Source organism: Aotus nancymaae, unplaced genomic scaffold, assembly GCF_030222135.1.
Source record: "Aotus nancymaae isolate 86718 unplaced genomic scaffold, 86718_ANA_hifiasm-v0.15.2.pri h1tg000048l, whole genome shotgun sequence".
Lineage (NCBI taxonomy): Eukaryota > Metazoa > Chordata > Mammalia > Primates > Aotidae > Aotus > Aotus nancymaae.
The window spans coordinates 6,371,935-6,424,422 of NW_026988462.1; the positions used below are offsets into that span (position 1 = coordinate 6,371,935).

The 52,488-nt window shown below is 40.7% G+C and overlaps 1 protein-coding gene across 2 annotated transcripts; it reads left to right on the forward strand.

Annotated features, from left to right (window-relative positions):
• Positions 1-3,485: 3,485 nt before the first annotated feature.
• Positions 3,486-46,616, forward strand: DCT (dopachrome tautomerase). Of its 2 annotated transcripts, XM_064362234.1 has the most exons (8): positions 3,486-4,237; positions 13,897-14,196; positions 16,889-16,989; positions 17,727-17,893; positions 21,274-21,453; positions 23,854-23,989; positions 39,666-39,867; positions 43,795-46,616. In XM_064362234.1, the coding sequence occupies exons 1-8, from the start codon at positions 3,943-3,945 to the stop codon at positions 43,971-43,973; spliced, it is 1,560 nt and encodes a 519-aa protein (XP_064218304.1). In that variant the 5' UTR covers positions 3,486-3,942; the 3' UTR covers positions 43,974-46,616. The 2 variants fall into 2 exon arrangements, with proteins under 2 accessions (XP_064218304.1, XP_064218305.1); XM_064362235.1 differs by lacking the exon at positions 13,897-14,196.
• Positions 46,617-52,488: the final 5,872 nt, after the last annotated feature.

The window sequence follows — 52,488 nt, forward strand, 5'->3', positions numbered from 1 at the left end:
CATAAATTTTAGATCTGGATGAGAAGTTAAAGATCATTTAGCCCAGTACTCTCAAGTGAGAAAACCAAAGCCCATCCAGAATCTAGAATAACTCATTCAAGACCATAGAATCTTGGCATCCTGATTTATAGCGCAGTGCTCTTTTCTCTCACTGGACAACCAGGGGTGAGTGAAATATGAGATCTCTCCTAGGTGTCATGGACATGTTTTTCTCCCCTCATCTTTGTCTCAAGCACCTCATGTGCAAAACTCACTCTTAGCTCATTGTTCTCCCAACTCAATTTAGAGGCAGATAGAAAGTGCTCAATATTTATTGAATGAACTTATAAATGACAGAAGAGAAGCAGCAAGCCTTTAAGGATAAACTCTTCAACTGGAATATCCAGGTGGCCTCTTGACTCACATGCCCCTCCCTCTCTACTGAGGAGTCCGCAGGGCTCTTTCGCTTCTTTTAAGTTGAAGGTGGTTGGATCTTCTCATAGATGTTTCTTCCAAACTGTGCTCCAGTTTCCCAGCATGGCAGCAGCTCCTCTTCTTGCAGGAGATGTGGACACCTGTTTGTGCTCCAGGGCAACATGGCTGGCTATGCCTGGGGGCTGCACTCCCTGCCCGCTGTTAATATTTACATCCAATATAACTCAGTGCCTAGCACAAATAACTGAATAAGTGCTTGCTGGAGGAATAAATGAGTGATAGACAATGACTATTGCTTGGACTATAGGATCCAAGTTAGTTGGGGATGGGAACTTATTCCAAAAATAACTTGCTAATGTCTTCCAAATCAAACCCCCGAATTTGAGGTTTAATATAAATTCTTTTCACATTTTTACAAAAGACACATTCATTTTAGAAAAATTGAAGAACACAAAGATGTACAGAAAAGAAAATGTAAATCTCTCATATCTTATCTTGTCATAAACCAGAAACACACCATTCATGGATTTGTTGGCCACACTTTGAGTAGCACATGCAAAGCAGCTTGGATTTTACTTGAAGTGCACTGGAAAGCACACTTGGAGAGGTGGGAAAGAGGAGACTCAAAGATGACTGGTAGGATTATGGTGATGCTCTCTGCGGAGATGGAGAAGACCAGCGGAGAACATATTTGGGAGGAGAGACCAAAAGTTCTCAACTTGGTTGAGAGATATCTAAGCCTTCAAGTAGAGATGTCCAGTAGGAAGTTAGATACATGAGTCTGGGGCTTTGACAGCTGAGGTCAAAGCCAGGGTCGTATTCTCAGAAAGTCATGATAGCCTGCATTTAAAGCCTCAGGCTAGCTGAGTTATCTAGCAAGTGTGGAAATGAAAGAAAAGAAATTCTAGGACTTAGACCTGGGGCATTCTGACATGGGAATTATTGACTCCTAAGAAATTTTCTCCTAACATTTGTGGAGCCCTGAGGCTTCACCAAAACACAGAACAAAATTCCCAAGTGTCACAATGCTGGCATGGAGTGGCAGTCAATAAATACACATGGAATAAATGAATGAGCTCCAAAAAAAGGGTTCAAAAACCCCTGAGACTGTGATTTTAGAATGCCAAGTTTCTTCCCACCCTTGATGTGTTAGGTTGAGCGGTGACTTCCCCCCAAAGATATGTCCATGTCCCAGGACCTGTGAATGTGACTTTATTCAGAGAAAAGAGTCTTCTTTGCAGATGTAATTGCGTTAGGAATCTTGAGATTATCCTGGATTATCTGAGTAGGCTCTATATCCAGTAAAAGAGACACACGTGGAGGAAAAACACAGACAGATGGGGAGAAGATCACGGGGCCGTGGCAGACGTTGGAACTGCACCTTCAAGTCAAAGATTGCCAGCAGCTGCCAGAAGCTTGAAGAGGCACGGAGGACTCTAGCTTGGAGCCTCCAGGGGGAGTGCAGCTGCCCGGAGGACATACGCCTGTCCTGCCAACACCTTCATTTCAGATTTCTGGCCTCTAGAACTGTGAGAAAACAGATTTCTGTTGTTTTCAGTCATCCAGTTTGTGGTCATTTGTTACAGAAGCTTCAGGAAACGAATACACATAGTATCTTTTAGCGGATGCTGTTGCAATATTTCTTTCTTTTTTTTTTTTTGAGACGGAGTTTCGCTTGTTACTCAGGCTGGAGTGCAATGGCGCAATCTCGGCTCACCACAACCTCTGCCTCCTGGGTTCAGGCAATTCTCCTGCCTCAGCCTCCTGAGTAGCTGGGACTACAGGCACGTGCCACCATGCCCAGCTAATTTTTTGTATTTTTAGTAGAGACGGGGTTTCACCATGTTGACCAGGATGGTCTCGATCTCTTGACCTCATGATCCACCTGCCTCAGCCTCCCAAAGTGCTGGGATTACAGGCTTGAGCCACCGTGCCCGGCCTGTTGCAATATTTCTTTTGGAGCTCTGCTGTTTTCTGATTCAGTGATTCTCAACTCTGGTTGCATATTAGAATTGCCTAGATATTTTCTAAGGAAGGCTGGTGTCTGGAACATCCTCAGAGATTCTGATTCAGGAGGGCTGTGGTACAGGCTGGTATTGGTATAGAGCCAGAATTGTCATTTAATTAGTCGAACAACTTAACATCATGGGGTGGCACAGAGGTACAGGGGTGGGAATACCTGTATAATTGTTTTGACCTTAGGAATTTGTTTTGAAACATAACAGTATGTGTCTTTACATTCAAGTATATTCTTAGAAACTGGCTGAAGCAATTTCACATTCTTGTGGCACTAAGTCCGGCTTCCACCATGAAACAGGTACCAGGACAGAGGACTTATCCACTGTGAAGGAATAAATGGATGCTTTGACACATGGCCACCGTTGCTCACCTTACCACTCCCCAGAAGCACCAGGAGGCATTGCTTGCTAGACTGAAGCTTGATCATGTTTCATTTTAGTCTAATCAAAAGATTCGCTTGCAAGCCTTCATTCCAAATGGTCCCAGTGCCCTCCATACAATCAGATAATGACAATTGTGAGTTTCTAGTGGTGTGCTACTTCACATAATTTAAAAAAATGCTGCATATAAGTGCTGAATAGGAGAAGAGTAAGTTATTATTTAGAGGGAAGAGGATTCCCAATTGTGGAACAAAGTAATTCCTTGTACCCTGGTTCTAAATAAATGTTTCTTTATTTTTGAAGTTGCGTGACCCCCTGTCGCGGTCTTTTTTGCACGCATGTCAGAAAGCAGTCATGAGTGCATTGTAGTTAGCAGTGTGAGCCTGTCTGTAAAGGGTCTTTGACGAAGAGCTCACTGCATCTATTGACTCCCCAGGATGTCTGAAGTCACAAGTTTGGCTGGAGCACATGAGCCCAGATAAAGAAGATGGTTTTGCCCTCCTGAAACAAAGCCAGAAACTTGATCTCCTTTATTGTGCACTTTGGGTCATGTGCTAATGATGAGGGTTTCTCTAATACTAATCCCCCTAATGAAGGCTTCTCCCAGCCCTTACACAAACCCACACGGCCCCGTAGCTTGACAAGCCAGAGAGAATAAAGGCAGCATGGTGTTTGGCTTTTGAACTGAGTTCAAGGCAATTAAAGTCAAGAGCTAAGGAGGGAAGGAGAGGGTTTAGAAATAGCAGCATAATAAGTAGTATGACTGGGTGCTCTGTAAATTAACTCAATTAGACAAAGCCTGATTTAACGGGGGAAGATGGTGAGAAGCCCTACCCTCATTAAATTTGGTTGTTAGAGGCGCTTCTAAGGAAATAAAATCTGTTAGTTGTTTGAATCACATAAAATAGTGTGTGCATGTTCATGTACACATGTGCACACATGTAGCTTCTGTGATTATTGTGGGTTTTTTTTCAGAGGAGAGAAATAGAACACAAAGAAAAAGAAAACATACTGAACAAAAAGACTGAAAGAGTGGAAGATAAGGAGAAAAGTGGGATAGAGACAAGAAAAATAAGAGAGAGAGAGAGAGAGAGAGAGCGAGAGAGAGCGCTCTCCCAATTATAAAGCCATGAGCCCTCTTTGGTGGGGGCTTCTGCTCAGTTGCTTGGGCTTCAAAAACCTGCCAGGAGCTCGGGCTCAATTCCCCCGAGTCTGCATGACAGTGGACAGCCTGGTGAACAAGGAGTGCTGCCCACCCCTGGGTGCAGAGTCGGCCAATGTCTGTGGCTCTCAGCAAGGCCAGGGGCAGTGCACAGAGGTGCGAGCCGACACAAGGCCCTGGAGTGGTCCCTACATCCTACGAAACCGGGATGACCGTGAGCAGTGGCCAAGAAAATTCTTTCACCGGACCTGCAAGTGCACAGGTGAGGCCCATGCGCCAAGCTTGGTGGGGAGGGCCCGAGCTGGGGAAAGAGCTTCTTCTAAGGAAGAGATGAGACTCTTGGCAGAGACTCTTAGATTAGGCTTTGAAAGACAAACCAGTGATGGTTTTGATGGGAAGCATATTCAATAAGGCCGATGTGCTGGTTTATTCTTCACACCCTCTAGCACATCTAGTTATAAAAGCTAAATAAATATGACGTGGGCCAAGCCTGGTTATATGAAAGCATGCCAACATACTATTGGCTTGTTTGTTGGAAAGGGAATTTAAGAGCTTAAACACGTCAGCTTTGAAACTAGGAGCAAGTCCTTTCAAGAGGGATTCGGTGCCCTCTTCTGAAATGGGTTTGCACTTGTTAAAAAGGGGTAGGTGAGGCTTGGTATTTAGAAGACAGGAGTCAAAGGCAGGTGTTCTGGTCTCAGCAGTTCTCATGATTTGAACAGATCTCAAGCAGGGTGCATCTTTCTCGTTAAAGCTTATGACTGGGTTGTAACTTTGCCAAAATTGTTGAGACATGGCAAGAAGGAGCTTTCTCAGGGAGCTAGGGCAGGGAGGGTTGTTCTTAGGTAATGGTGGCTTTTTGTCACTCTTCTCTGGACTTAAACTGGACATCAAACATTTGCTCAGTGTCCTTCTTTTAGATCCTGGTCTCTCTCATTACCTGTTGCTTGGACATCTCTGTGTATTTCTCATTCCTCTGGCTCTTCAGGGCTTTTTCAAATCCTCTGCAATCGTTTCTGCCTCCAGTTTCCAGCAGCCATGCCCTGCAGGGATAAATGTTCAAAGCCTGGCGAGGCCACTGAAATACAAAAAACACAAGTGGCAACCTCAGCAAAGCCCTTGGACACTGGACACTGTTCTAGGCTGGGTGGCTGCAGAAGACTTTTTCCTTTTAAAAATACTTTTTAACTTCTGTTCTTGCAGGATGCTAGAACACAGGAGAATATAGGGCATTGAGCTTCGTAAGGGGTTGAAGAGGTACTACTAAGGGAACATACAAAGGCCTGTGGTGTTGGTGTAGGAATGACATTCGATTTAGTTTTGATTTTAAATTTCAACTTTGTTTTAGGTCCAGGGAGCACATGTGCAGGTTTTTAATATAGGTATGTTGCACAGTGTGGGGGTTTGAGGTATGATTGATCCTGTCATGCAGGTGGTGTGTGTAGCACCCTGTAGGTAGTTTTTCAACCTTGGCGCCCTCCCTCCCTCCCTCCCTCCCCCGCCCTCCCCTGCCCTCCCGTCTCTAGCAGCCCCTAGTGCCTATGCCTGCTGTTGCCGGCTTTATGTCCATGAGTACCCAGACATTAGATTTATTTTTTCATATTGAAAGTTCTGGCTTTAGGCTGGGCACAGTGGCTCTTGCTTGTAATCCCAGCACTTTGAGAGGCAGAGGTGGGTGGATCACCTGAGGTCAGGAGTTTGAGACCAGCCTAGCTAACATGGTAAAACCTCATCTCTACTAAAAATACAAAAATTAGCCGGATTGGTGGCGGGTGCCTGTAATCCCACTACTCTGGAGGCTGAGGCAGGAGAATCTCTTGAACCCAGAAGGCAGAGGTTGCAGTGAGCTGAGATTGCACCACTGCACTCTAGCCTGGGCAACAGAGTGAGATCCATCTCAAAAAAAAAAAAAAGTTCTGGCTCTATAATCATTTTGTAGTAATATTTTAAATTCTGTCATTTAGAAGACTACCTAGGTCCTAATTTTGCCCTGGGTATTAATCATGACAAAAATTTCAATAACATCTTGCATATATATTATGCAGTTTTTCTAAGCTATTTAAGCATTTGCTTCCATAGACTTTGTCTCATAAACTATGATGGTTTTTCAGATGAATGAGGAGCAGGTTGTGGTTTTCAATCACACTAACACAGTAACTTTGTTCAAAACTCCAAAATACTTCCAGAACAATTATTTCTATGTCAATCAATGAAAAAGTGCTGGCCCAGCATGGCGGCTCACACCTGTAATCCCAGCACTTTGGGAGGCCAAGATGGGTGGATCACTGAAGGACAGGAGTTTGAGACCAGCCTGGCTAACATGGTGAAATCCCATCTCTGCTAAAAATACAAAAATTAGCCTGGCATGGTGGTGGGCACTTGTAATCCCAGCTATTGAGGAGGCTAAGACAGCAGAATCACTCAAACCTAGGAGGCAGAGGTTGCAGTGAGCCAAAATTGTGCCATGCACTCCAGCCTGGGCAACAGAGTGAGACTGTGTCTCAAAAAAAAAAAAAAAAAAAAAAAGCATGGTGGTGGACACCTGTAGTCCCAGCTACTCCAGAGGCTAAGGCAGGAGAATCACTTGAACCCAGGAGGCAGAGCTTGCAGTGAGCCAAGATCCCGCCACTGCACTCCAGCCTGGGTGATGAGAGTGAAACCTCATCTCAAAAAAGAAAAAAAAGAAAGTGCCAAAAGTTTTAAAAAGCTGGAAATTTGCATTGGATAGAATCCTGAGGCAGAGGACTTTCGGAAGTCAGACATAACTGTTGACTCCTTTTGTCACCAGCTTTATATTTTTTACCTGGTTAGCAAGTTTTTTTTTTTTGTAGGGATAGAAAGAATAGAGGATGATAGAATAGAAAGGATCATTGCTCTTTCCCTTTGCTGAGGAAATGTTTATAAATGTTGCTCTAGAAGTAACAGGAACTTAGAATTATGGAGACCTACTTTCAAAATGGACAAAAAAGGATCCCCTGCTCTAAAAAGGCATTGGGCCAGACATAGGGCCTGTCCTTTAAGTCCAGGTTGTAAGGAAATCCCATGTCCATAAGCCAGGTCAAAGAAGCAGGGCTTCTTCCAGGGAGATGGTTTTCCTCTCCAGTCATTGTCAAGGCTGGGCATGGTCCTGAGACCCCACCTGCAAGTTGTGGCTCACCTTCCCCCGTGATCTGCTCAGTCCTGATCCATCAGGAACATAATTCTTTCCACATCTACATTTTTTAAAGGTAACTTAAGATTTACTGTATCTATAAATTCAATTTACTAGACTTTTAATGTTTTCCAGTTTTATGGAGGTGTAATTGTTACATAGAACATTGTACACAATTAATGTGCATGATTTGGTGTTTGGACATACACATACAGTTCTGTTACCATCTCCACAATCAAGATAATAAACATATCCATCATCTCCAAAGGTTCCTCGTGGCTCTTGGTTTTTGTTTATTTTTTGTTTTTGTGGTAAGAACAGTTAACATGAGATCTGCCCTCTTAACACGTTTTTAAGTGCTGAATGTTTTATTGTTAACTATAGGCGCTGTTTAGTACAACTGATCTCTGAAACTTGCTCATCTTGTATCATTATAACTTTACAACAACTCCCCACAGCCCCTTCCCCATGCCCTGGTAACCACAATTCTGTTGTGTACTTCTATATGTTCAGCTACTTTAGATATCTCATATAACAAGACTCATGCAGAGTTTGTCCTTCTTAGACTGACTTATTTCACTTAGCACAAATGTCTTCCAGGTCCATCCATGTTGTCGCAAATGGTAGAATTTTTTTTTTCTTTTTAAAGGCTGAATAATATTCCATTGTATTATTATACCAACTTTGGATGGCTCTAATTATGTTGCTAGATGGTCTTTTTCTTTGAATCTCAGGACACGAGACTAAGTCCTTAGGCGACTGAGCTGGGAAATTAATTTGTGTACATCACAATTACCATTCTGTGACATGATTAGCTTTGTCATGATTTGCGGGGCAATCTTTGGAATTTAAACCTGATCCTGAGCCTCCAAAAAAACCTCTACAATAGCCCGATGACTCTTTTGCAAGATTTCCTGGGGCACTCCTGGGGTGATCCAAAATTTCTTAAGGAGGAGATGTAGGTGTAAGTTTCTTGTAACAGACTATGTATGACCCTGAATGTTGTTAATTCTTTGGAAAATAAACACTTCCTAGTTTCCATAATCACGAAGCTGGCAAAGTCATTTCAGCCTAATAAATAGAAACACACACAAAACCTGGGATTTGTTTTTTAAAACCCTAAATTCTATGGTGAAATTCTCTGTAGAGAGCTTCTCTATAGCCTCTATAGGGATAAATTGAAACAAAAAAGCTACTGAGCTTAATTGTCAGGAAGAGCTGAATTTCAGGAGACTTTGAATTTGCTCTTTACCTTATAAGGCTTACCTGCCAGTTGGCTTTACAAGAATATGCCATTTCCAGCTGTGTCTTTTGACTTTTGAAAAATGTATGCACCAAATAGTTTTTGAACAGTTGACGGTGAACTTCTTGTTTGTACAAGTGACTTAAGTGCCTCCATTTTCCAATCTCTGAAATGGGGATAATGATGAAACCACTTGTAAAATCCTTTTGAGTACTGTAGATGAAAGGACCTATGTAAGTATAAAGTATTGTTATTAAAATAATAGAATCTCTGATTAAAAGGAATAGGCTATTTAGAGTTCCTTGTAAATTCACTAATCGGTGGTCTTTAAGCTTATTTGGTCTAATGGCTTTCTGAGGTTGAGCTAATGCAGTTCATGTAGGAATGTGTGGTGTTTAGATGTTCTCACTCTTTTTCCATTTTTATCCTAGTCATTTGTCAGCATAAGACTTTGACTCTTTAAATTTAATTTTTGCTCAAGGACATACTCTATGGTCGATAGATTGATTTTATCTAGGGATCATTTTTTTCCTCTCTCTCCATTTCCCAATAAGATAACACAGTTCTTTCTAAAATGCTCCTCTTATATTTTTTGCATTGGTAGATTAAGAAGAAAAAACTAACTCATATTAAATTGAGGTAAGATGCTACTAGGATATCTAAATTAAAGAAATAAGCATTTTGTGTACTGGGCTTTCATGTTATACTTTTTAGTCATCTTCAGCATTTCAACAAATTCTTTAGGTCAGGTTTGTAAGCTTAGAAATGAAAGGGACCTAACTTCAGAGCTTCGGAATATTTTCTCTGAAACATGTTGGAAAAGGAATTTTTTAACTGAATAAATTTCTGAGTCATAAATAAGCTCCAAACCAGACACAAACTTTCTATTTCCCCTGTCCCATTCTTTTCACAGGTGTTGAAAGCTTTCTTATTAGAACTTATACATTGCTTTTTGGAGGCAACTCTGGTTACATGAAAGTTTCTTGTTCACTATAGTTGTGAAGCATCTCTGATTTTCTGAGTCAGGATTAATCATTTTGTCACTTGTCATCCCATGGAGCTTGGTTTATTCCTCTGTTTTCACTTTTCCCACAGTTTGACTTGTGTTGAAGTGTCATTGTGTACGTGTCCTTCATTTCCACTAGACTAAGGTTTTATGCCTTATTTATACAGGTGCTCCCTGACTTATGATGGGTTTACGTCCCAATAACCCATCATAAGTTGAAAATACCATAAGTCAAAAATGCATTTAATACACCTAACCTATGAAGATCATAGCTTGTATAACCTACCTTAAATGTGTTCAGAACACTAGCATTAGCCTACAGTTGGGAAAAAGCATCTCACACATGGCCTATATTATAATAAGGTGTTGAATATCTCATGTAATTTATTAAATACTGTACTGAAGGTGGAAACCAAAATGGTTACATGGGTATTCAAAGTAGAATTTCTACTGAATGCATATTGATTATGAGCTATCCTAAAGTTGAAAAATTTTAAGTTGAACCATGATAAGTCAGAGGCCATCTGTATTTGTATCCACTAATGTCTTATCCCTTTTATTCAATTATTCATTGATTCTTTCATCACCCACCCACCTACCCAACATTTATTTAGCTCCAATTAGGCCCTTCAGATACAGAGAAGGGGAAAAATACTGATGTGATTCTTAAGGAGTGCACAGTATAGTGATATGTATGACAGATACAAAGACAAGCAATTGCTATACTATTTGATAAGTGGTCTCTAGTAATACTAGTAATAATTACACTTAATATAGAACTCACTATATACTGGATGTGGTTCTAAGTTCTCCACATGAATGTGCTTGTTTTTCATAACATAAAAGCTATGGTGGCATAAAGGAGGATGTGTTGAATTGTTGTGTTTTTATTTTTATTTTTATTTTTTGAGACACAGTCTTGCTCTGTCACCAGGTGCCAGGCTGGAGTGCAGTGGCGCAATCTCGGCTCACTGCAACCTCTGCTTCCTGGGTTCAAGCAATTCTCCTGCCTCAGCCTCCCGAGTAGCTGGGACTACAGGTGTGCACCACCACACCTAGCTAATTTTTGTATTTTAGTAGAGACGGGGTTTCACCATGTTGGTCAGGATGGTCTTGATCTCTTGACCTTGTGATCCGCCTGCTTTGGCCTCCCAGAGTGCTGGGATTACAGGTGTGAGCCACCGCGCCCAGCCGAATTGTTGTATTTTTAAATAGACTTAGTTTCTAGAGCAGTTTTAGGGTCAGCAGTTTTAGGGCAAAAGTGGTCAAAAGTACAGAAATTTAACCCTCCCCTGCCCTCACACACTCACACCTCCCTCACTATCAGGGCACGTTTAGTGTTGGCTACCTTTTACATAGTAGGTATTCAATAAAGTATTTGTCAAAGAAATACAGGAGAGAGACAATTATTTTGTTTCTGCCAACTACAAAGAATCATGGCAAAGAAAATAGAGTAGTCTTCAGATTCATGGCATGAGCTATGAATTACGCAATTTCAACAATCAGACCCCCACATTCAAAAACAAGTGTTATGCCTTTAAATGTAGGAATGTATTAAATTTGTCCTTATAATATTTAGGGGTGTTATTGATTAATATTTTTAAACATTGAGACTTTGTTATTTCAGATCAGTTTTGGGTTCATATCAAAATTGGGAAGAAAGTACGAACAATTTCCATCTCCCCTCTCCCCCACACTCTGCGATCTTCCACTAGCAACATCCGAAACCAGGGTTACAATCAGTGAACCGATTATTATATTATCATCGCCCACATTTCTCAGCATTTTGAAGCAAGGAGTCACTCTTCTACTGTAGAGAGGTGACTAGATGTTTACCTCCGATCGTCTGTCAGTAGCTGGAAATGTAACTGAGTTTTAATCTGGGTTGCTACTCTTCTTGAGACACAGCGGTTTGTTCACTCGGTTCTCAAAAAAATGTTCCATTCCTATAAAAGCTGCCAGAGTAGACGATATGTTTTAATCAAATCTGTTTTTAAAAGTTGCCCCAGGGAAAATAGACTTCAAGGTCCATAAAACTTCAAGCATCTTGCATAGTATCTGATGGGCTAGTAGCCGCTTCATAAATATTTGTTAAATAAATAATTTGTATTTAATCGTTTATCTCTAGGACTCCACATTTATTTTAATGTTTAACTTAAACTATTCAAAAACATGGTTTTTGGTCTTGGGAAGAGTAGAGTTTTTCCCTTTCTCCAATATTTTTACTTATATTCTCATACAGTGCTGAAACAGAAAAATACAGATAATTAATTGAGCTATGTAAAAGCAGGAGGGCTATATGTTACATTATAAAAAACGAAAAACCCAAATAACCAATTACAGTTAAAGAAAATTCTTCCCACTTCCATTTTAAGGAAATTTTCTTTAACCATCAAAAAATCCACTATAGAAAAGGAAGCCTGTGCATTTTCCTTACACAGTGCTGTGTTAATCATTTTGTTTTCATGCTGTTGGAAAATTTTCCCTTCCTTGAGAGATCCGAGTAACCCTCCCTCCACTGTGGTCACAGTACTTTTTACTTACCTCTATTTTGGAACTTGTAGTTCATCAAAATTGTTTATAGAGGCTGCTTTGTCTGCGAATCCACAGAACAGGGAGAGAAAATGTAGGTGGCGTCATCCGCTACGCGCTCGATACTTCTGTTATTCACTCAACACACGCTTGTTTTGAGCAAGGCTCAGCGGAGGCCTAGTTAATGAGTTCAGAGCCTTCCAGCTGCCTGGAGCTGAAACACCTGTAGAGATGTTTACAGTCAGGGTAAATAAATGTGAAGAAAGGGGATGTATGAAGTGGACCTGTGGAATCAAGAATGACCTCAGAGAGGACCAATGTGTTGCTTAAAGGAGAAGCAGGTCACGCAGGCAAAGAGGAATTTAGGGACACAGTGAGGGAAAGTGTTCCAGGAAGAAGGAAGAGCAAGCAAATAGGCCTAGGGCATGAGGTAGAGGAGGAGGAGGCGGAGGAAGAGTAAGTGAGCTGGTCACCCTCTTTAAATGCTTTGCATATTAATCCCTTTAATTTTCTGGGAGATAAGCATTATTATCCCCTTTCGTTTCAACCGCTTGCTCTAATGATATTTCAATTTTACCTTTAACCTAAGGAATGAAGTGTGGGTCATACCCAAAGCAATAAGTTGCCAGGCGAAGAGGGGAAAAGTCTGGGGCAAGCTAAAAGAATTTAAACTTGAGATGCTGATCAGAGAGATGCCCAGAGCTTGATATGGTCAGTCCTGTCCTCCTACCCTGGGCTTTGAGAAAGCAGAGAGCTTTGTGCAGCTGACAGGAAATCCTGCAGTATTTGGTACTTCCTGATACCACGGCTGCTGATTCACCCTTGTGACTTGCCAGCCTCCATTGATTTTGTCTTAATGCTGTCAACTTGGTGAAATAAGTCAACTTTTTAAATGTGAGATTTCATCTCGATTCCTGGAAATCAGCTAATTTATGCGTTTGTTTATTTTATTTTTTTATTTTTTTGAGGCTGAGTCTTGCTCTGTTGCCTAGGCTGGAGTGCAATGGTGTGATCTCGCTGCAACCTCCACCTCCCGGGTTCAAGCCATTCTCCTGCCTCAGCCTCTAGAGTAGCTGGGACTACAGGCATGCACCACCACACCCGGCTCATTTTTGTGTTTTTAGTAGAGATGAGGTTTCACCATGTTGACCAGGCTGGTCTCTAATTCCTGACCTCATGTGATCTGTTCGCCTTTGCCTCCCTAAGTGCTGGGATTACAGACGTGAGCCACCACACCCGGCCATGTATTTATTTTGGTTCCATCTTTAGCTTGCTGTGTTTTTTCTTCCTTCTCTAAATCAATGGACTGTTCTGTGTCAGATCTTTGTACGGGTGTGGAGCAGGCGCAGGAGGAGACACTTCTGTGATCCTGGGAGGAAGGAGTGTGTGCATGAGTCTGCTAGGGCTGCCATAGCAAAGTCCTACAGACTGGGCAGCTTAAACACTGAAATTCACCCTCCCACAATTCTGGAGACTGGATGGCTGAGATCAGGGAGCTGTTTCCTCTGAGGCCTCTCTCCTCGGCCTGCAGATGGCTGTGTTCTCCCAGTGTCTTCATGTGGTCGTCCTTCTAAAACTGTGTCCAAATTTCCTCTTCTTTTGAGGACACCAGTCATACTGGATTAGGGCCTACCCTAATGATCTCATTTACCCTTAATTACCTCTTTAAAGACACTATCTCCAAATATAGTCACATAGGAGATATACTGGGGGTTAGGACTTGGGGGGCGCAGCTTAGCTCATTGCAGCATGCAACACATTTCATGTCCTGTTTCTTTGCTGGGAATGTTTCTAGGAAACTCTCTGGTGCTTAGTCTACTTGAATATAAAAACATTTAAGAGGAGACCATGGGAAGAAAATTGACTTTCTTTGCCGTCACGTAAGCACCTTCATCTTCCCTTCCATTCAAATTTCAGAGTGCAAATTCAGAAATTTCTTCCAAACAACATAAACCCACTTCCTTTCTATCTTTCTGTTTTGTAAACTAGGAAACTTTGCCGGCTATAATTGTGGGGACTGCAAGTTTGGCTGGACCGGCCCCAACTGCGATCAGAAGAAACCAGCAGTGATTCGGCAGGACATCCATTCCCTGACTCCTCAGGAGAGAGAGCAGTTCTTGGGCGCCCTAGATCTCGCAAAGAAGAGCATACACCCCGACTACGTGATCACCACACAGCACTGGCTGGGCCTGCTCGGGCCCAATGGGACCCAGCCGCAGTTTGCCAACTGTAGTGTTTATGATTTTTTCGTGTGGCTCCATTATTATTCTGTTAGAGATACATTATTAGGTGGGTTTTTTCCCTGGCTGAAGGTATTTTATTACAGGTTTGTGATTGGGTTGAGGGTATGGCATTGGGAAGTAATTTCATGCAAGTTAATTAACAAGAGAGCAACCTCAAGGCAGCCTTGGGTTTATGAAGGTCGTAGAATTATCAAATACTGCCTGGAGTTAGAAAGAAGCAGTTTCTTTCTGCACTTTGGCTGCAGACACTTTAAATGTTCACTCCTCTACTGTAGGTTCTTGGTTCAAAGTGTAAACTGTGCTCTATGAAGCTGTTAATCATCAAAGGTGTGAGTCGGTGAGATGAGGCAAATTCCTTTTGATTTTAGAAGAAAATATTTGCAAATCTGGCCTTGGAAGCCCTCTCTGACCTTTTCTCCAAATTAGAGGAATTAACTGAGCATGTGCCAAGGCACATGAAGCTTCTTTGTGTAGAATTAGCGTGCTCATGTTGGAAGTAAGTATCTTGTTAAGCTCACATGGTAGATAAACTTTGGATAGATTTTAGACGGTCTATCACATGATAGACTTTTCAGATCATTTATGGCACTCCTCTATGGCCCGGAACCCCCACATTGTTTGGAGTTGTATTGTCAAGGAAAAGTACAAGCTTAGTCACAGCCATGTAGAGTTTCTGCTGCTTAGCTCTTTGCAACACAGTTGGATGCTTGGGAAAATGGTGACCTGCCCTTCCATGTCTTAAACACTGGGGCCTGGGTAGGACTTGGAATGAGGGGGTTGTCTGTTACAAACTTCATGGATCTGCCAGGCGCAGTGGCTCATGCCTGTAATCCCAGAACTTTAGGAGGCTGAGGCAGGTGGATCACCTGAGGTCAGGAGTTCAAGACCAGCCTGACCAACATGGTGAAACCCCGTCTCTACTAAAAATACAAAAAATTAGCTGGATGTGGTGGTAGGCACCTATAATCCCAGCTACTTGGGAGGCTGAGGCAGGAGAATCGCTTGAACCTGAGAGACAGAGGTTGCAGTGAGCCGAGATCACGCCATTTACTCTAGCCTGGGCAACGAGAGCGAAACTGCATCTCAAAAACAAACAAACAAACAAACAAACAAAAATCATGGATCACGTAGGTTCAGCTTTGTCCTTAGTTATTTTTCAGTCAAAAGAAAGCCATAGACAGCAATGTATTCCAGGAGGGCTTGAATCCATCCTAGATTCTTCTCATAGCAGTCGTTGAATGCCTGGCTGTACGTGCACCTGTCCCCATTTTTGGGGTCCCTCACTGAGATCAGGATGAATGAAGACATCAAGCTCACTTTGAAGAGCGAGATTCTGATTTGGACGCACTCGTCCTTGTGCTCATCAGTGTTCCCCTTCACTTGATGCCCTCTCGTTGTCGGGTTCTGAGAACTTGAAACCTTGCTCTGGATTAAACGTGAAAAAGGGCTGTGTCTAACATCAGCGACAGCAGTTCTTTTCTCAGTGTGAGGCTTTTAAAACTTGCCTTCAGGTAAGCATCTGTCTTTATCGATAGATGAGGAGGCTCTTTTGGCTATAAACCTTTATAGTTTTCCTGTCATCACTCTGAGGAATTTTTGCTTTATGAGAGGGTAGTCTCTCAAGAGGAAAAGAAAATGATAGTTTCTGGTCATAGCTAGGAATTGAATTTATATTCATGTCTGTTCAGCTCTCTGAAGTTATTGTAGGTATTTTGAACAAGACCTAAAGTTAGCTAAAGTTTCTACATAACCATCAAAGCTGTTATGAAAAAGGGAAGAAGGATGGACCAGGCAGCAAGGAGGTCATTAAATCATCCAGAGCTTTTCACTGAAATTGGCAGTTCCAGTGGCCAGCCTACATGGCTTGAATGCATTTTTCTCTCTTCTAGTCTCAGCGACAATGCTTGTCAACTGGTCGTTATAACAGACTGATGGGTGAGGCAAACTACATAAAAGTTCTTTTTGGTTACAAAAATACTGCATTAGGACTAAGTGCAGTTGAAGTTATAACATTATTAACTAATCCCTCTCTTTCAAATTTATACATTTGTGAAGCATAGGTTAGCAAATGCCTTTTAAAAATACATTTCATTTAGGTCTTAATAATCTTTTTTTATTTTTTATTTATTTTTAAAAAAATTTATTTATTTTACTTTAGGTGCGTACTGTATCTGGCATTTCTCCCCATGTTATCCCTCCCCACCCCCCCCCACCCCCCGCTGTCTCGACCCATCCCCCCACAACTGCCCCCAGTGTGTGATGCTCCTCTCCCTGAGTCCACGTGTTCTCATTGTTCAACACCCACCTATGAGTGAGAACATACGGTGTTTGGCTTTCTGTTCTTGTGTCAGTTTGCTGAGAATGATGGTTTCCAGATTCATCCAAGTCCCTACAAAGGACACGAACTTTTGGATAGTCTATTTCACCTGAATGGATTGTTGCTTACAATTAAATATGTATCAGGGGCTCCCAACTCTGAAAGTCATCTGAATTCCCCGGATCTCTGCTAGAAATCAACCTTTTGAGAAATAAAGGACGGTTTATCCTAAAAGTACTATTACTTCTGAAATTCCTTTGTCATTCATGTCATTACTGTTGCTTTTAGAGAGATAAATAACAACAAACTTTTTTTCCTACTATTATAAAACATCATGGACTCTATAGATACAGCCCAGGTAAGGTTTAACATTTTAAAAATTCTATTCTGTCATCTCTAATATGTTTCCCAATTGTTTCAGGACCAGGACGCCCCTACAAGGCCATAGATTTCTCACATCAAGGACCTGCTTTTGTTACCTGGCACCGGTACCATTTGTTGTTCCTGGAAAGAGATCTCCAGGTAGGTCAAAACTATGCATTTAGTACTTTTAATTTTTTTTAATTTATTGTATATATTTAAGGCATACAATATGAATTTTGATATACTTATCTTGACATGCATACAAGATAAGTAAAGTGATTACTGCACTAAAGCAAGTTAACATACCCAGCATCACACAGAGATATCTTTTTGTGTGTGTGTGATAAGAGTACCTAAAGTCTCCTCTCTTGGAAAATTACCAATATATAATACAACCTTAACTATAGTGTCAGACCTCTAGACTTATTTATCCTACATAACTGCAACTTTGCACCTTTCAGCCTATATCTTCCCATTTCTCCCAGCCCTTTGTAACTACTATGTAACTGTCTTTCTATGTATTCATTGTTTCTTTTTATTTTTTCTTCTTTTCTTTAGATTCAACAAATAAGTGAGATCATGCAGTGCTCTTTCTGTGTCTGCCTTATTTCACATGGTATAATATCTTCTAGATTCACCCATGTTGTTACAAATGGCATGATCTCCTTTTTAAAGGCTGAATAATATTCCATTGTATACAGTATAGATATATATGTGTGTGTGTGTAGATATTTTATACACATGCTGATTTATGTCACAATTTCTTCATTTATCCATCTGGTACTCCTAATCTTGGTAGACATTTGGTTGAGACACATATCAGTCTTTGCCTTGTATACATTCTTGTTGTATCTGATGGCATGGATTAAATGACTAGGACTGCCCTTTGCTTTTAGCGACTCATTGGCAATGAGTCTTTTGCTTTGCCCTACTGGAACTTTGCCACTGGGAGGAACGAGTGTGATGTGTGTACAGACCAGCTGTTTGGGGCAGCAAGACCAGATGATCCGACTCTGATTAGTCAGAACTCAAGATTCTCCAGCTGGGAAACGGTCTGTGATAGGTAATGGCTCCTGTACCTGCAGTGATGTCCAGAGACAGTCTTTTCTGATGTCTGAGAGGTGAAGTCACTTTATACTTCTGTTTCTTATGCATCTGGAGTTCTATTTACATGTTTCTGGAAACAGTTTTCCTGTGGGAGGTGGGCTTTCAAAAATTCTAAACTCTTTAAAAATATATATATATCAAAATCACATTTGTGAATTGATCATGCTTGGCCATCATTTTGAGATCAGGTTAGTTTTATCAGGTTAGTGCAAATGTAATTGCGGGTTTTGCCATTAAAAGTAATAGCAAAAACTGCAATTACTTTTGCACCAGCCTAATCAAATTAAGAGTAGTTCTTGCATTCAGTCAACATTTTCTAAGCACCAATCATATCCTACATGATGTGGTACTGCTGGGAATACAAAGATGAATGAAATAAAACCTCCCTTTTGAATATTATCTTGTATTAGTTAACAAAGATAGATTTCTTGTAAGTAAATTACGATTAAGTGTGAGAAGTGCTGTAATAGATGTATACACAAAGACAGGAAGAGAGTCCGGGCAAGTCCCCAAGAGGCAGAGATGATGGTTCTGAGAAGGGAAGCGGCACAGACCGTAGTCAGGTGTAGAGGAGGATGAGGGGAGTATGGCAGGGCAGGAGGTGAGTCCTTGGTGGAGGGAACATCATGTGTGAAGCTAGGTAATTCTCTGGAAACAGCCTGATATGGCTGGGCCACAGGATGCTGGTGGGTTGAGGAGGACAGGGGCTTGGGGCCAGCCAGGGAAGGATGGTGTCTCCCATGTTAAGACTACATACACAGGTCAGTGGCCTGGCCTGCAGCCCGCGAAGAGTTCTGTCCTCAAAGACTCCTTGAATTTGTTTCTCTTTCCCGAAACACATTTCAGCAAAAGATTTCCCAAAAGGCTCCTCACCTTCCTTTATTCATTTTTTTCCTCCAAAATCCCCATGTTTTTAACCCCACTGCTCTGCCTTGCCTCCCAGGTCCTTAGAATGCTCCAGGGCACCAGGCTTCACCCGCCACCCTGAGCCTGGGCAGGTGTGCGTTTTGAGGGGCCCATGCCCAGCTAGCAGGAACTTCGTCTTCCACATCCTGTGCATTTCCTGCACGCTCAGAACAGTGCTCTACGAGTAGGGACATCATCAGCGCATTTTCCGTGTCTGAGCTTCATCCCATCAAGCGCCATTTCCCACGGTACCTTGGGATATTAGTGTATGTATGTGAAAAGAGATTTCTGTCATCAAGTAAATTTAGAGAAGACTGAGTTAAATTTTTTAAAAAATTTTTAGAATGTCTTCAAGCCTTCCACAGATAAATGTGTTATTCTTTTTCAAGAGGAGCCTAAACTTACCTGACCCTGGAACTCTTACTTCAAGGAACATTCCTTTGGAATCCGCTTTGGGAAATGCTGCCTGGGAGGCCTTGGAGACCTTTCTTTGCTTAGTGTTTAGGTCCTGGCCTCTTTCATCCCTGTGGATGTGCTGATTCTGTTCTCACGTACTCAGTGCTACCACTAATTCATTAAAACCCTCACAATAGCATCTTTAAATTTTTATCTCTACTGGTGAAATAATGATCTGCATTTTGGGAGACTGAGGTGGGAGGATCACTTGAGGTCAGGACTTCCAGACCAGCCTGGGCAATGTAGTGAAACCCTGTCTCTACATAAAGTTTAAAAAGTTAGCCCAGCTGGGCACGGTGGCTCACACCTGTAATCCCACCACTTTGGGAAGCCGAGGTTAGTGGATCACCTGAGGTTCGAGACCAGCCTGACCAACATGGTGAAACCTTGTCTCTACTAAAAATACAAAAATTAGCTGATCGTGGTGGCATGTGGCTATAGTCCCAACTACTTGGGAGGCTGAGACAGGAGAATTGCTTGAAGCCGGGAGGCGGAGCTTGCAGTGTGCCATTGCACTCCTGCCTGGGCTACAGAGCGAGACTCGGTCTCAAAAAAAAAAAAAATGTTAGCCAGTTGTGGTGATGCCAACCTGTAGTCCCAGCTACTGGGGAGGCTGAGGCAAAAGGATTGCTTAAGCCCAGGAGTTCAAGGCTGCAGTCAACTGTTATTGTGCCACTGCACTCTAGCCTGTAAAACAGAGTAAAACCCTATCTCTAAATAAAAAAAGAAAAAACAAATGAAAAAAAAGAAATACTATTCTGGGCAGGGCACAGTGGCTCATACCTGTAATACTAGTACTTTGGGAGACTGAAGTGGGTGGATTGCTTGAGCTCAGGAGTTCGAGACCAGCCTGAGCAACATGGTGAAATCCCGTCTCTACTAAAATACAAAAAATTAGCCTGGTGTGGTGGCATACACCTGTAGTCAGCTACTCAGGAGGCTGAGACAGGAGAATTGCTAGAACCTGGGAAGGGGAAGCCACAGTGAGCCGAGATCATGTCATTGCACTCCAGCCTGGGTGGCAGAGTGAGAGTCTGTCTCTAAAAACAAAAAGAAATGCTATTCTGATGGTAGAATCCAGGCCACAGCTGGCATGTAGGACATAATGTTTTACGGACATGGGACCTTCTCAGTCCCACGCTGGGCACGTAACTATTGGTACTCTACTACCTTGGAAGATTTTCCAACACAGCGTTTCTCCTAATATCTCCCCTTTGTGTACTTTCATCTACTTTGAATCTGACCTCCCCTGTTTGCCCAAAATGCTTTCGTAACTTTCTATATCACTTCTGTCAAAACTGGCTTAGTTTAGCATGATATGAACCCCTCTATTCTCCCTTCAATTACTCGAGTTTCAAATGCACCCAATAGGAGTCATCTTGTCTTATAAGCCCTCTCACTGTCTTTCCGATAGAATGGTAATGATTATTCATATTTATGCCCATGTCTATATTTTGTGCATCTACATTTTTGAAACTTCTCAACCCATAATGACTTTCAGGCATAGTACTTTTACCACATACTATTAACTCTGGTAAAGTAATTATAATAAAATTTGATCATGATTGTGACCCTGATTGGTTTGCTTGGCCCAAATTTATAATACCATCCGTGAGTTAAGACATATTATTATTATTATTATTATTTTTCTTGGGACAGGGTCTCACTCTGTCACCAAGGCTGGAGTGCAGAGGCGTGATCTCCATTCACTGTAGCCTCTGTGTCCTGGGTTCAAGCAATTCTTCTGCCTCAGCCTCCCAAGTAACCGGGACTACAGGCACCTGCCACCATGCCCAGCTGATTTTTGTATTTTTAGTAGAGATGGGGTTTTGCCATGTTGGCCAAGCTGATCTGATCTCGAACTTCTGGCCTTAAGGGATCCACCTGCCCCGGCCTCCCAAGTGCTGGGATTACAGGTGTGAGCCACCGTGCCCAGCCAAGACATATTATTTTAAATCTTATTACAAATCTTAGCTTGGATGACTACAACCACCGAGTCACCTTGTGCAATGGGACCTATGAAGGTTTGCTGAGAAGAAATCAAATGAGAAGAAAGGGCGAGAAATTGCCAACCTTAAAAGACATACAAGATTGCCTGTCTCTCCAGAAGTTTGACAATCCTCCCTTCTTCCAGAACTCTACCTTCAGCTTCAGGTGGGTGCTCTGAGCTCTGCTGGACCTGCATTTGCAGTACAGGTTTTCATGCCTGTGGTTATAATGAACTGGAAAGAAACCCAGGTTTTGGGGGTTATTTACAAAGCTAAGTGATGGAGAGAGGCTTGATAAGAGAAGTTAGCAAGAAATTGGTGTGAAGAAAGTCTTTACCCATCTACCATGACTAACAATGTGGTTTTAATACCTTCTAACTTAGTTGTTCAAAACCATCTTTTGTATTTCTGTATTTATAGGTCCAGTCTTCAGAACCAGGGTACTTCATTAAATACAGTTTTTTTTTGTTGTTTGTTTGTTTTTTAGACAGAGTCTTGCTCTGTCACCAGGCTGTAGTGCAGTGGTGTGATCTCAGCTCACCGAAACCTCTGCCTCCCTGTTTCAAGTGGTTCTCCTGCCTCAGCCTTCCGAGTGACTGGGACTACAGGCACACACCACCACACCCAGCTAATTTTTATATTTTTAGTAGAGACGAGGTTTCACCATGTTAACAAGGATGGTCTCGATCTCTTGACCTTGTGATCCTCCTGCCTCGGCCTCCCAAAGTGTTGGGATGACAGGCATGAGCCACCGTGCCTGGCCAATACAGTGTTTTTTCAATGCCCATGCTCTTTCTCTTTTATTTCTTATTTTTAAGTATGTCGATATTAGAAATTTATCAGCCGCAGACGTTAATAGTGGGGTCTGAGATCTCAGAAGAGTATTGCTGACTAAATTCAACTCAAATTACAGCACAGCAATGACATTACAATACTTAACATTTAAAGACCGACTATTAATCTTCCACCACAAGTTGGGCATACTGCTCATGCCTGTAATCCTACAGCTTTGGGAGGCCAATGCAGGAAGACTGCTTGAGGCCAGGAGTTGGAGGCTACTGGAAAACACAGCAAGACCCTGTCTCTACAAAAAATAAATATAAAAAAGTAGCCAGGTGCAGTTGTATGTACTGTAGAGATAGGCCTAGAATTTAAGCACATCTGACATTTACTAAAGAAAAACACATATTTCATGCCCTGCTCCCAGAGTTTCTGATTCAGTAGGTGTAGGCTGTGTCTTAACCATTTGCATTTCTAACCAAATCCCAAACAATGCCAGTTATGGTGGTCTGAGCACGGCATTTTGAGAACAACTCCCCTAACTCAAACATATAGGGAATGCAATCTATTTCAACAGCACTTTTGTCATGACAAAAAACTAATGCATGCTCCTTTTCAAAAGAACATCAAATGTTACCCTTTGCACACCGTTAATCCTACTCTGAAGGCTGTGTCCAACCCCAGCAGACTCTGAGCCATGCTACACTTAGCACAACCTCTACATTTGAGTTCAGCCTACCTTGCCCTGGCCCCGTATGAATTGTGTAGTTTATACACAGTTAAAAGAAAGAGAGAATCCAGTTTTGGAGATTATTAATCTATCTGCCACCCTTTTTTTGGACCCATCTTTGTTTAAAATCTTATTTATATGCCGGGTGCAGTGGCTCATGCCTGTAAATCTCAGCACTTTGGGAGGCTGAGGTGGGCGGATCATGAGGTCAAGAGATTGAGACCATCCTGGCCAATATGGTGAAATCCCATCTCTACTTAAAAAATACAAAAATTAGTCGGGTGTGGTGGCACACGCCTGTGGTCCCAGCTACTCGGGAAGCTGAGGCAGAAGAATCGCTTGAATCCAGGAGGCGGAGGTTGCAGTGAGCCGAGATTACGCCACTACACTCCAGCCTGGTGACAGAGCAAGACTCCTCTAAAAAAATAAAATAAAATAAAATCTTATTTATACATATATTTCTCATAATTCTTAAAGTCTTTTTATGGTGGTAGAAAATTTTTTCTTTTTTCTTTTTTTTAGAGGCAGGGTCTCACTGTGTCACCCAGGCTAGAGTGCAGTAGTGCAATCATGACTAACTGTAACCTCAAATTCCTGGGCTCAAGTGATCCTCCTACCTCAGCCTCCTGAGTAGTTGGACCTCCAGTCAAGCTGAAGGTCTATTTGGTTGAGAAATATAAATATCAGATTATATGTTAAATTTAAAAAAGATTATTGATCACAGACTATGTGCTGGGCATGGTACTGAACCCTGGCAATAAATATCTGAAGAAAACACAGAGCCTGCTCTCCAAGGGCATGAGAGACGGGTATGAAGGATGCCATACAGTACACAAAAGAGGTATAATTCAGAAATAGCACTGGTTAAGACTTCTCTCCCCTTACAGAGGATTATCATTAAGAGTTGGGGCTAATTCTTGGTTGATTTGCTATGACAGAGCTTCCCATATCCCTACCCAACCTCAAATTAGAAAACTACCATATAGACTGAAAACAACAAAAAAGAGATCTTTATCAGTCGTTGCCTGTTGTCACTGACACACTTGTTTCTCCCAGGAATGCCTTGGAAGGGTTTGATAAAGCAGATGGGACTCTGGATTCTCAAGTGATGAGCCTTCATAATTTGGTTCATTCCTTCCTGAACGGGACAAACGCTTTGCCACATTCAGCCGCCAATGATCCCATCTTTGTGGTATGTTCAAAGACTCAGAATGCCTGAAAATTTTCTAGATAATATGTCAGATTTATTTTTTTCATACGATTAAGGTTTGGTGGTTTTATTCTCTGTGTGAACAATGTGATGTGTGCAAATGTAAATTGATTTCAATCTATACCCTAGGGATGGTCAGATAGCATTTGAAGGCCCTAATCAGAGCCCATGCTTCAGGGATGGTTCACTTTTGGATGATCTTAGACAAGAGTTTACAATCCACTGGCGAATTCCTATAATAGCCTAATAATAAATGATTTTTCACTGGCTAAATGAGTGTTGTTGAGGTGCATTAGTCCACACAAACCACCTTCAATGTGTTACCCATAGAAAAGAGAGGTTCCCTTATCCAGAAAAGGGGAGGAGAATGGAGAAGGGGTGCTGGACATTTAAACCTCCTATGCCAACTTGAGTGAGCTTTACTTGAGAAAGAAGAAAAGCAGCCTGTGAAATCCCAGAGCTGGCCTAGTGCTATCAACGAGGACTTGATGTCCCCCTGTTGGACATAAACAATCTCACCGAACATCGACAGCAGACAAGGCACTCTGTGACCATGACTGATCAGGACAAAAACAAGGTAACTCCATAACTGTGTCTGAGCACAGACAAATTATGAACATTGTACAAGCCACAGGATGCATGACATCCCCTTTCATGGCCAATATGAGCAAAAAATGACAAATGCCTTTACCAATGGCATTAATACAGAAATTCACATTTGAGGCCATTTAATTTGTTAATCTGAGTCATACCTCTGACATGTAATAATACAGACAGTAAATAGGATTGCTGTTGACTGTGCAGGAGCCTCACAGTTGTTTAAATTTCAGTGTGATGAACGCCTTTGGTATATCAGTCTGATTTCTGTCTCACTTTAAAACAAAAGAAGAAAACTGCCAGGCACAGTGGCTCATGACTGTAATCCCAGCACTCTGGGAGGCTGAGGCGGGAAAATCACTTTCGCCTAGGAGTTCAAGACCAGCCTGGGCAACATCGTGAGACCTTGTCTCTGCCAAAAAAATCTTTAGAAATTAGCTGGGCATGGTAGCATGCACCTGTGGTCCCAGTTACTTGGGAGGCTGTGGTGGGAGGATCACTTGAGCCTGGGAGGTTGAGGCTGCAGTGAGCCATGATTGTGTCACTGCACCCCGGCCTGGTCAACAGGGTGAGCTTGTCTCAAAAACAAAAACAAACTGAACAAAACTTGACAATGGGATTGTAAAATTTACAATTCTGAGCTTTTTTTTTTTTTTGGAGGCAGAGTCTTGCTCTATTGCCCACACTGGAGTACAGTGGTGTGATCTTGGCTCACTGCAACCTCTGCCTCCTGAGTTCAAGTGATTCTTCTGCCTCAGCCTCCCGAGTAGCTGGGACTACAGGTGTGAGCCACTACACCTGGCTAATTTTTATATTTTTAGTAGAGATGGGGCTTCATCATATTGGCCAGGGTGGTCTCAAACTCCTAGCCTCATGATCTACCCACCTCGGCCTCCCAAAGTGCTGGGATTACAGGTGTGAGCCACTGTGCCTGGCCTTTAGTTTTTAAAGTTAGTTCACCCCCTGGTGAACTTTTCTAAGACAAACAAAATGGGGCAGTACGAGTCAAGGCCACACGTTCAGCTACCCTAGTCAGTGCTATCTAGCCTGTGACTTCTAGGAACACAGTATAGTTGAATACATTGGTCTGTTACTCCTTGTAGGGAGAGAATGGAGGACTGTGGAAAGTCTCAGCCAGTGGGTGTCGGAAAAGACAGAAAGGATTTGGGCTTGTACTAGGTGGTTTAGGGAGGACTTTCGGAAGCTTTGCTCTGAATTGGATGTTGTCAGTAAGCAGGATAACTCTCTGATTGGGTATCTTGATAGAGTAATTTGTGTCTCTATATGGGGCAGACTAGACTGAAGTTAATACAATTGGTGTAACAGCAGCAAATGCTCATATTGGCCGGGAAAGGGGATGTCATGCATCTTGTGGCTTGGACAACATTCCTAATTTGTCTGTGCTCACACACAGTTATGGAATTGTCTTGTTTTTGTCCTGATCCGTCATGGTCACAGGGTGGCCTTGTCTGCCATCAATCTTCTGTGAGATTGTTTATGTCCAACAGGGGAACATCAAGTCCTGGTTGGTAGCACCAGGCCAGCTCTTGGATGTGAGGGGCTGCTTTTCTAAGTACAGCTCACTGAAGTTGGTGTAGGAGGTTTAAACACATAAACATTCATGTTTCAGCGGCCGATCCCCAACAATGCTTCTGCTTTACAGATACTTAACTCACCATCATCTATTTTAACCCCGTCTGTCTTCTGAATTGTATGCCTCGAATAGATAGTTTTGGAGCAATTATGAGAAGAAATCTCACCTCTTCTCCTTTTTTATTTTGCCAGTATTTTGAGTTTATATTATTATCCAGTTAGATTGTATGGTATCCAAAGACTCTCTGTTTTTTTCCAGAATTTTCCTCACCTTAATGTTAATCTTAGCAATGGGTCTTAGTCTGCCCATGTTGACATAATGAAAGACCACAGGTTAGATGGCTTAAACAACAGAAATTTATATCCCACAGTTCTAGAGACTGGAAAGTCTAAGACCAAGGTGTCCGCTGAGTTGGTTCCTGGTGAAGACTCTCTTCCTGAGCCTTCTAGCTGCGTCCTCACATAGTGGAGGGAGAGAGAGAGCATAAACTCTCTGGTGCCTCTTTTTATGAGAACACTAATCCAGGGCCCTACTGTTCTGACCTCATTAAACCTTAATTACCTCCTTCTAGGCCCTATCTCCAAATACAGTCACATTGTGGGTTAGGGCTTCAAGATACGGATTTTGGGGGAACACAATTTAGTCCATATATAGCATTTATAATGCATCTTCAAACCACCAGTTTGTAGAAGTTTGTTTGTTGTTCTTTTCTTTTTCTGAGACAGCGTCTCGCTCTGTCGCCCAGGCTGGAATGCAGTAGTGCAATTTTGGCTCAACACAACCTCTGCCTCCTGGGTTCAAGTGATTCTCCTGCCTCAGCCTCCCAAGTAGCTGGGATATCAGGCATGTGACCCTGCGTCTCACTAATTTTTGTATTTTAAGTAGAGACGGGGTTTCACCATGTTGTCCAGGCTGGTCTTGAACTCCTGACCTCAAGTGATCCTCCCGCCTCAGCTTCCCAAAGTGCTGGGATTACAGGCGTGAGCCACTGTGCCCAGCCAGAAGTTTGTTTTTCTGGACTTTTGGGGGGCTTCATGACATAGGAAAAGACTACTGGATTACAAGTCAGTCAGTTTTATCTGGTACAGACCAGGGCAATCTTGGGAATGTAATTGAACCACGTGGAGCTTCTGCTTCCCACTCTGCAAAGTGTGGGTCTCCTGATCTGATCTGGTGGTGATCATAGCTCACTGCAGCCTCATACTTCTGGGTTCAAGTGATTCTCCTGACTCAGCCTCCCAGGTAGCTAGGACTATAACCACATACCACTATACTCAGCTTTTTTTATTTTTATTTTTGTAGAGATGAGGTCTTACTATGTTGCCTAGGCTGGTCTCAGAACTCCTAGCCTCAAGCAATCCTCCCACCTTGGCCTCCCAAAGCACTGGGTGAGCCACCATACCTGGACTATAGTAGGGATATCTCTTCAGTCATATTTCTCTTTCTGCTTTAGGGTGGAAGCTCACAATGTGACTTGATGGATGAGAAATCCCATGACTTAACATGGTTCAGAGAGAGAAGACATTTAATCATCTTTGTCTTCATTGCTTTTAATGTACTTAATGTTAAAATTTTATTTTTCTTTAGTAGTATGTGTCATATACGTACAAATAAACAAAAAGCTACAGCCTTTCTTTAAAGTCACAGAATGAATAATGTTTTGGCACTAGTTCCAGAACTCACAGTTACTTTAGGCTATTTTCAAAGAGTTACATGCTGAAGCCAATTCAGCCTTAAATGATTTTTCACATTTTGAGATCCAGGTTAAAGCATTTCAGTTAACAGAGTTATAGCTTCTGGAATTTCAAATTCATGAGGCAATCCATGCAAATATACTGTACATGACATTTATTAAAATTATTTTTTTGTGAAATCTCTTCAAGCAATAGAGCTACAAAACTGTATGTGATCACAATAATGAGCAAAAGAAGGCAGAACATTAAAGTGCAGGAAAAACTCTGAAGCAATCTCTAGTAATTCCTAAGGTAATTGAAGCAAATGCACACATTTATCATGGAAAATAAGATTAGGCCAGAGAAATGCTAAGTGCTGTCTTCAATATTAAATTTAGATATAATCCAGAAAAGAAAAAAAAGAAAGGAAACCAACAGACTGTAAAGTTATTTAAATGCTAAGAAAGAAACTGTGTTACATAGTGGTAATTTTCTTCCCAGTTCCTAAAGATGCTATTCTTAAGAGTATACTTGGATGTTATCCTTTTTGAAAGTACATTTGGTGAGTTCTAAGTTCCTTCAATTCCCCTGTGGCTGGGGGATCCATAGGTTCCATGATTAATACAAAGCAGCTCATGCCTGTTTTCCACCTTGTACATCGACATTCTAAATGGAATAAAACATAAAATAGTCTTATTACTAATCATTGTATAAAATAGGTTAATTAATTTAGAAATATGCATTGGGAGAAAATGAATTTCTAAAACCACCCGTAGTTGATAGACTACCCTAAGTTAACCCTGTAAGAGCCCTTCTGAGGCTGTTGGGGTTCAGGGGTTCAGGGGAGCCCTCAGCTCCCCTGAGAGGATGTTTCTCCAAGGTTCTTGGTCTCCCACTCTCTCAAGAATGAGAGAGGTGACCACAGCAGGTGTGCTTGTAAAGTAAATACTGGACTCCAAAAGTGTTTGTAGGAAGTGATTTATTTAGGTAGAGAAAGACAAAAAAGGAGAGGACGAAAGAAAACTTTCATGAGAGAGAATGAGTATGTGGAAGGGGATCCAAACATGAAGTCTGAAGGGGTGTGGAAGAAGAGGACTTTTACCCTGGGAGGAACCCCCACCTTCTGTAAGACCCCTGGCCAATGAAAGGAGTTCCTTAGAGCTTCTGCTGGAGTGATTGACTTTTGGTTGCAAAAATTAAAGCAGAGACCATTAAATCTCCCAGATGGAAAGAGGTGGGAGAGGGGCATGGCGCTGGGAAGTTCTTGCCCTTAAAACTACGCCCCTTGTGGACCCAGAAAAAGAACACATTCCCTCAAGTCTACTGTTCCAGGCTGCAACAAAGTTAGTGAAATCAAAAGCTCACAATTACAAGTATAAACAATTCTGAGTGAGAGTGAGTTTAGTTGAAATTAAAAAAAAGGACAGGTGTATTAGTCTGTTTTCATGCTACTAGTAAGGACATACCCAAGGCTGAGTAATTTGCAAATAAAAAGAGGTTTAATGAACTCACAGTTCCACGTGGCTGGGGAGGCCTCATGATCATGGTGGAAGGTGAAAGGTGCATCTTACATGGTGGCAGACAAGAAAGAACTTGTGCAGGAAAACTTCCATTTATAAACTCTTCAGATCTCATGAGACTGATTCACTATCATGAGAACAGCACAGAAAAGACCCACCCCCATGATTCAGTTACCTCTCACCAAGTCCCTCCCACACCATGTGGGATTGTGGGAGCTAAAATTCAAGATGAGATTTGAGTGGGACACAGCCAAACCATATCAATAGGGCATTGCTTTTTTCTTCCCAAAAGTGAAGCATTTAAAGATAGATCCATTTTGCTTTTCTTTGAATATGAAAAATCATAATTAGACTAAGATTTTTAAAAATTAAAATAACATTGGTTTGTGTGAAATTTTTATTTTTGGTGGTTTTATGATTTTTAGGTCATTTGTAATTACAGAAATATTGGTGAAAAAAGTTTTTAAATGCCTGTAATTCCATCTCAATTTTTCTTTTTGTTTCCTTTCATATTCTTGCATGTTTTATACAGTTGCAATTATAGTTGTCCCTCAATATCTTGAGGGCATTAGTTCTAGGACCCCTCCATGGGTACCAAAATCTGTGGCTACTCAAGTGCCTTATATAAAATTTGCATATGAGGTATGAACATCCTTTTGTATATTCTAAATCATGTCTAGATTACTTAAAATTGGATACAGAAGGCCATCTGTATAGGGCACCTATTACATATAATATTTCATTATCACTTAATTTATTTAAGTTTTAGGTTGTTGCATAGTTTTCTAATTTTTTTATCTTAAAATCTTAGTGCATATAAAAGTTTCAAAATGCAAAATGTGTAAAATGAGGTCCATATTATTACTACCATCTTCCAGCAACAATAAACATTTTTTTCAAATTTTCCAGATATATTTTATAAATACACAAATATGTTAATATATTTATCTACATGGTAGCATATTATAGACCCTTCTGTCCCTTTGCCTTCCCCCTACTTTTTAAAAAATGTATTTCAAATCACTTCAGTTCACGAAGGGCTTTCTTATTTGTTTTTTATAGCTGTATTGTATTCTGTTGCATGGATTTATCCTGAAATGTGTTATTTTAAATTTAAATTTAAATTTAAGATTTTAAACTATTTTTTATTGATGGATATTTAGGTGATATCTAATCTTTTGCTTTGCAATGCTACAACAAATGTCCTTGAACATGCAAGGTAAGTAAAGAGAATAGAATCCCTGGCTTAAAGGGTAAAACAATGCATTTGAAATTTGATAAATGTTACAGAATTACCTCTAGAAGATTGCACAATATTCTCTCCTAATACCTGTGTGTCACCTGTGTGTCAGAAACACAGTTCCCCCATCATTCCCTCTCATTATGCTCTTTGTCCCTGTGTCATCATGCTTTTTCATCTCTGTCAACCTGATAGGTGAAAAGGCATTTCAGTGAATTTTAATTTGCATTTCTCTTGTTATAAGCGAAGTCCAGTCCAGGTGCAGTGGCTTACACCTGTAATCCCAGCACTTTGGGAGGCCCAGGTGGGTGGATAACCTGAGGTCAGGAGTTCAAGACCAGCCTGGCCAACATGGTGAAACCTCATCTCTACTGATAATACAAAAATTAGCTGGGTGTGGTGGTGGGTGCCTGTAGTCCCAGCTACTTGGGAGGCTAAGACAGGAGAATCGCTGGAACCCAGGATGTAGAAGTTGTAGTGAGCCAAGATTGTGCCATTGTGCTCCAGCCTGGGCAACTGAGCAAAACTGAGTCTCAAAAAAAAAAAAAAAGAAGTGAAGTCCGGCATCTTTTCATACATTAAAAAAACACATCCATTTGCATCTCCTTTTCTGTGATCTGTCTGTTCATAACTTTTGTTTGTGATCATGACTTCTGAAAAAAGAAAAAAAAACCATAAAGATTCCAAAAAAGTTAGAATTAGTGAGAGTAATTTGTTCTCTGTGTACGTGAGTAACAAAATACAACATTCTCTTTTAATATTTTATTTTCCTGGAAAACCTAACAATCTGATCATAAAGATGTATTTTGTAGGTTTTATTAGTTTATGGAAAATGAATGTGATCACTGAAAACATATTCGGCCTCCAGAACAGTACCTGGTACTTAGTTGATTCTCCATACATTTTGTGAGGAGAGTGTCCTATTATTGTACACCTATTCTGTGATGGTCCCTATGTGAGATGTCATGCAAAGCTCGTCTTTTAAATGAACAAAATCGTGTATGGTAAACTACTCTCCTTGTTTTAAACACAGGGAAAATAAAGTTTAGAGAGGCTAAAAAATGTGTCAAGGTCACACCAACCAGTAAGTGACTGAGTGGAGATTTATAAAAATAGTTTCCAGCTGGGTGCGGTGGCTCATGCCTGTAATCCCAGCACTTTGGGAGGCTAAGGCAGGTGGATCACAAGGTCAGGAGTTTGAGACTAGCCTCACCAACACGGTGAAACCATGTCTCTACTGAAAATACAAAAATTACCTGGGTGTGGTGGCGGGCACCTGTAATCCCAGCTACTCAGGAGGCTGAGGCAGGAGAATCATTTGAAACTGGGAGACGGAGGTTGCAGTAATCTGAGACTGTGCCACTGCACTCCAGCCTGGGTGACAGAGTGAGACTCCGTCTCAAAAAAAGAAAAGAAAAGTTTCCTATTTCAAAAATCTCCCCGTGTTCAATCTTTCAACTACAATTTTGTCTTTTGTCAGTTCAGATAATTCTTAACTCAGTCTCTTCACAATTGCTTTAATTATAGCTGAGGAAATTAAGTCCTGTTAGATCATATTAATAGGAATTAACACTAATTGGGGAAGGGCAGATCTGAATAATTTTGCATGGCCTTTGAAATGATAGTCATTGGTTTTATCATGAACATGTGTTTATGCTTTTTAAATGCCATGTTTACTTATTTAATATAGTTTTTAAACAGCAGGTATACAGTTACTACCTCCTAAGCAGCATAACATCTTGATGAGTTTTATAAGAGTTGAGGTATCAGAGAGGGTATCTGGACCCCTCTCTTGTTCCCCAGGGTGGCAGGATTTCTATGGACTAGGCTTGGGGCTGGCTTGTTTTCTTTAATTTCACAGGTGCTAAATGTCACCTGAATGGGTTCTCTTCAACTCTAGACTTTATATAAGGATAAATGCATACTCTACTGAGAAGAACTAAAGCTACAAATTATATGTAACTCATTCTTGATAAAGTACGAATATAATGACAAACTACAACTTACATACAAATATAAGATGGTTCTAGCATTGAACTGAGTTCCTCTCGCCTAGTGTTTTCATGATTCTGTAGCCACGAACGGCCTGGGAGGTAGCTTATTCTCTATCTAGAATCTCTTCTAGCATCACCTTGGTTCTGTCTCTCCAACCTGTAATGTCAGCTTATGATGCATGTTGAACTGGTCAATTCTTTTAAAGTTGACCTAGCAGAATCTTCCTGTAGTCCTCTCCATCTGTTCAGAGTTTAATTCTTGAAGAATAAGCTTTTTTTCTCAAGGGTTTAGAATTGGCATTTCTAATTCTCTTGATATTTCTTTTTGTATGCATGCTGTTAGAGCTTGTATATTGTGTACATTTTTACACACGTATAATATACAAGGCTATCATACAAGTCTGTGTAGGAGGATGTGTTCCTTATATAACTCCTCCAAAATGCCTGAGAAAGACTTTGTTTTGCCCGCTCAGGGTGCTATAAAAGAATGGGTAAGGAAACATAGGGAGAGAAAATTATAGCAAAATGGGAAACATGCACCACCTTGCTGCACCCTGCCTGGAAGATGCTGTTATTGCTCCAATGTCTTTTTTTTCCTTCTTCTGTGACTGGGTCCTAGTCCATTCAGGCTGCCCAAACAAAAATACCAGAGACTGTGTGGCTTAAACAACATTTATTTCTCACAGTTCTGGAGGCTGGGAGGTTGGAGATCAAGGCACTAGCAGATTCAGTGTGTGGTGAGGAGCTTCTTCCTGGCTCACAAAGGCCATTTTCTTGCTTGTCCTCACATGGCTCAAGGGAAAAGGAGCTCTCTGGATCTCTTTAGTAAGGGCACTAATTCCATTCATGAGAACTCCATCCTTGTGGCTTAATTATTCCCCAAAGGCCCCATTTCCTATTATCATCACATTGGGGTTGGGATTTGAAAATATGAATTTGTCGGGGGGACACACACATTGAGTCCATAGGAGACTGTTTCTCGTCTGTCACTGAAATATTCTCTCTGTGTAGTACCCACCTCATTGTGGCAGAGCTTAGATAATTAAATAGAGGCTTGGGTGTTGTTTAACCATTTCATGTCTATTACATATGGCCTATTTAGGGCAATGTGAAACCAGCATCCCAATTATGTGTGTTTTCAAATCCTTGGTAGAACAAGACAATTATAAATATTTCCCTAAAATAACAAGCATGATGAAATATGTTTTTAGAAATTACCATTAAGAATTCTCTCGTTTAAAAATTCTGACCCAACTTTTTAAAGTATGCCTTCTACTTTAAGTTTTAGATTAGAGTTCCTGTATGGACCTGTGTATGTTCCCGTATGGACCTGGTATCTGTTATGTGGCTTTTAAGTGATCACATTTGAATTGTCACTTAGTTCTGACTCTCAGAGGACCAGAGCAATAGCATGTCACCACAATAAGATCTGGTCTGATGACACAGGATGCTTTCTGGGCAGTAATGCACGAACTCAAGTGGTGAAAGCTACAGTGTGCTGGTCTTTAATGATGTAGACGCATCTTTGCAGCCAGCCTCATATTTCCATGGTTCCTTTCTTCAGATGCAGAAGCTTTTCTTATTTCATCAGAGTGGTGGGAATCCGAATTTATAGTCATCTAAGCTAAGGCCCTTTGATAGTAACTCTGTCCTCCAATGAGCTGGAAAAAAGAAAGCACACTTTCTTGTATTTTATTTTCTTTATGCCCACAGGTGCAACATAAGTTGATTGATTACTTTCTTCTGCACAGGTTACATTAAAAAATTTTACCTTGAAAGCCTATGTAATCACATTTTTTTTCAATATGGCCTCTACTTTGAAATTCAGTGTTTTTTTCCCCTTTCTGTACCTATCCTCATTTTGTTGGAAAAAGATAGGTTTATATACTATAATTTGGAACCTCATTTCTGAAGTACTCAATTTCTAAAACAAAACCATGGCTATGTAGCCCTCGAGCAGATGAAAGGAACCAATGATACACATTTATTTATTTATTGAGATGGAGTCTCACTCTATGGTCCAGGCTGAAGTGCAGTGGCATGATCTCGGCTCACTGCAGCCTCCACCTCCTGGGTTCAAGTGATTCTCCTGCCTCAGCCTCCTGAATAGCTGGGATTACAGGTGCCCACCACCACACCCAGGTAATGCTTTGTATTTTTAGTAGAGATGGGTTTTCACCCTATTGGCTAGGCTGGTCTCAAACTCTTGACCTCAGGTGATCCACCTGCCTCAGTCTCACAAAGTGCTGGGATTACAGGTGTGGGCCAGCATGCCCGGTCCAATGATGTACTTTCATTTAACTTCTGCTTTTGCTTCCTACCCTCAAATGACATTTGACCCTTTACAGAGATATTAACTGAGCTCATTTTAAACTTGTATCTAACAAAGATACAATTAATTTCTCAAGAGCAATTCAAGATATCTTATTGAGGAATGACGTCCACAATTTTAACAAAACTACCTTTTCCTTTTAGCTTGTAGATGTGTTATTGCTTGCAGCATTTTGTTCATTGTATTCTTTGCATTTTCTCAGCACAAACTTTAAAAACACCTTACATTTTATAAATTGGGCACCCTGTATATAGTTCTTACTGGAGCTTTGTTGTTGTTGAGACAGGATCTAGCTCTGTCACTCAGGTTGGAGTGCAGTGGCACAATCATAGCTCACTGTAGCCTTGACTTCCAAGGCTCAAATGATCCTCCCATCTCAGCCTCCTGAGTAGCTGGGACCATAGGCGCACACTACCATGCCTAGCTAATTTTTAAATTTTTGTAGAAATGGGGTCTCTCTCTCTCTTGCCCAAGCTGGTCTCAAACTCCTGGGTTCACGCGATTCTCTTGCCTCAGCTTCCCAAAGTGCTGGGATTGCAGGCATGAACCACTGTGTCCAGTCTTACTACAGTATTTATTGTATGTTTTATAGCCCTCTTGAGATCTACAGTTTCAATTTCTTCTTATTATTTTCCCCTATTTTAAAAAAAATCTCTCCAGATTATTAATTGCTTTAGAATCTTGTCTTCTCCTTTATTATTTACAGACTTCCCTGGGTGAATTATGATACTTTCTGTAAGTTATTTGCCCTTACAGCACTGAATCTGCATCTTCATTATGTCCTGATAGCCTCTTGTCTCTGTCGTCACAATTTGATCTCTGACTTGAACTCAGACAGTATCTAAAAGTTCATAGTTTAGGATTCATAGATCAAACTATACTCTTTCTGCATTGTTAAGATTTGAGAATATGTCTTCGAAATCAATTTTTCTTATTCTAGTTGGTTCTGAAGGTTGTAATACAGTGTGGTGGTGTAGAGCAAGGGTCCCCAACTCCTGGGCCATGGACCCGTACTGGCCTGTGGCCTCTTAGGAACTGGGCCGCACAGCAGGTGAATGGTAGGTGATTGAGCATTATGGCTTGACCTCTGCCTCCTGTTAGATCATCAGCATTAGATTCTCATAAGGGAATCTAACCCTATTGTGAACTGCGCCTGAGAGGGATCTAGGTTGCAAACCTTATTGTGGCAACCCTATTGTGAACTGTACCTGGGAGGGATTTAAGTTGCACACTCCTTATGAGATTCTAACTAATGCCTAATTATCTAAGGTGGAACAATTTCATCCTAAAACCATCTCCCTGCCCACTTCCTGCCCCCAGTCTGTGAGAGTTGTCTTCCACAAAAACCAGTCGCTGGTGCCAAAAAGGTTGGGGAGCGCTGGTGTACGTGGATTAAGAACTCTCACTTTAGAACCAGACTTCCTGGGTTCAAATTCTTACTCTACCATATATTAACTGTGTGACCTTAGGTAAGTTGCTTAACACTTTTGTGCCTTATATACCCCATCTATAAAGCAGGGTAATAATGTTATAGGCTGAATTGTACCCCGCCCCCCACACACAAAAATTCATATGTCAAAGTCTTACTAGCTAGTAACTCAGAATGTTACCTTGTTTGGAAATAGGATCGTTGCAGATGTAGTTTGTTACATTAAAATGTCCCTGATCTAGTGTGAGTTGTGTCCCTATAAAAAGGGAAAATTTGGACATAGAGACTCGTCCACAGGGAGAACACTACATGAGGGTGAAGACGGAGATCTACAAGGCAAAGAATGCCAAAGATTGTCAGCAAAGCCCGAAAGGGTAGGAGTGAACCTGGAACACATTTTCCCTCACAGCGCTTAGAAGGAACCAACCCCACTGACATCTTAGTCTTGGACTTCCAGCTGCCTAGAAGTGAGACACACTGTCTCCAGCTGTAAGACAAATGCCTGTTGTCTAAGCCACCCAGTCTGTAGTACTTTGTTACAGTAGCCTGAGCAAACAAATGATATCCACCAAATCAGGGTGTCTGAGGATTCAATATGTCATTATGGGTAATAGTATTTGACATTGAGCAAACACTAATAAATATTCATTAATTTACTTATCAGAAAGTGCTAGTCATGTGCCACATGGATTCCTAAATGCCCAGCTCTTCATTGGCTGTATGTATAGTGTGTGTGAATTCAGAGGTGCTTCCAGGCCCTACCCACCTGCAAAATGCAAGTTCCTTCATTTTTCTTCCATAAGTCCTTGTCCCAAGTTAATAATAGTACTGATGGTATAGTCATAGTGATAGCAACCACTGAATAACTGTTTCCTACAAGAAAGGCACTGTGTGCTCAGTGCCTAATGTATATTATCTTCTCTACCTTCCCACTGCCATGTTGTTGTTGTCCACTGTTGAGGTTTACAGACCTCCGTGATCCTGGATTATCAGCTCCACAGGCTGTGTTTTATTCATCTCAAGCTGCATCACTACCTTCCTTTTACCACCACTGCCTTCTCATTGTCTGTCTGGGTCTCTTAGCTTCCCTCCAACCCAGTGGGGTAGCAGTGTGGAGAAGTCTCAGGCCTGACATTCCATCTGTTCTCCTGCCTGGAACTCAGAAGGAGCCAGGAGAAGGGGGTGGCATCCCTAGTCTCCCCAATACTGAGGAAGAATGGGGCTCTTCCCATTTTACCCCTTCCTTTCTCCCCTGCCTCCAGAAATGGACCACTTCTGCGTGGGGCAGTGGGTCCCAGTTCAGCTCACACTGAGAATTTAAGAACTACAAACAAAATGTCTATTAAAGTTTGTGTCTCCAAACAAGAGAAGGGGACCATGGAACTCCCTTCCTTGGGCTTTTTTCCTTTATTGTGCTTATCCGTTGCTGCATAACAGATCACCCAAACACTCAGTGGCTTGAAGGTGACCATTTCATTTCTCACCATTTCTGTGGGTCAGGAATTTTGGAAGGGCTTGACTAGGCAGTGCTAGCTTAGCATCTTTCGGTGCAGTTGTAGTCAGATGGTGATAGGTGTTGGAGGAATCACAGCTGCGGACTGTGGACTGGCCCGCCATCTGTTTTTCTTCCTGAAATCTTGAGCCTCCCCATTATGGTCACTCTATATGAGTTGGTTTGGGCTTCCTCACGACATGGCTGCCTCAGGGTAGCTGGACTGCTTATTTGATGGTTCAGGGCTCAGACACAAGATAGAAGCTGCAACACACTTTATGATTTAACCTTGAAAGTCACAAAAGGTCACTTCTGCTGCATTTTATTGGTTATATAAGAGTCAGAAACTCACCAAGTTTCAAGGGAAGCCCAGTTGAAGCCAACCTTCGACGAGGGAGTGGCAAGATTCCAGAAACGCATTGAAACTAACATTGTGTGGCCTTCTTTGGAAAATATATTTTTGTACATCCCTAGACACTCTGTTTACTTGCACAAACTGTTTATGTAAATAAAGCTGCATGACACTGTCATCAGCCTACACATAGCTAGTAAACATTGACTCCATCCAGGTTGTATGCGAAGCCTGAGACTTCAAAGGTGAAAAGTCCTTATCTGAGACCTTAAGGAGTTAGGGACTTATTAGGGGAAATTGATATATAAACAACAAGTTACAGTATCATTTGATCAGTAAATGAGGTACAGGGTACAGTGGTGAATGGAGGAATGAATACATTGAATAAGTATTTACTGAAATAAGTACCTCCTTTTCTCCATGTGAGACACCCTGGGGTGACAAGCTCTGGGGATCCAGGGAGAATGAAAAAAAGACACTGCCCCTGAGCTCCTTCAACTTACTGTCCAGGAAGGAACGAGGAACTCTAACTGTGAGCATCAAGGTGGGGCTGAATTCTCATATGAGTATCATGTTACAAAATCAAGGCTATCAATGTGGAAATTTTACTGTTAATATATTTAAACATATAGTAATTGGTAGATTTTAAAAGGACTTTAATGGCTTCCTTGAGAAAATGGAAATGAGCACTTTGTGCATTACATTTTTAGACTTTCTTTTGCTGGCATAACACCAAGAATTCAAGTGAGAGGTTATGAAATGAGTAGATAGAAGAGTATTCCTGGTGAGAAAAATTTACTGTTCCTTTATAGTATAATATTGATACTTATCTGAAATGCTTGGGACCAAAAGTGTTTGGAATTTTGAATTTTTTCAGATTTTGGAATACTAGCATTATACCAGTTAAGCATCCCAAATCCAAAAAAATCCAAAATGCTCCAATGAGCATTTCCTTCGAGTATCATGTTGGCATTCAAAAAGTTTCAGATTTGGGGGCATTTCAGATTTTAAATTTTCAGATTCAGGATACTTGACCTGTGAACGCAACCTTGTCTTTTTCTCCTGTTAAACCAAATAATCTCAATACTAGAACATATATCTTATCATACTTGCCTTTTTCTGAATTTCATAATTAACACATATATGTTGAAGGCCTCAAACTTTCATTCTGCAACCAATGTTAAATCCAACATGAACTTTCATTTCATTTGCTCACTTGACAAAGGGGTTTATAATCCTGCTTGGAGAGATAGGTCCATACATCGTTGAAAACTTAACTAAAAAATGCTAATGTGTATTCCATTAAGGCTGGATTGGGTATACAGAAGATCCCATGTCCAGATAAAGTCATTCCACTTTAGAGAAAGCTCCAGTCAGGTTGGTGTGATTGGAACAGACAGATTCATGTTAAACACTGTGCTCCACTGCCTTGCAGGTTCTTCATTCCTTTACTGATGCCATCTTTGATGAGTGGATGAAAAGATTCAATCCTCCTACAGATGCCTGGCCTCAGGAGCTGGCACCTATTGGTCACAATCGGATGTACAACATGGTTCCTTTCTTCCCTCCGGTGACTAATGAGGAACTCTTTTTAACTGCAGACCAACTTGGCTACAGCTATGCCATTGAGCTGCCAGGTAACTAACACAACTTTTAAATGGGTGATTCATTCATCTTCTAAAGGAGCTAGCTTTCTTTCTTTTTAATGTAAACCATGATCTTTAACTGAAGCTTTCAGGTCTAGTTAAGTTTGTTGACCATTTTTCTAGCATATATGTATTTAGCCAAACAAGCCTTTAAATTACCAATTAAACATCGGAGGCCAGGCATGGTGGCTCACGTCTGTAATCCCAGCACTTTGGGAGGCTGAGGTGGGCACATCACCTGAGGTCAGGAGTTTGAGACCAGCCTGATCAACATGGAGAAACCCCATCTCTACTAAAAATACAGGCATGGTGGCACATGCCTGTAATCCCAGCTACTTGGGAGGCTGAGGCAGGAGAATCTCTTGAACGCAGGAGGTGGAGGTTGTGGTGAGCCGAGATCACGCCATTACACTCCAGCGTGGGCAACAAGAGCAAAACTCTGTCTAAAAATAAATCAGAAAGGGACTAATGAGCTGATTCTTGTTTTAGAAAACTCAAAGTTTTTAATAGGTCTTATTGCACAGAGGAATTATATACTCTTACACCTGACTTGATAATTCTCTCTGAATTAATTGGATTAATAGAAAACCACCCTATGGTTGTTTGAAATCTCTAACCAATGAAGTAAAAATGAACTAGCGACATTGTACAGAAACTAGCTGGATTTAGAGATTATTCCTTGAGGGCAGGACTGGGATTGGGGTGAGGAAAGTACAACATTTGCCTTGAGGACAAAATTCAAGGGGAGGCCAGAAAACTCTGTACTCAAGGAAAGTAATAATATAATATATATTTTAGAAAATGAAAATTAATGCAAAAAACAGTGAATAATAATACACCGTCAAAATTTTGAATAAAGGCAGATTTTGTTTGTTTTGCACATCCACATCATCTTCTAAGTGAATCAGTCATTTCCAGTTTAGCCCGTACCACCCCCGATGTCAGGTTTGTAAGGGTTGTCCTTGATTGGCCTACCAGCAGATTGGTCTACATGGGACTCTGTGTGTATGTTTCATTAGCTACTGTTCTTAAAGTCATGTTTTAAGGTTGTGGATTTTTTTATTAACTTTTCCCACTTGGTTCAACATATAGGAGGATATTTTGATAAGTATATACAGGGCACATATTTTTCTTTTTGGCCCAGGCCCCAATATGGCTCCACAATGCCATTTAAAGAATCTTAGGAACCTGGCAACATACTGAGATATGTCTCTACTAAAATTCAAATAACATTAGCCAGGCATGGTGGTGCATGCCTGTAATTTCAGCTACTCAGGAGGTTGAGGTGAGAGAATCACTTGAGCCCAGGATGTAGAGGCTACAGTGATCCCTGTTTGTGCCACTGCACTCCAGTCTGGGCAACCGAGTGAGACCCTGTTTCAAAAAATAATAATAATTTTAAAAAAACTTAATCAAGAAGCTGAAAATCACACAGCCTATCTACCCAAAGCCTCAGCCTAAAAGGTAATCAAGATGATTTCAGAGCTCAATCTCTCTCTCTCTCTGACCTGAGTCTTTCAAGCCTGGTTGTAGTGGGATGCTGGAACAGAGGATGACCTCGAATTAAGAGCCTAGGTACAGAAGGCCTTAGATGCCAGGCAGAAACCCCAATAAGATACCACCTCACACCCACTGGAATGACTACTATCAAAAAAATTGAAAATAACAAGTGTTGCTGAGGCTGCAGAGAAGTTGGAATCCTTGTGTATTGCTGGTGAGAAGGTAAAATGGTGCAGCCACTCTGGAAAACAGTATGGGGATTCTTAAAAACAAATTGAACAAAGAATTACCATATGACCCAGCAATTACACTTCCGGGTATACCTAAAAGAACTGAAAGCAAGGTCTAGAAGAAATATTTGCACACCCACGTTCATAGCAGCATTATTCACAATAGCCAAAAGGTAGAAGCAACCCAAGGGTCCATCAGTGGATGAATGAATAAACAAAATGTGGCATATACATACAATGGAATATTATTCAGTCTCAAAAAGGAAGGAAATTCTGATACATGCCACAACATGGATGAATCTTGAGGACATTAAGCTACGTTTAATAAGCCAGACATGAAAGGACAAATATTGCATGGCTCCACTTATATGAGACTATGAGATAATCAAATTTATAGAGGCAGAAGACGGGTGGTTACCAGGGGTTGGGAGGGGAGAACGTTTGGTGGGCACAACGTATCAGTTTTGCAAGATGAAAAAATTCTGGGAATGGATGGTGGTATGATGGTCGCACAATAATGTGAATGTACTTAATGCTACTGCACTGCATATTTAAAAATGGTCAAGGGGCCAAATTTATGTTACATGTATGTTACCACAATTTCTAAAACATAATTTTTTAAAAAGCTAGGCAGAGGGCCGGGCGCGGTGGCTCATGCCTGTAATCCCAGCACTTTGGGAGGCCGAGGAGGGTGAATTATAAAGTCAAGAGATTGGGACCATTCCGGCCAATGTGGTGAAACCCCATCTCTACTAAAGATACAGAGATTAGCTGGGCATGGTGGCACACGCCTGTGGTCCCAGCTCCTCAGGAGGCTGAGGCAAGAGAATTGCTTGAGCCTGGGTGGCAGTTGCAGTGAGCCAAGATCTCGCCACTGCACTCCAGCCTGGCGACAGAGTGAGACTCTGTCTCAAAAAAAAAAAGGTAGGCAGAGGATTTGGATAATAGCAAAAGGCAATCATTTTTGGGTCTTGAACAGAAATGGCAGAATAAAAATATCTGTATTTTAAGAAGGTGAAGTTGGCAATAGGTGCTGCTGGATTGAAGCAGGAGGAGAAAGATTAAAATCCTCTTGGAGGAATCCCATCGGGACAGGTCAGGTCGTCCTGTGGGATTGGAGAAAAAGGACTAGAAAGAGAATCTTATATTTAGGTGAGTGTAAGGTATAGAATAAATTCAGAGGAGCTGAATTTAAGAACAGTTGGCCAAAGAGAAGAGAATTTTTAAAGAAATGACAAATAGGCATACGTATACTAAACATGAAATTCGGTCAGGTGTGGTGGCTCACACCTGTAATCCCAGCACTTTGGGAGGCCAAGGCAGGTGGATCACCTGTGGTCAGGAGTTTGAGACCAGCCTGGCCAATGTGGTGAAACCCTGTCTCTACTAAAAGTACAAAAATTAGCTGGGCATGGTGGCAGATGCCTGTAATCCCAGATACTCAGGAGGCTGAAGCAGGAGAATCACTTGAACCCAGGAGGTGGAGGGTGCAGTGAGCTGAGATCGCACCACTGCATTCCAGCCTGGGCAAAAGAGCGAAACCCTATCTCAAAAAAACAAAACAAAACAAAACAAAACAAAACAAAAACAACAAAAAATGAACTTCATTAATTTTGTGGAAGAGTGCTTATAACATATATTTGAGTAGATTGGATTTATCATGTGGGAGATTTAGATTTTATTCACAACTATTTGAATGGGTGTAAATATCACCTGCATCGGGTATCGAACGTCTCCTGTTATAATAACCAGTCGGATCCCTCTCACAGGTTTATCATCCTATAAAAAAGTTTGAGACAATAGCAGAATTTCTCCACCGGAAGGTTGTATATTTTGCAGTTCCCTAGATGCCATTTTAGCATGCACTTTTACAAATGAGTTTCTAACTCACAAAAGTAGTTACATTCTTCCTTTGAGGGTTTCTTCCGCATAAGCATTTATTGTAACAAATTTTTAAAATGCAATAAGCTGTATCTAAGTAATGGGATGCCATTTCCGACTTCTCCAAGAAAAACAATTGTGGATATGATAAATGGTGAGAAAGGAGAAGATAAATTTTAGTCTAGCAAGAGTAGTTTTGCTTTATCAACAAAAAAGCATGAGAAAGGCAAATGTGCTTACTCTTTTTCTCTTCTGAAAGTATTCAGCTGATGAAAATCCTGACTGGGACCCTTCTCTTCTGCTTTAGTTTCAGTTGAAGAAACTCCAGGTTGGCCCACAACCCTCTCAGTGGTCATGGGAACGCTGGTGGCTTTGGTTGGTCTTTTTGTGCTCCTGGCTTTTCTTCAATATAGAAGACTTCGAAAAGGATATACACCCCTAATGGAGACACACTTAAGCAGCAAGAGATACACAGAAGAAGCCTAGGGTGCTCTCATCCCTTACCCAAGAGAAGAGGCTGGCCAAGCCATACATAGTTCTGTTGCTGACAATAAAGGAACGAATCCTCACTGTTCCTTTTTGAGTTGACGATCTTTGACATAAGTTCTTCTACAGTGATAATGACCTCATTCAGAAGATGCTTAGCTATAGTTTCCACTTTGCTTGTTTGTTTAACAAACCCAAACTAAAGTGCTTGGTACTACCTCTATCTTCAAATAAAGGTAGACCTGACAATTTGTGGTATCTGATAATAATTGCCCATATTAAGCCTCCTCCTGTTCTGAAAGTGTTTTAAAAGACAAACAAAAAATCCCAAAATATTGATCCAGGGAAGTCATTTACATTTGCAGATCAGTGCAATTTGAGACCTGGCCAAGACCATGCGTCAATCTTTCTTAGCCCCAGTGTCTTTATTGGTGATGGCATGAAGGTGGGAGGTGGGAGGTGTTAGATGAATCTCCAGGATTTCTTTTAATTATAAACATCTCTGCTTCTAGGCACCCTCCTGATTATCTTCCTTGGGCTTCTTTTTCTTTTCTCTATCTTTTCCTTTCCAGCTTAGAAGATGAGAATTAGCCTTATTTTCTATATAGGATGAAGAATGACTAAATGAAGGATTAACTCTGCTCTATAGTGTAAATTTGATTTTACGGATTTTACTTAAAATCTGCAATTTTAAACAGTAGACCTATATTACAGGATTCAATAGCTGGATACACATTGATGCTATAGTGATAAATAGAGAAGATAATAAAATTATAGAGCTTCCTGGTGACTTGATATACTATTCTAAACCTATTAATAAATATAGAATTACTCTTTCCAAGGAAGGCTGACTGAAGGCTGGCAAGACTATAAACCTGAACATGAGACAATCTGACTTGAGTCCCATTACTCTGAGGTCTCTTTGGCTAATTCTGAACCAATTTCTTTGCTAGGTAGCCCCAGACGAAAAATTATTCCTACATAATGCACTTGGCATATTTTTAAGCACTGATGTTAGATTCATCAATGCTGCAGTATACTCACAGTTACTTATGAATGCTGATCAATTAAGTCTTATCATTTGGAAGCAAACCATCTGTACAAAACATGACAATTCAGAATTAAGTGGTTATGTTCTGCTATACAATCATCAGATCATGAGAAATAAGAATGAGGCAATCTTTACTACGATGTTCAGACTTATCATGATGGGCCCCACTTCACAGAAGTTAATGGCTCTTGAGATTTTCAGACAAATTTCATCTGCTCATATCTGGTATCTGTGCATCAGGAGTGAGACTGAAGTTCTAGGGCGTGGTTTGTCTGTCGGGGCCTCTCTCTACTGGAATGAATGTCCGTAAAGAATGGGTGTTAAGAGGGCCCTGGAGCTGCCTTCTACATAAGGGAGGTCCAGAGGTTGCAAGATTCACCAAGAACCAGTTTACCCCTGCAGTAGGATTGGTAAAGGCAGATAAATGGACGAAGCCCAATTGGAACTGAATTTGAGTTTGAATCTCATAAAGTTACAGGTGCATCTGAGAGCATGCTCAGTGGTGAAGATCAAGATAGCCCGGAGTCCTTCTTGGGCGTAAAGCCCTGCTTGGGCTTTTTAGCCACAGCCATATGCATACCTCCCAATTCCTGTCATTAACAATATTCATGGAAAATACAGCACTGTATCTTTCACATGCTCCATTCTGGAAGGTTTATGTTCTGAGCTCAGGATAGTTGGGGAACACATTTTAAAATCTTGCTTTTAAACCAAAAGATAAATATTTTAAAATAAAGATATAATTGTGCATGGTACATATGTTCCTGAAAAGTGATGTATAAATCAATGATATGTTGAAAGCACCAGGAGAAATTACTTTTTATAGGTGAACTATTATGAATAATTATATAAAGCAAATAACCACCTCTAGCTTATCTTTCAGGTATGTCAGAATTCTCATATATCATATTCTCATAAGATTTGGTTAAAGCAAGATCTGTCTTAGGTAGAAAAAAATAGTAATCAATTATACTTAGCTACTTTTATCTATAGTGTGGGCAACTTTTTACTATTGTGTTTTATAATGTCTTCCTAAGAGAAATAATTTCCTAATTTTGTAGTTCGTGTAAGACAAATAGAATTTTCTAGCATTTTCTGACCTTTCAGTAAATTAATTAGGAATGCATTTTAACAAATATTAAGGTAGGATAAACCAACAGAATAAAAAGTTGGTATTTACATTGAATATAATGCAAATAAACTCAGAAAATGTCACCAAATACTTTGACCTATATTTCTCAATGATGGGGGAAGAATTCAACCTTGAAGAAAATGAACAGATCGCTTTATGATCACATCTTCAGTATTAGAAAAACTGCATGTATGATTTTAATAGATATGCTTTTTATAAAGCTAACATTCAGAAATGGGATAAAATGCAGTAACATCTTTCCTTTGTGCATTAAATTTCCTTCTAATCCTAAAATCCTTAGATGTTAATTTGTGCATTAAATTCTCTTCTAAAATTCTTTGACATTGTATCTTGCTTAGGATTTAACATTGTTAATTATAATATTTTTAATGATTAGTTTTAATCTCATGTTATTAAGAAGTGAAAACTTATTAAAAAGGAATAAATGATGTTTTGCAGATTATTGTTTGTCTTTTGAGGATTATTGTTTTTTAATTTGTGTGCATCAATTCCCATCTTTTGGGCACTCAATGTGTATATTAAAATATATATACATGTAAAAAAATAATAACCTCAGTCTGAAAAATAATCTCTTAAACTGACATGCTATTTTCTGCTGAGTTTCCAAACAATTGCTATTTTCTGAATCTGTATTGAACAGGTAGAAAGGATAGCCAGTCTTTCCCCAGGTGAAGTTACTTTTGATATCCCCACAATCTAGTGACTAATCCTGGCATAGAAGCTGGTGACTACCTCACGTGACCAACCAGGGAAGAGAGATCCCACAGCAGCTAACTTGGTGATCTCCCAGATAAGCCTTCAAGATGAGACCCCCAGAAGAAGGAAGTTAGAACCAATGTGGTAATGGTTATGTGAGGTTTGCTTCTACATCTAGACTTGGAAGTTCAAGATCAGGTTGTACACCCCTCTGTACAGCTACATAGTCATTATATCAAAGCATCTTGCCTTAAATACTCAGAGAATGTTGGTGGTTGATATACATGCATAAATGAACCAATTCACCCCCAAGAGGAGGTAATTCCTTTCTCTAATGCAATGGCAAAATCTAAGGTTGAAACTCTTTCTATTTCCATAGTGCCTTACTTATCCTGAGTACTTTATAAATATTCTTTGAATGAAAAAATGAATGAATAAACTAATCTCATAGTAGAACTTTTCATTCAGAGCTTCTGACATCTGTTTTAAGATGTACTGCATAAAACATAAGATCCCTGCCATGAAGTTACCATACAACCTATCATTCAGATTCTGAATTGCACATATGCTAGGTAGAATCATACTCTATGCACCTAACACAAGGAGACACTCTTCAGGTATATTTTCTTTCTAGATGCATCTCCTTCCCACCATTGGTAAGCCTTAATTCTACCATTTATAGGGACAAAGACAGAAAGTTAAGTTTTCCACCCACCTCTCCTCTAAGTCCTCACACATTCCATGTTAGGATTCTCCACTGTCTGATATCCTAAAAGCTTTGTTTCAGTAGAAGGAGTTAGCAGGCAAATTATTTAGTCAGGCAAACCAATGCCTCTCTCATACTGATGGACTCAAGCAGCAATTGCTTTAGAAACTCTCCAAAGATGACAATACTTTGACTCTAGCTGTAACAGCAGTTCAAGCTGTAAAAATCCCGTATGAATTTAGTTCTGCTTTGACAAGTCATTTAATGAAATCTTGAAAACCATGTGCAAGAATATTGTAAACTGTAAGTTAAAGTTTTCTAAAACAAAAGAAAGTTAAAAGGTTTCTGTTCAATACTTGCATGCTATAGATAATTTTCACCACAGCTGCATCTGTTTGGGTAGAAAACATTATTAACCCACTGCCCCATCAACTTTAGTCAGACCTCTTAAATCTAATATGACTGAATTTTATCCTTCTTTTAGCCATTTTCTGCTCTTTTGACAGTTTATAAACAAACTAAAATCACAATGGCTCCCAAGTGTAATTGTTTTTGTTGTAATAATTCTAAGTAGAGATGCTAGAGCTTGGCCTTCTTTATTTAAACAACAGATTTCACTGCCAGAGTTATGCACCCTGATTACTCATTCACTTTGTATGTGTTTGAGGGTTTCTGAATTTGCAATTAGTCCAATGACCAATCTTGATTACTAGGGGAGTGAAATTAGGCTTACAATAAAGCAAAACCTGCCCTCTTGTGTTTAATTAGAAAATTGCACAATGTAGTAAAGTTCTTAAAGCTATTTACCTCTACTATGGTTGATTGCCTACCCATAGTGGAAAAAAAGGTGGGAAGGTTTGCCATGAATTCAGAAATCAAAACAGATAAAGTACAACATTTAGAAAGAAATAGTTTCCTACATAGGGTCTCACAGTTCCCCTTTTAATCTGTTTTGAAATATTAAATGTTTACCAGTAAGCCAGAAAAGTTTGGGGGAACATTTCAGGCCACTGGGCAAAACACTTTTAGGTGTGGCAAACACACACAGAATGTAATTTAGTTAAATATTATTTAGATGATCAGGTTGCAGCTGGAAATTGGGGGAACTTATTTTTTCTGTTAAAAACTGTCATCAAGAAGAAAAATTTGGGAAAAGTTTGTAAAACAAATGTTGATCAATGTATTAAAACTATGTATAAATATTTGAACTCAGGTGTGGGTGTGAGCAGTGTCTAAAGATGTCCTTTAGTGTGGAAAATTTGCTTTTCAAAACTATAAACCCACGGTGGCTTTATATTAGGTGATTGAAAAAGAAACTCAAATGATAAAGGAAACAGGGTCTCTCTCTAGTTTTTGTAAACCTTTCCCCTCTAGGGAAATACACAGGTAAAGATTAAAGAGAAACACATGCACATGCCATTTATTTGCTTATTCTGGCTAGTTTTGTTTGTCAGAAAATTGGGGCTCCAATTTTACATCTATGTCCATCTGCTATTATTTTCTGGTGGTTCTCTCTGGAAGAAGATTACAGACCTGATGACAGTCGCTGTTTTTACAGAAAGGAAAGGGAAAAACATAAGTGAAGAAATTGAAGAGTTTTATTTGAAACACATCAAATGATGGCAGAAGATGCAGTCTCCCCTTGAGACGAACCATTAGCTTACTTCCTATTGATACATTATATAGCATGCTTTATTGAAGACCTATTTTCCAATGCAGTCAATGTATTATAATTAAAAAAATTTTTTTTTTTTTTTGAAACAGAGTCTCACTCTGTTGCCCAGGCTGGAGTGCGGTGGTGCAATCTTGACTCCCTGCAGCCTCCGCCTCCTGGGTTCAAGCAATTTTTCAGCCTCAGCCTCCTGAGTAGCTGGGACTACAGGCGTGCACCACCACGCTGGGCTAACTTTTGTATTTTAAGTAGAGATGGGGTTTCGCCATGTTGGCCAGGCTGGTGACCAACTCCCGACCTCAGATGATCCACCTACCTCGACCTCTCAAAATGCTGCAAATACAGGTTTGAGCCACCGTGCCCAGCCCACATATTATTATTTAATAGTACTACTTAAGGTTTCATTTCCAGTATTTTTATTTGCTTTTTCATATAGCAAGCTTTGTCTTGATTATTGCCACTACTCAGTTTTTCCTAACTAAAATTATTTTTGTATTTTGAGTCTTGCATTTCGCATCAAGGAGGTGTGTACAGCAGAAAAATATATGTGTCGGTGCTCTAAGTCATCAGACTTATTTATATGAGCAAATGACTGGTCTTGAAAATAGAAACATAATCTCTATAATTATCCGTGCAGCTAGCTATCACTTCTTTTTCTCTTCTCCAACTGTGGCAAGCACACAACTTTCAGCGTTTCCTAGCTTGAAAAGTCTGATCTGAGCTGCCCCTTTTCTTTTCATTTCAGGCATTTTACAATTCCGAGACACGTAGCATTTTTATAAACTCAAGGTCGCATATCTCTTCTCACTGATGTCCTCTTATCAAGATGCAGGCTTCTTTGTGTTTTTAACATTTTTACTTGAGATATTTCCAACTCTTTGATTCCGTGCTGACTTTAAATCGTTTGCTGTCAGCTACCCCGAGTGCAGATCTGGTGCGTCACGGCTGCCGCTCAGTCTGCGGAGCTCTTGACAGCATTATCAGGCCTCTCCAAGAATCAAAGGGCTCTTGCAATCCAGTAACATGCAAATTTGTTCTTTATCGGCTTTGGTGTGTCACAGCGCACATTTTGCAGCTTAGCGGCACAAAAGCAGGCATGATAAAATCCTTCTGAAGTTGACGGGGTGAGTAATGGGTGTAAATTCATTGTTTTTAAGCAACAGCTACTCACAACATGCAATTATGGTGAACTCACCTTGCAACTAGACGGCTGCCTTAGAGTTGGGTTTCCCCTTGCTAGAGAGATGATACAATTGAATGGCTTTTATCATGGAGTACTCCACTCACCTTTGATGTAGTTGTCAGCAGTAACCCCCCTGCCGCTCTCTGGGTTTGCCCGGGCTTCTGGGTGTCTGCTAACTACACAGCCCCAGGAGAAAACAAAGCCTCCTCTGGGTGCAGCAGCTCTTTCCTGTTTATGTCTGTCAGCTTTCCGGATAGAACTTGTTCCTTTCTTCTGAACACTAAAAATGCCGCAAGAAAATATTAATATCAAAGTTGGAACCACCAATAAGTGACTTGACTTCCCTGCATGAAATCTCTGTAAGATAAGGGTTCTTGGCTCCCAGGAGTAACACGGTCTTTCTTGAGCCCAGTGACGAGTTCGTTTCAATACACTCCGGCACGATTTTCTCTGTAGACATGCGCACCGAGTCTGTGGTCGGAGATGGCTCTCAAGGGCTATTTTCAATGGCAAAGGGGCACTTTGGGAATAAAATATGAACAGGCCTCAGCCGACGTGGAAGTGATACATGTTAGGAGAGTTTTTTTCTTTTTCCTTTTCCTTTTCATTAATTTCTTTTTTTGTGGTAAGAGAAATGTAACATAAAATTTGCCATCTGAACCTTTTTAAAGTGTACAATTGTGTGGCATTCAGTGCATTTTCAATATTGTACAACCATTACCAACATATTTCCAGAACTTTTTCGTCATCCCAGATAGAAACTCTGTATGTACTGTTAAAAGAAAACTTCAGACAAATTACAGTTGTTGGAATTTGAGCAAAAGAATGATTTGTAAATCAGGCAGCCCCTTGAATCACAGTAGATTCAGAGAGACTCCAGGGATGCCTCGTGGTCAGAACAAATTTACAGACAAAAAAAGGAAAGTGATGTACAGGGATCGGAAGCGAGGTACAGGGACAGCTAGATTGGTTACAGGTTGGTGTTGGCCTTATTTGAACACAGTTTGAACGCTCAGCAGTCTATGAGTGATTGAAGTATGGCCGCTAGGATAGGCCAACACTCAGCTCTTGTTACAGACGCATACTCCTAAGTTAGGTTTTCAATCTTGTCTTCCTATTAAGCTAGGTTAGGTTTGTCCACAAGGACTCAAATATAGAAGTACAGAGTCCTTCTCAAGCCACATTTAGTTGGCTTTAACAGTACCTATTAAATGGTAACTCCCTCCCCATGCCTCCTCCCACCAGCCTCTGGCAACCTCCAACAAGGCTTTGGAAGTTTCTCCCATCTCCATCCTGAGACCCTCAGCTCTGTGATTTGGATAGGAATCTAAGTGTCTTAAACCAATTATTCTATTCCAGACCCTTGGCAGTGGTGTCTCAGCCATGAATCTAAAACTGAAAGCTAAACAATGAAAGGCATCTTTGCTGAAAGTTCTGAGAAATGAAGCCCAAAGACCAGATCTCACCCCTGAGTCACACGATATGAAGATGTGAGAGCTGGAATTGTAGCAGCCATCTTACCCGCTAAAGAGTTTGAAGCGGCTACTTTTTAAAAAATTTAATTTAGGCCAGTTTGAGTTGGGGGTTTCTCTTACAAGATAAAGAATCTTAACTAATGAACTCATCTTCAGGGAATGTAAAAAGAAAATGAGGAAACGGAAACATTGGCTTGCTTATTTATTTGTAGACACCATATTCCATGTCGTTAAGTGAGTAAAAAAAATTTTTCTTTGTTCTTTAACGATTGCAAGAAACAGAGTGATGTAGCAATTCACAGCGCAGGATGCCTGCAATTGACAGAAACAGGAGCGTGTAGTAGTTCAGCATGGCCTCTTGAGGCAGACAGAGAACAGGCATTTAAATTCTAGCTCAATCATGTATTTACCATTGTAATCTCTCTTTAACTTGTATTTTCTAACTGCTCTGGACTTTAGTTTCCTTGTCTGCAAAAGGATGTTAAAAATGCCCCTCTTGTTCCATTTACACACACACAGAGGCTGTTGCTAGAATATATTGAGTTAATCCATGTAACTTCTTCAGAACAGTGCCTGTCA

What these genes read in the sequence shown, in the direction of transcription:
- DCT (XM_064362234.1), top strand. Translation starts at nt 3,943, where the DNA reads ATGAGCCCTCTTTGGTGGGGGCTTCTGCTCAGTTGCTTGGGCTTCAAA. An exon ending in TGGGAAACGGTCTGTGATAG is followed by an intron (nt 17,894 to 21,273) that starts GTAATGGCTCCT and finishes TACAAATCTTAG; the next exon opens with CTTGGATGACTACAACCACC. An exon ending in CTATGCCATTGAGCTGCCAG is followed by an intron (nt 39,868 to 43,794) that starts GTAACTAACACA and finishes CTTCTGCTTTAG; the next exon opens with TTTCAGTTGAAGAAACTCCA.